Here is a 60,948-nt window from a genome sequence, read left to right on the forward strand (position 1 = left end):
ATATATATATATATATATACTAATATTAATGATTTTTAATTTAAATATTGTAGATTTAACTACTGTTATTACATCATGAAATAAATAATATTAATATCAAATATTTTTTATTATTTTATTAAACTATATGTAATGTCATTACATACGAAATCTATCAAACAAAAACTATATTTTTCATGATTTCTTAAGCGCGCAACAACAAAAACTGATTTTTTTAATTTATGTAGTGTTATTAAATAATAAAGATTGTGATATATTTATTATTGAAATTGCGATCAAATTCCATAAATGTTACGTCATCATGCGATATCTTTTTAATTTATGTAATGTTATTAAATAATATTAAATACTAGTTTTTCGAGTAAAACACAATTTTTTTTAAAAAAAAATTACAATTTCATTACGTACAAAAGTTATTCGACAAAAACTACAGTTTCCATGATTTTTTGAGCATGCAATAAAATTAGGTAAAATATTATCATGAATAAAATTGAGATTACAGCATGAGTAAATTTAATTCACCTTAAACTAATTTTTTTAAAAAAGCAAAAAAAAAATATTGTTTACGATTAATTGCACTGGTTTTTTGGGGGGGGGGAAATAAACTTTGCTCACTGGTTTTTCAAAAATAAATAAACTTTTCTTATTGATTAAAAAAAAAAAAGACATGGTGACAATGGAGCATGGCTCCACTGTTAATACCCACGAGAAGCAACAAAATGCTGCTTCTCAATTCCTGCGGCTGGCCAACAGAAATAACATGGGCCCTACCAAGCAAAACTGATTTTGCTTGGTTACCAAACATTAAAATGTGTGGCTGCGGGTGAACCTCACCCGCAGCCACACTACCAAACAACATCTTATTATTATCACAAAAAGAAAAAGAAATCTAATCATAATCATCTCATGCTTCTCCCGATGGAAACACGAGTCCATAGACAGCCCCCGTTCATGCATCACTGTTTTTTTATTAAAAAAACTATTTTTTTATTTTTGTATTTAAATTAAGTTTTTGATATTTTTAGATGTATGATTTGATATGCTGATATAAAAAAATATATATTTTAATATATTTTTAAACAAAAAATACTTTAAAAAATAATTGTTATCACTCTCTAAAATACTTTATTTTAAATTGACCCTTGTGTCACCTAAAACCAGGCAGTAATTTGATGGTCATTTCAGCTTCTGCCAGTTTTCAAATTTAATGGCAAGCATTAGCATTTAAACTGACGAAATATTTTCTAACTATAAATTAAAAAATAATCAGATTTAAAAAAAAAACACACACACACACATACACAACTTGATCTAAAATATAATTATAGACGTTATCTACATTACTTTACGCATGTGTATGACTTAATATCGTATGGGCTCCGACTCCCAGGAAGGATAAGTAGAAATCGATCGCCACCTCGGAGAGAGAAGTGGAGGCTAATAATATGGGTACTGTCTCTGTTTCTATATTCTTTGCATATAGAGGGCAGCCATGAACACATGATGCTCCCCTTAATTTGAAAGTTTAGTCCCACACGAAAGGCAGACATCGAAGACAATCTTGAGTGGGGTAAGCTAAGGCTTGCTTTCGGAGAAGTCGGTGCCATGACAAAGCTCATCATCTCCTTAAAATCAAGGATGATTATGCTACTCTGACTAGACTTATGTTGTCCTGCATGCTCCCGAAATTACTTTTATAAATTAATTCTCATGGAAACCCTAACCAGAAATAAGCATGCAGTAATAACATAGTTATAGAATAACAAGTTTAAAGAAACCAAGGCGTTACGTAGCCCCTCTTGCCTAATATTGATCTTTTCATAACTTCATGTTCAGATGAGTTGAAGCTGGGTTCAGATGAGCTCAGAAGAAAACGCAGAGAAAAGGTTCCAAGAAACATGAAGTAGAAACACAGACTAACAAACAAGAGATGAAATTAATTTCTTGATTCACGTTCAAGGAAACCAAATTGGGCCTGTATCCGATCTATCCCTTGTACGGCAATGATGATGCCTGAAGAATAAGTAGTGATAACGTAGATTAAAATCAACAAGCAAGTTGAAGTAGAGGAAAAGGGTGGCTTGTGACCTGAGATGGACGGTCGGAACAAGAGTAGTAGTTCACTAAAAGGAATGTGCAAAACGCCAAACAAGGAGCACAATCCCCCACTCCCACTGGTAGACGGAGCCTTAAAGTCCGGGAACATATCTGAAACCTTATCTCCAACACCACCAGTCATCATTCATCATTGCCAACCTCTACTGTCCAAAAATCATCATCATTTATCCTTTAGAATCGAATGTCCCATCGTGCCAAATCATTTGTGGGGCCCCTGTGTCCATCGTCGTGCCAAATGTTTAGCCTGCTTACGATATTGTTGCTTTTTAAAATATATCTATATATATTAAAATAATACTAAAAAGATGTTAATTTAAATTTTTGAAAGAGAAATTAAAAAATATGATCGAAACAATATTTTATAGCACTTTGAAAAGTCAAGAAGACATTGGTAATGGTGTGCCACCAGTCATGTGAGTCTTTCTTTTTTAATCAACTAAGGCTCCGTTTGTTTGCAGGAAAGTGGTTTCCTTTTGGAAAGTGAATTTCGGGGAAAATGAATTCCTGGAAAGTGAATTCCGGGAAAGTATTTTCCGATGTTTGGTAGTGTTATGGAAAATGAACTGGAAAACACTTTCCAGTGTTTGGTTGTGTTATGGAAAATGAACTGGAAAATAATTTATTAATGAATTAATTTTTTTTTCAAGTTTATCTAATATATATAAAATATTTAATATAAAATATTTAATCACTTACAATTGTCATAACCCAATTTTGATCTTTTTATTTTTATTATTTAAAAAAAAAGATGATGAAAAATAAAAATAAAATAAATGAAGGATGAATTAAAATTTAGGTTAAGGGCAACATGATTGGAAGTTTAAAGATTTAATTAAACTTTTGACTAGTTTAATTAATTAAATCAAGGGTTTAATTGGAGAATTAATTTAATTAAATTTTAGATTATTTTAATTAATGAAATCAAGAATTTAATTGAGTTTGAAGACTTAATTAAACTTTGATTTAATCAAAAACCCATTATTTAAATAAAATAAACAACTCTTTGCATTTTAATTAACTGCTACAGTAGCAGCGAATTATAATTCAATGCTACAGCAGTGAATTATAAGTCGCTGCTACAGTAGCATTGCATTTTAATTCGCTGCTACTGTAGCAGTGAATTAAAATGCGATACTACTGTAGCTGTTAATTAAAATTCATTGGCAGTGTCCGCTAAGGAAAGTGTTTTTCTTTCTTTATCAGAAGGAAAACACTTTCCTACGGGGAAAGAGAAAGTTTAAGTTGACTGGAATTGAAAGGAATTGGTTTTCCTTTGACTTATTTTCTTGATAGTCACCAAACATGGGAAAGTGAGGAAAATGAATTCCGGGAATTCATTTTCCTTGAAACAAACAAAGCCTAAGTATAAAATGGGAAAAGAGAAGATGACAGGAGAACCAGCATAAGGAATCCTTCGTTAATAAGCTTCCGTTTGTGCTTTATTTTGTCGTTTGGACTCACGTTTGATTTAAGAGCATAATTGTTTATTGCTAACGTAATTATATATTCACGTCATCCTCTTGGACTTGCTAATAATTATTATATATCCTATAGGTATATCAAAGTCAATTTATACGTACTCGTGTTGGCTAAAAAACTTACGATTGAAGGCTTGTATAATGACCCCCCCCCCCCAAGTAAAATACATTTATAGAAATAAAACAGTTTGATGAGTTTCAAGTCTATTATTCGACTTGATTGATAAATTAAACTCAAGTTTTGTTATGTTGTGTGATAAAATATCTCATAATATTAAAATATTATGTTTTTATGACGGTATCATTATCAATACTGATAATAATATTATTTGCAATGGAGAAATCAATGAGTTCTAACTATTACACTAGATATGTCTCTTAATAAGTTATCTATAATGTTATGTAATCAACTTGGTTAGAATATATATGTTTGAATTTAATTTATTTTGGGAATAATGCAAATTAAGGTTAGTCCAACTTGTTAAGTCGTTGTATTCATTTATAGTGACAAAAGTGTGAACTTAATGTTTAGGTTTGTCAACATTAATAAGATGAATATTTTAGAGCTCTACTTGAATAATAGATTTATATAAGAAATCTCTTTCAGTATGGAGTTCACTCAAGTGCCAAGTAACATTGTTGATGTTGTTATAGATGATGAGTGCTAATTATTTTTTATTGTATTTATTAAATTTATTTTTTTATATTACTAGAGGCTCGGAGAGTCGCATTTACTATACATTAAGGTGTCGATGAGATGATATATGCCCTGGCCAAGAATACACTTAATTTTTTTCATGCCATACTTCAAGAGGTTGGAGAGATTGAGCGTCGTGAAGCGATTTTAACAGAAGATAAGAGTGCTTATAATGAACGGGGATGTGTAATAAGGGAGGCAAGTCCTTCCATGAAAGTTTCAGGAATGTGTACAACTTGTGATGATTTTGTGCCAACCCTTACACGAGTGCTACAAGCTCGTCGTCAAGTTAAGGTGGTGGAGGCCCATCCATGAGAGATAAAATGAATTTTTTTACTTGTATTCAAGGAAACCAATATTCTAACCTGCATCCTTTTCTGAGATTGTTTAGATATAGTTAGGTGTAATTTTGTTTTTTGGTTGAAAGTTAGGTGGTGTAGTTAGAAGTAGTTAGGTGTAGTTAGATATATGCTTTAATGTTATGAATCATGAATTTCATTTAAATTTAATAAAATGTTATCTTAATTTTTATTGTGTTTAGTTATGAGTTGTGATGTGTTTTTCTTTTTCTTTTTGAATTGTGTTGGGGAGATTAGTTGTGAATTGTATTTCTAAATTGTTATGTATCTGTTTTCTAGGTTTTTTTATGACAAGAAGTTAAGCTATACCGGCTAGTTTTTTTAGTGAATCACAAGCCTCACGAATCATTAATAATGCTTGAAAATCATTAAGATTTGTTATTTTTCTAAATATTTTATAAATTGATATTTTACTGATTTTTCTTTATTATGTTGATGTAAAAAAAAAAAAACTTGAATAATTCTATCATTTTTTTTTTTATCATTTTGATAATTCTATCTAATTAATACATGCTAAACAAATTTTTCAAGGATTAATCATTTATAAATTACTTTTCATTATGCCCAAGTCTTCATGAAGTTTTTTTTTAACGAAACAAAGCATGAAAAATAGCCGTTGGTTGATATATGGTTATCAAATGGTTTAAATGTCTAATCAATGTACAATTCTTGACCTACAGAAATGATGCATTGAACTTCGGAGATTAGTCGGTGGATTGCTCGTACGATTTCGGGTATGATCTCACATCATTGGATTTGACATGAAAGAGATTCTGTAATTTCTCAAGTTTAAGCTTGTGTATCAATACATTTTTTGTATCCGCATTAATAAAAATAAGAAATATTTTTTTTTTCAAAGCACGGCAGTGCTGCCAAACATTCTGCATTCCATGGGCACATTATACCTCTCTTGAAATTCAGATGATGGCTTGTGGTGGTCCCTTCCAAACAAGCCTGCAATGATTGGATGTTGAGGTCAACGATCATCCATATGAAGGTCATACGCCCAATTGCCAAAAATATATATTCCGAACGCAACTAGCATTCCGAGAGCAAAACGCAGGTGATAATGGCGATGGAATTGTTACCATCACGTCAATTAACTTGTTTTTTTTAAGTGGATATCTAATCAGTTTGTATTTATTTTAATTAATTTTAAAATTAATAATTATATAAACTTTTAATAACTATTATATTAAAAACTACAGAACTCAAATTTAATATCATAAAAAATATATATTTTTTTTTATTTCAAGTTTTTAATACTATTACACCTACTATATATTTAAGGAAAAAGGGACATTAGAGCATATGGAAAGCACCTTGCTAGCTCTTGTACTTCTTGGCTGTTTCCGTCGTGAGGGCAACCTAACTCATCTCACTAATGCACTCCATGCATTTAGTCCATCCACTTGCAATATGGATACAAAATAATGCTGCTTGAGTGGATTTCACACCCACAAAATAAAGTGAAAATATCTTCCGAATCGTTTCTGTGAACTGAGCAAGTATAATTCAACTTCAACTAAATATTAGTTAATTTGGTTATATATATATATATATATATATATATATGTTAAATACCACCTCCTTTCTTTTTTTTCTTTTCATTTCGGATGGCTTGAGAACATTGAATTCATAAACTAAAGCAATTGAACCATGGTATGTTATTTAAAATATATATATTTTTTTATATTATAATTAAAGACGTATATATGATCAGGCAAAATGAGTGAAAGAATCGTTGTAGCAGGCCCGGCTAGTTTGAGATTTAGGCTTGATTATTGTTGTTGTTATATATTATATTTATTGGATTATTTTAATAATAAAAAATTATTTTAAGTTAGAAACAACAATTTTAATAAATAAATAAATAACATTAAACACTAATGATATAATTTCAATTGATAAAATTATGAAAGGTTTTTATTATCAATTACTCTTCTCTACTAAAAACCATTAGCATTTTTTCATGTAGCTTCATTGTTTATATAATCATTAAAGTTACTTCTTCTTTTTAATTAAATCCTCTCTCTCTCTTCTTTTTTTTTTCCATTCCCTCCCTGTATTTTATTTTAGTTTCATTTTTTTTCTTCTTAATTTTATCTTTTATTTTTCTCAATTTTCTTTTATTTTTCTCAATTTTATCATTAGAATTTTTTTAACAATTATTCGGGTTGTCTTTGAACCTGTCAAGTTGACTGGATTACGTTAGGACAACTCCAATATGGTTTAATTTTAAACTTGGCTAAACAAAAAGTTAGATCGAAAAGTTTTTTCTATCAATTTTATTTTTTTTAACGATTTCATCATCGTATTTTTTTTTTCCAGTCAACCGGGTTACCTTTGGATTGACCAAGTCGATGGGTCACATCAAGACAACTCTCACATGATTTAATTTTAAACCTAGGATAGAAAAACAGTAGGGTTGAGGGGTTTTTTCTTGTCAATTTCTATTTTTTTCTCAACTTCATCCTCAAAATTATTTTACTAGATGATCGAGTTGTTTTTAAATCAATCAAGTTGACTGAGTCACATTAAAAAAATTCTAGCACAACATAATGTTAAACCTATGCTAGGCAAAGAAGAGGATTGAAAGATTTTGAGGTTCACCCACTTGGTCGAGTTTAATAACAATGTCAAATAGTTACCTTGATACTTTTTTGTTATATTCAAAAACATTTATTTGATCTATGGTGTACATAGCATAGACCTGTAAACTAGTTACTTAGTATACTAAAAGAACTGAGGTTTTACCCCAACTCCTTCATTGTTCATAAACAATGAAGAAGCTCCATTTTTTTTATTTTTTAATATATTTTTTTATTTTTTTTATTGAATTATTTTTTTTATTTTATCTTTTAATAAATTATTAATTCTGGATTATTCTTTATAATTTATCTCAGTTTGCTTTTTATGATATTATTGTTGTCTCAAATAAATGTCCTTACATTTGGTTGATGCTCAATTTTTTGAGTGCTTATTTTAATTGAATTCTTTTTTGTTTGTTTTTTTTATTCTTTAATATTTCATTGATTTTGAATTCATCTTCATAATTTATTAAAGTTTGATTTATATGAAGTTATTACAGTCTCAAATAAATGGCTTAAGATTTGCTTAGTGCTCAATTTTATGAGTGTTTTTCTTTTATCATATCATTAAGTAAAAAAATAATTTAAAAAACAAATTTATTAAATCTTATGGAGTCCATGATCCAGATTGCGAGTTTGATAGGTTAAGTTGTGAAACTCGGATTGATACAATAAATCACCTATTGGGTTTTCTAAAACACATACATGTAGCATAAACAATAAATTTAATTTTTATATTCTATGTTATGAGATCAAATATTTTATAGGTTATTTATTTTTTTGTTTGGAATTGTGTTTGAAAAGTATGTTTTACTTCAAAAAAAAAATTAAATTAGTTTTTTTTTAGTATTTTAGGATGGATTTGATCCTTTTTATATTAAAAACACATTGAAAATGTTTGTACACATTTATTTTTGGTGTTAAAAATAAAAACTTTTAATCCTATACCCACGAGAAAGCACATGTGATTTTAGAATTAGTTGTTAAAAATTTATTTGGAAACAGAAAAAAATAATAAAGCGCAGTCAATAACCTAGTCGATGCCCTAAAGAATTCAGACCAAGAGTAAAATTAATAGTACTTAACTAAGAAGCCAAATCTAGGTAAAAGATCCTTATCTTACGAGGGAAGCCATTTAGTAGTGGAAATTTGGGGGGTTCTGCATTTAGTTGTACATAGAAGAACATAAATGATGGGTCTCCTTCCGAATTTTAAAATGTTGTCTCCTTCTCGACCACTATTCACTAAATTTGTTGTCAATCATAATCAACAAGTAGTCTCATAACTGAGGGCTTAAACAGTACTCGTGATCCACAGGTTTATATATATATATATATACTTCAAATTACGATATCATGAAAAAAATTGTTCAGCGACTGGGCACAGATGTGCATGCATACATACATATTTAATACAGTTCTAATGATGGAATGGAAGGAAGAAATGTGAAACTTTTCCATGGTCAACGTAGCTATGAGGACAAAGGGACATGGGAACTTTTCCATAATCCCACAAACCAGATTCGCTGCTAGAATATTACTGCTGATTTCCTTTTATTCCTTCAATAATAATCAGCCCCACATCTTCTTCCTCGACACTTTCCCCAACCCCTTAATTAATCACATTACATTTATATATCAAGTATACTTTATTACACCTTCATATATTTCCAATATTTAATGCTAGCTCAAGCTACTCCGGCAGCATCAATAGCTTTTACATGATGGGTTTTGGAACTACTGATGATCCTTGCAACACAGGCCTTGGTCTAGGGCTTGGCAGCTTCCATGGCGCCGAGCAAGAGAATTGTTCTCAATCAGACCATCCTTTTCAACCAATTAAGAAGGATAAACTAGCCTTGAAATATGATCTCTTGCTCCCATCTCTGACATTAGGTCCTTCAGACGAGGTGTACCGATCGATTACTAAAAAAACCGGTGCAGATTTGCAGCCGCAGGCGTCATCTCTTAGTGCAGTATCATCATTTTCTAACTCGAGTATTAAGAAGGAGAGAGAATTTGGTATTGGTGAAGAAGTAGATGTAGAGAGAGTCTCTTCAAGGCTTAGTGATGAAGATGAAGAAGGTAGTCCCAGGAAGAAACTTAGACTTACCAAAGAGCAATCAGTCATTTTGGAAGACAACTTCAAGGATCACAGCACTCTGAATCCTGTATGTCTGCAATCTTCGACTATCTTTATTAGTTATCTCTTGCGCGTTTATATATGACGGTAAGATTTTTATTCTAACTTATCTGTTTTTTTATGATTAATTTGTTGATTTCTTGAATTTAATCAGAAGCAAAAGCAAGTCTTAGCAGAACAGCTCAATCTAAGGCCACGTCAAGTAGAAGTATGGTTCCAGAACAGAAGAGCCAGGTTCCATGTCTAATCAAACAAGTCTCTTAATTTATTTCCCTTTCTTTTTCCCGTTCCTTGTCCTCGAAAAGTAATTTTGTATCGGGTGCTTGGCCGATGCTTGTTATATATTAATGCCTTTAATTTTGGCAGGAGTAAGCTGAAACAAACTGAGGTAGATTGTGAATTACTGAAGAAATGTTGTGAAACACTAACATTAGAGAACAAGAGGCTGCAAAAAGAGCTGCAGGAGCTTAAATCATTGAAGCTTGCTTCACCTGTATACATGCAGCTGCCTGCAGCGACGCTTACTATGTGCCCTTCTTGTGAGAGGATTTGCAGTGGAAGTGATCAAGGCTCGTCTGCTAGCACTTTCACAGTTGGGCAGAAGCCTAATTTCTACAATCCCGATACCCACTCATCCGCAGCTTGCTAGGCAACCTGTAAGGTCAGAACACCAGCATTTTTGTTGACACCTGGCTTCTGTCTCCAGTGTAAAGACTAGTCTGATTGAACTTATAATTTTGTAGGGTTTCTCGCTGCCCTTTTAAAAAAAAAAAAACGTATATCATGCTTGTAAATTCTTAACAAAATTCTATGATGTAACTTCATTTCTTCTTTGGGGTTATTTGTATTAATATAATTGTACTTCAAATAATGAGATCAATAGATGGAGGTACATTTGAACATTATTATTCCTAGAAGGCAGTGTATGCAAGGATTGTTTACCTCGCTAATAAAGGGTGCATTTCACGATCTAGTCTCAGTATTAAATTCTATATATTTTCCAACAATATTGTGCCCTTTGCACCTCCATGCGACATTTTTAACTTTGCGTTTTGTTTTTGTCAGTTAAAAGGAGTTGTGTAATTATTTGTGCTTCGGACATATGGATTCCTGAGAAAATGAATCACCCAACTACACATGGCTACTGCAGATTTTCTTTAATTTTTGTTTGGTTACATATACTGACCAGGTTCAATTCCAAAGAAGGGAAACTGTCGCTAGTTGAGCTGCTCGTTAATCATATTTTGTTTGGAGTTAGCGTTTGGTATGGGGGGAAAGCAGCCGTATATGGTCATTCCCAGCTCTATATGTTATGAGATAGAAAGGCATGTCGTAGACTCGTAAGTTTATATATATATATATGGGAGAAAGAAGGCAAAGATAAAATTCATCATTTCAAATGGAAATTTATCGGGCTGTATTATGATTGTATAGGGTCTAATTTTCCATATTTAATATAATTCTTTCAGGCTGTTAGCTCTATTTCATCCAAAAAAAAATTCCAAGCAAATATTCAGTTGGTTTATTTTTAAAATTACTTTTCATGTAAAAAATATTAAATTAATAGTTTTTAATTATATACCTTTTGATAGATTTTATATTTGATGTAAAAAAAATTAATATATTTTCAATTAAATTTTATATTTGATGTGTTAAAGGTGTTAATTAGATATTTGTAGATAAAAATGGACTATTAAGTTAAAAAACAGCCCCTGATTTTTTGGCTACCATTATAATGACAGGATTTTGAACAGATAAGAAATGCACCTTTCACTTTTATTTAAAGAAATAGGGGTAAAAGACATGACATCTGCTACTTTGCTTGGATTAAAAAAAAATATATAACAAACAAACAAAAGTCTACATGCATGAGCCTGGCTTTACAGGCTCACTTATGTGGGTTTTATTTTATTGGGCTAGGTGCATAGGCTACTCAATCCCAAATGTCAGACCCTTTATTTGACTTTATTTTAAAAAAACTTAAATTAAGATTAATTAAATAAAAATATAAGATGACCTACCTGGTAGGCATTTAATTTTAATTGAAGTTACTTAAAATAAATTAATTAAATAAATTTTGTTATATTTTTTTTAATAGTACAGCGTTTAGTTTTTACTTGGTTTTTTACTAAGATTATAACTTTTTTTTTCTAATATTAGCAAGCATTGTTTTTTGCAATCCCACATAATATTTTTTTTTAAAAAAATTATTTAATAATTTTTCTGATGCATGTTTATTTTGATTGGCATTTAATTCAATGAAATATTAATTACAACAAATAAAGTTATTAACTCCAATTAGGTCCATAATCTATATTATTAGATTAAGTATTTTACAAGTCGTTTAGAACTATACATAGTTATGTTTGACTTGAAAAAACATCAAATTGATGTTTTTTAGTGTTTTTCGATGATTTTAATAAGAAGATGTCAAAACTAAAAATATAAATTTAAAAATATTATTTTAATATATTTTCAATTAAAAAACACATTGTATTACAATACCAAACATACACTAATTTGTATCTATCTCACAACTTTTTGGTATAGTTTTTAGTTAGTGTAAATAATTTTTTAAAAATTTTGGTAAATACAATTCTCAAATTATTTAATTAAATATATGAATAAGTTTTTATTTCATTTTCAATAAAGATCCTTTTATGTTAAAAACACATTGTAAATGTTTGTACATTTCTTTTTGATATTAACAAAAAACTTTTAATCTTATAATTTGCAATTATTTATGGTTACTGGTCTAGCGCAAACTCGAACCCAATTGTTACTAGATTTAGAGCATTTCATACCCAAAAAGCACATGGATCTAACGCTTTTAAACTCGTGTTGGAGATTGGGGCTTATAATTCCATATTGGGGACTAGCATTGCTAGTCTCATTTTTTGGATTATGCTATCAGCCCCCATGTTTAGGTCTAACAGCATCTGTAAGACCCAACATGTGAGTTTGGTAGATGGCAGCAGATCCAATGCTTAGGGTTAGCAGTACACTAGGCCTAGGCGTAACCTGGGTCTAGTGCCTACCAGACTCAAATCTTAGGTCCAGCGGTTGTTGCCAAGACTAGTAGCTTGGCCTACTACCAGGACAACAAGGTGTGCATGACGCATGTTTCTTGAAAGTGTCAAGCTCAATGATTTTTGTCACTAGACATGACCGGATTCGCTACAACTACAAATTCAAGCATAATACTTGAATTTAACGTCATCAATTCTATAGATTTTTATAGAAAATTTTAGAGGATTTATTTCTTAACAAATAAACTTAATTAAATAAAATTACACTCTGTCAACATTATTAGTTGTATTAAAGTCTTTCATGGCTCACCATGTCTCCATCTGTTTGTTAAATAAAATGAGTGGAATACAGCTCATAATACAATCTAAAATATCATAAAGGTAAAATTACATTCTAGTTCCTCCTCTCCACAAAAGAACAAAATTCTTAGGCTATAAATACACATTGAGACCTTTAAAATAAAAGTTCACAATCTTCATTCTCTACTGAATATATATTCTTAGAGCATTTTTCTCTAGAGCATTATTGAATTTTTTTTTTCTAAAAAGATACTTATTTAAGTATCGTAGAGTCTTTGCCTCCACCAAATAGGATCTTTTGCAGGTATTAGTCATAAGTCACCTTAGCCTACCAAGCACAAGTATCAAACTATTAACTACCTTAATTAGAGAGAATGGATGACATTGTTAGGACTAAATGATTAACCAATTAACCAACCCGGGAGTGATGTTTCTAGACAACTTGGATTTTTAGGACTTTATCGGTAACTTTTTTTTTTATAAACCTTCCAAATATGCTAGGAAAATTCCATGTTCTTGTTCACTTTAAAATCTACCGACCATTAGGTATTATATACATAATTGATGTTTTGTTGTGGCAATTGAAGGGGAAGTGTGGTGATAATTTTGCGGCAGGCATACTTGTTTATGGATTTATCTGTCAAGAGAATATATTACTGCGGGTATTTTTTGGGAAAATAGTTTTTTTAAGATATAGTAAGGCTTTGGAAGGGGAGGATAATGGTTTTGCAGCAGCACACATGTCAATGATTTTAATAGCTTTTTTGTTTTTATATTTTAAAAATAATTAAAATTTTTATGTATTTTCAGGTCGCTACCTTAAGAGAATTAAAGTAGGTATTTTTTTTAATAGAGTTTTATTTGGATGTATTAGGGTTTGGGTAATGAAATATTTATGCATGTGCTTGATTAATTGTTATAATCCCTGATATTTAACAACGAATTTTTATAAAATATGCTTTGCCGAACCATATCAAATTTTCGTGCTTCTTTTATTTTTATTTTATTTTATGTTATTACATGGTTATTTTATTGAAGTATTGATAGCCGGTATATGCCCAGGTTGGCATTTTACTAAATCCATTTTCTGTATCGTTCATAAATCATTTGATATTGGCCCGACAAGTGATGCCGGGCCCCGGAAACCCATGTCGGAAAAGCAGATAGGCCAGCACAAAATGCCTCCACCAGCCTTGCCATGCTTATATATTCTGAAGCTCCGCATCTTCGGCATGCCATGGGCTTACAAATATGGCTACTGCAGATTTTCTTTAATTTCTGTTTGGTTACATATACTGACCAGGTTCAATTCCAAAGAAGGGAAACTGTCGCTAGTTGAGCTGCTCGTTAATCATATTTTGTTTGGAGTTAGCGTTTGAAAGCAGACCGTATAAGGTCATTCCCAACTCTATATGTTATGAGATAGAAAAGGCATGTCGTAGACTCCTAAGTTTATATATATATATGGGGGGAGAAAGAAGGCAAAGATAAAATTCATCATATCAAATGGAAATTTATCGGGCTGTATTATGATTTTATAGGGTCTAATTATATATGGATTGTCATGGGCTTAGAAATATGGATTGTCACTAATTCTCAAAATAAGGGCTGCTACAGAAACCTTGCTGAAGGAGCGCGGCCTCTGCCCATGACAGCTCTTATCGGTCGTTTTTGTTTACGGAGCAGAAATGATAGAAAAAGTGAAAATAAAAATATATTTAGTTAATTTTTTGTATTTTTAAAATAGAAATTACAGAGAAAATATGTTTTTAGAAACAATATTTATTAGTTTTTATTTCCAAGATATCCTTTTAAAAAACTCTCAATTCCAAAATTATCCAGCTAAGACATGTAAAGATAAAAAAAAATTACCATTATAGTTTTAAAACTTAATTTGATGGTCAATTTTCAAGGAAAAATCTAGGTCACGGGTCGGTCTGACCCGAGTTAGCATAAAAATAAAAATAATTATTATCATAGTTTTAAAACTCGATTAAATGTTTCTACCAGTGGCAAGGTCAAGGTCACGAGTAAAGTTGATTGTTGACCGAGGTTAATATAAGGATAAAAGCAGTTATTATCATTATTTTAAAACCTGACTCGAGAGTTAACCCAGGATAAGGCCTGAGTCACGTGTCAAGAGTATCATCTTGAGTTGATCCAAGTCAATATAAAATAAAAATGGTTATTATCATAGTTTTTGAACTTGATTCGAAGGTCAACCCGCGACAATGCTTAGGTCATAGATTAGAAGGGTCAACCAGAGACAAGGCCTAGGTCATAGATCAGGAGGGTCAACCTGAGTTAAAGTAAGGATAAAAATTGTTATTATCATAGTTCTAAAACCCAAATTTAAGGTTGAACAGAGCAAGGTCCAGATCACAAGTTAGAAGGGTTAACATATAGATAAAAGTGGTTATTATCATATTTTTTAAACCTGAATCGGGAGTTAACTTGAGACAAGGTTCAGACCACGAATAGAGTAACAGGTCGGGATGGTCAACTCAGCTAACTCAAAAAAAATATTTAAATGATAAAATAAACATTGTTTTGACCAAATGTTTTCTTCAAAAAGTCCTTGTCTTTTACCAATACTTTATCTTGGGTTGTGATCTAGGTTTTTGACCAGATCCTTCTTCTATATTTTTTTCTTATACTCTGAATAGTCCAAGCCTCGAATCAACTCATCAAGTTAATTATGATTTCATAATTAAAATTATTATAATATTATTAATTTCAACACTTTATAAATTAAAATAAAACATATATAATTTTTAAAAATATATATAAGTTTGTTGACATTACATATTAAGGATAAAATAGACTTTTTTATATTTTATCATGTCTAGTTCACTATAACCATACATGATACAAAGATAATCAATTTATCTTGTACATCACTACCAAACACAATTATGTCTCCGTTTCATTTTCTGTCTTATCTCTTCTCTTTCTATTAACTATATTTCTTATATCCCAGAATAATAATCAAACACTATCATATTACCTACTTAGTCATCATATTCCACTAAAGTTTCTCCTCGCAAGCTCTCTTTTGATTATCACAAAAATTGGGTCATGTATTTCTACCATTGTTCGAGTTCTAATTCAAGAATAGTCAAATACATCAACGACACAGATCTTGTCGAGATCCATTGATGAACCTTTTGTTTTGAGAGCGTTCTAACTTTGAACGATACAAGTTCTTGTATTGGATTCTTGGTTGAAAGCTTTTCAACTACTTAATCAACCATGATTTTTATAACATGATTCAAAATCTAAACAGAACTAGTAGTTTTAATTTTTTTAAAAAATAAACTAAATTGAACTAAAAACTAATTTAAATTGAAGCGATTTGATTTGGTTAAAGTAAGTTTTTTGAGTTAAAACTAGGAGATCTAATCCCTCTTAAATGAGCTAGGCTTGTTTTTTTATTTTTAAAATGGATCTATATTAAATTGAGATTGAACAATTTCTTCTTGAGTTTATTTTTTATAGTTTTTTTAAGCTAAAACTGCAAGTTTATTTACTCACATTATAACAGACTTGTCATTGCTAAATTGAAGGTTGGTGCAAATTCATTCGGCATATTTAGTTCATGGTCTTGTTGTTTGTCTAAACTCTTTAGTGTGAGGTGTTGAATATTCACACTAGAAATTTATAAATAGCAAATTACTTATTACATATTTCAAAACAAATCACTATCTCTAAGTCTAAATTAGCATAAATTTAACCGAAACATCCATACTAGATAGGATTTGCAAAATCCAGGAACATCAGCATCCACAAAATCCACCAACAGCAATACTCCTGCTCAAATTTATATGCCCTGGAAACCATAAAAGATATCAAGCAGATAAATTGGTCAAATTCAATGAGGAACGGCACTACTCCTGCTCATGACCATATAAGCTTATATAAAGTAGAGTATAAGCTTAATTGTAAACATGAAAAGTACATTAAAGTCCCTGACTGATATACTTTCCTTCATAATCAAGTTGAATCGATCATTTGAAAGTAATGCTCGACGAAGATCACGAGTATAGCACATATATTAAAAAATTTATTATCTCCAAAATATTTCAGCAACATACCAAATATTTAAGTAAAGTTTGCCTACGATTTCATAAAAGCCTCGAAAAAAATACAAGCTTTGCCAACACAAAAAATACATGAACCCATCAAAAGAAGAAAAATTTAAACATGGGTTACACCTCAAGTGATAGGATAAAGGTTGGAAGTAGAAACAAAAACTTAACAATTTAGTTAAATACCTAAATGCATAACAAAATAACAAAAACAAAGAGAAAAAAGGCATTGTTTTCCAAACCTGTTTGATGATTGTAGCAGGAAATGTTGTGGTGGAGTCAATCACATGCAATGCCGCCACGTATTAGAATTGGTCTTCGATGAAAAGAAGATAACGAGAGAGAGAAGGCAGTGGAAGACGGGGAGATGACAGAGGAGGTAATCTGTAAGGGACAGAGAGAGGTGGAACGAGAGAGAAGGAACGGCCGGCGGCTGTTTTCAGTGGGAAAGGGAGAAAATTTTTAAGGTTAAGGAACTCAGGCTATGTTAGTTTTCTCTTTATACCCCTTGTTTTTTTAAAGTGGGTTTAAGTTACACTGGTCCGATCTGGTTATCTTGTTTCAATTTCTAATACCAAAACTGAACCAGATCTAACAAGTTTTATGAATTTTAAATTGATTTGATCAGTTTTTTTTCTCGGTATAAGTTTTTCATGGTTTTTAATCAGTTTTCTTGCACATCACTACCAATCAGTTTTCTTGAACACCGCTACGATCAACAGCATAGGGGATAAACGTAGACAATGAAACCCTGCCTTAATCATTGACCTAATAATGAGATGCTGGGTAATTATATTGTAAATTAAGTAGAGAGAGAATGATAAATATAATGTGATCCTTTCCACGACAACCATCACGAGTATCATATACATCCCATCAAGAATAGCTGGACAACAGACAGAAACACGAACTATCACTTGCCAAACAATAACAACATTTATTTATAAGATATTCAAGTTGATGGATCAATTTAAACTATAACAGTCCGTAAAAATTGCGCCATTTGGATGCTGCACACAGGCTAAGCAACCTACTAAGAAAACAGGAAAGCTAAGAGATGGCACCCTCATCACATTCACCGCTTCTGACTATATTATACACTTGACTGCTGTAAATAGTCCTTACAGAACGCTATTATGGGACACATTCTGAAAGTCACAACCTATCTCCTACTTATTTTCCTCATTACATACTCTTGAACTGACGCATTGTCAGCCAAGTTACACGCAAGAACTCAACGTCTTCTAAAGATTTCAGAATTTAAGAACACCAATGAGGATGCTCCACAGCAATGCAATCGACACAATAACAACGGCCATCGATCTCAATGATCACAGAAAGGCAAGCTACACAAGATCATAGTTATGATATTTCTCGTGAGGAAACGAGCAGTATAGTTTTAGTTTCCAAGGACATAACCTAAGTTTCGCTATTAATACCACAAGGCATGAATAACTGGTTCCACGCTAGGCCTTAAATGAAAACTAACATTAAGAATAAAGCATGAAGCTTGACACTCATGGACCCAGCCGATAATGACCATCACCCATGTAGTGGCCATCCATATAGAGAGCTGCGTTCTGAGGATGAAGGCCATCCATCACCATGAATTGCATATCTTCGGATGGTTTCCAATGTCGCTTCCTTTGATTAATGAACCAATTATTAATTTGTTTCTGATCCAAACCAGTTGTTTCAGCTAATGCCACCTTCTCCGTCTCCTGTCAGCCATCACAAATATGCATTAATATATCTCATGAAAAAACCACGTGCTTGTATAGTTATGTGAAGTTTATCATAGCACTAATCTAGATGTCAAGGTAGATCTTTCAAGAGAGTGGTCGAGGAAAACGAGTTTTGACAAGTATCCACTCACTGAAGGATATGGCCATTTGTAGTGTAGCTCCCACCAACTGAGCAGCTTCTGCCTGGCTTCTTTTGGCAGCTTCCCCTTCTTCTTCTTCTTAGATAGTTCTTGCTTGAGACTGCCTAAATAACCACTATACTTCCTCAATAGGTGGTTCTTTAGCTCTCGGTCTTCAGCACGGGGATCAATCTCAGGTAGTTCAGTCTCCCCTCCACTGTTGTCTTGATCATCTTCCGATGAGCCGACACCCTCAGACTTGTCATCTGTGCATTTGATAAACAAAAAGCCCATATAAAATGACACTTCGTTGGACTAGAACAAAAATAGGACAGAAAGTATCCGCATAAAATGAAAATGCAGACAGATAATAATGTCATGCACAATCCTACTGCTAAGTTCTTGGGATTTATGAAAAGACACGATGAATTCTTGATAATTTACACCACTAATTACCCCCATATTGACTTCGATTTTTTCCTCTTATATATGCGAGAGGTCCTAAATGAGTTTTCTTCAACACTTAGAAATGTCTCCCACTAAAATAAGGAGAGAGAAGCCTGGCCACAAATAATACAACCTGCATTGATCCTTCACAACTTGTAGTTTGAAAATTGGAAATGCATTTCTTTCTTGACTGACTATTGTTTAAATACAATACAGTACTATCCTTTCCGGATGCAATCATGTGAAATTCAACATTCCTCTCAACAACATGCTTCATTTCCATCCCACCAGTCTGTAGCCTAAGGTTGACTTGGGGGAAGATGTAAAAATGGAATCAATAATCTTGTATCAGAGGAACTTGAACACTAGAATCATGTTTAATTAATACCAAAATGATTCAAATGCACCGAATAATAAATATCTATCTGCTTCAAATAGCAATCCACACTAAACACAAGATGGGAATAGTGATAAATAAAAAGACAAGCATTTTGCTAGTTGCATATGGAGAGGTTCTAGGCTAGTAATCTGAAGCATCGCACACCCACACGCAACACCAGCAATACAAAACGAATTACGCAGGTTTTTTCAAGGAAAACACGCCATTAAGCAGAAAAAAGATCTATATTTGAGTATTGACTTGCAACAAAAATCACAAGAATGAAATTTGAAGATAGTGAGCACATTGAACCATACAATTAAACAGTATTAGTTGAGCTTTTGATGAAGTTGATTCTAATCACAAGCAGTGCTGAGCTCTTGCGCTCACTCTTCTTTCGCTTTTTTCATAGATCTCGTGGTTCACATACGTTAAAAGTCGATGCAAAGACAATGAACATGATCATGACACATGTTATCTAATAGCAACTAGACTCACAGTAGAGAAGAACCACCAGTATATCAATAGCTAGATGACCAAAGAGCCAAGGGTAAAAGAGCATAAAAAATGGAGAAACTAACAAGTACATTGGACAATTATTCGCTATAACAGAAAGCAACATGAAGTATATATAGTTGAAAGCTATATATCAGATCAAATGAGGTGGACAGATTCAAAAGTTCAATACCCTTCCTAGGCTGTTTTTGCAAGGGAAGGTTCTTTCCCTGCTGTAAGAGAGGATTCTAAAAATCCTGCTAAGAAAAGAAGAAATGAAGGGATCGCACCACCCGGAACAACAAAGAATAGAATACAAAGTTCCACGCACAGCACCTATTAGAACTCAGGCTGTCAATAAGGATAGTTACGCAGAAAAGCTCGAGATAGACAAAAATGAATAACGCGCTCTCCTTTGCTTTAGTGTAAGACAATTATATAAGCTGGTAGCCTGCTTTTTCCACCCAAAAAACAAGAGGACCTTCTCTTAATTTTTTCTAGTTTGTCAATCTCTAGCTCTTTAATATATCATCTCGATTGTTATCAAAAAAACAAAATATAAATGTCATCAAGAGAAAAATATGCAACGAAGGAACGCTAAATTCTATTACATTATTCGTGAACTAAGCTAATGAAATGCAGTACCATTTGAAGTTGCTTGACCTTGTATCTAGCAATAATTATGATTAGATTTCTCTCAATTATGGTTAGTTTGCTCATTTCCATGAGAAGCTGATTATACCAATGAAAAGAATTCGCAAGTTACTACGAGTTTTATACAGAAAATGAGGTAGAAGAACAAGAAACAGTTAATCGCTTTTAGTTCCAACAATGTACGCTGTGACTTCTCGTAATGAATTGAAACCAAAAGCAAATAGCTATCAATTCCCATGGCAAATATGAATACACAGAACCAAACATCTTGCCTCCTTTTCTAGTCAAGAGTCGAGAGAAATATTGTTATACCGAGTTAAAATTTGATTAGCTTCGTTATTGTTCAATCCACACTCAATAACACCAGCTTGAAATTCGTAAAAACAAGATGTTTGAGCAACCAGGGAGTAGTAGATAGCAAAACTACAAAATAAATCCATCAGTTCAAAGCAATCAGACTCACAATACCCATCAGATTAAAACAGGAGCACAAGGAATTACAATGTGGTATTAAATTAAGTCATCAAAGCAGCACTTATAGTTAGTTGTTTATTTCCTAACATACAGTGAGTCCAAAAAAAGAGAGGATATAAATACGATTTTAGACCATCAATAAATGTGTTCGAAAATGTATACTCCCTGACAACACAGGAACCATTCCTGAACTAATTAGAAGAGATGGAGGGGGCCTAAGGGTCTGCTCATAATTAGAAGGGATGGATCATTTAAAAAGCGATCAGGAAGAAGACGACAAAGGATTGATATGTTCATAATGGACAGACCATAAACCACAAGTGAGGAATGCTAGAAATGACTATTTCTTTCCTTCATCGTCTCTATCCATCTTTTCGAACAAGAAAGTTATCTGAAGCATTCACCCCCCCAACAGAGATTTTGGCCAACAAACATTGCTGAGTGAACACAAAATAAATTTGATGAAAGGTTCTTCGAATCCACAAATCTGTTGCTCCGTTATGGTTTATACATGCTGAATAAATTTTCCGATTAATACATTCGCTTTTCTGTTTGCAGATTATTTTCCAGGTAAAATGCAATTATTTTCAATGTGTTCGTTATAATTATTTGCAAAATGATAAAATCATTGGATCCATTCATTAATGAAAAAACCAATAATATCATACTTCTTCTTTTTTTTACAAGGACATCATGCTTTTGATAGAAAGTAAGAGTTCAAGATGTATTTGGAACGATTATTAATCAAATCATCTGTTTAAAAAAACTAAAGAAAGGTGTTCGCAAAATAATTAAAAAGAAAGAGAAAAACAAGAAAAGACGAGACATAGAAGTATTATATATGAAAAATTGAATAAAATAAGTAAAAACTTATTCCGACATGGCCGTACAGGCTACATGGGGTAGCACTGATTGGAACAGCATCCTAGGTTCTTCAATTTACAAAACAAAATCAAATACTATTCTTTTACAGAAAAGCAAAGAACAACTTGGAAATGACAGAAACAATTCTGCAAATCTATCTCGAGGTCTTGTTATAGTATATCCCAAAAAAAAAAAAAAATTGACTCCTGTAGAAACAGACTTATTAGAAGTAGTAATCAAGTCTAGATTTTGGTAAGAAAACCCTAAAGGATGACTTTGTCAGACATCACAGACCCCTAAAAAGCCAGCCTATAAGAGAAGCAAACGTGTAATATATCATTGTTCAGAACCATGTAGTGCGTTTTGCCTTGGTAGCTTTTCTTGGAGATTAGGAAGATAGTAGTACTATTATATGTAAGATACAAAGAAAATCCAAATCCCATTACTATAGACTCGTGATTAGGGTTTGCTAATCTACTACTAGTGGCTGTTAGCTTACTCGTACACAGTGACCATAATATCATTATTGGAAGGCGCGATCCTGGTCAGGGTACGCTTCATTAGGGATGGGAAATGTTGCCTCATGAAAGGAGGAGATCCTGACATATAGTTTGGTCTAGGAATTTTACTTTCTTTTCCCCTATCAAGGTAATGAGCAGTAAGACTATCTGTTTCTTTAGTGTAGCAAGCAAAACCAAATCAAACCCATCTCTGCAACAATGAAACCTAGTGGATTCGTCCGTTCCTATCCATGATAGGATATAATATTTTGTTTGAAAGGGATAATTCTCACTCGAGATCATGACAGGCGTGCATAGTAGAGAGAGGAAGTACCAGAATTGAAGATTCTCAAGGGACCATGGCAGATCATATTAAGCTGAGTTTCGATTCTTCGCATGAAATCCATGGCTTCTTGTATAGGTCTTGTAAGCTCCTCACGGTACTTCACTAGCATGTCGTAATAAGCTTCCTGTTTTTCAATTCAAACAATACAGACAAGTATTTAACTCAAAAACCAAATAAAATAACACCGTAGTGTGTGTGTCGGTCTGTGTGTGTGTGTGGGGGGGGGGGGGGTGGAGAGAGAGAGCCTATAATTAGCTAGATAAAGAGACTTCCAGCAAGATTAGAGGTAGAATAACAAAATCAATCAATCACCATGAACTGATCTAGTTCTGGGTCTTTCGAATTGTCCCTTGAAGTGATAAAAGATCGTTGTCTTGATTCAAACTCTTGACGAGCAGCTGCAAGCCGAGCTACTACTTCAGGCGGAGCTCCTACCTAAATGCATATACAGTGTAGCAGCAAGAGAGATGAGAGGAGAGAAACCATTGCTACTACTGAAATGAATTTAATTTGATGAAATGACTTTGGTTTCTTCTTCTACACATGTACTTACCTTTTGGCAGTCCATGTAAGCTTCCAAGAGGTTAGAGTACTGAGGATGGGCTATGATCTTGGCTTTGATGGCTTCAACTTCACTAGAGCTTTCACTTCCTTGTTGCTGCTGGTTAATTGTTTGGTACCCTCTCAAGAGAGGGTAGTGAAATTTCTGAGCATGTGAAGTGCTGGCTTCAGTTTTCACTATAGGATGTGTATCAGATTGGAAGCACTGATCATTTGATTGAAGATGGAAAGGATTTAAAGGCATCTGGGTCTGCTGATTGCTCACGGTAGAGCCACTACTGGTCCTCCCATAAGGCGAGGAATTGGGTGCAAGAAGCTGTGAAGCATACAAGAAATTTCCCCTCGGAGTCGTGTTTTCACTCATTTGATTGTAGTCCTCCATCTCTCTCGACAAACCCAGTTGTGGAAACGGATATGAAAATGACCACTCCAGAAATCAAGTAAAGCCTAAAACCCTAAAGCAACAGCTATAAACACGAATAAACACTAGAAGGTGGAGAAACCCAATCATCTAGAGCCAAAGAAAAACTACAAGTTTCTGATGTTTTGTCTAATTATATGGGTTGAGAGTCATGTCCTGGGCAAGGAAACTGTATTCTAGTGTGTTAGAGAGGGTCTTGAAGTGAATTTGCACCTAGACTTCGACATGTCGAGATGAGAAGAAAAACAAATGGCAAATCAGAGGAGCAAAAATAGAAAGAAGTGGTCTCGCATGGAGTTGAGGAGAAGGTTGAGGTCAGGATATAGCTTTTAAACCGGAATCGGCTAAGGGCTGCGTTTCTTGGGTGGGTGACAAGACTTTTTTGGTGATAGAAAAAAGAAATATTGAAAAATATAAAGGCAAGAAAGGCCAGGTGATTTCGCAAGGAGATTGTATAGATTGTTATTCACGGACGTTTTTATTTATTATTATTGTTATTCACGGACGTTGTAGTTTTCACCCTGTTAGTGTAACTTTTTGGATTTTGCCATTGCCAGACTATTCTTTTTCCTTTTTACTCGCCACAAATGGAGAGGGCAAGGATAAAAATGCATGCAATTAATAAGCATCGACCAGAACTATATTAATTGCTCGCGTTAGGTTTTGAATTTCTATTTCAGTTAATAAATAATATTATTTAATTTTTAATTTTTGTATTTAAAAAAATATTTAGGCTTCTAAGCAGGTTTATTTGATTTAGAAAAATTTCATCATCATATATGATATATAAACTAGTTTCATTAAAAAATTGGGAACGACATGTCTATGGCATGAAAAATGCTTTCAAGAAACTATCAAGATACAATTGTGTAAACCAAATTATTTTTTGTAATGAATGGATATAAAACATTCTCTACTGAAATTATATATGTGTGTGTGTGTGTTGGGGGGGGGGGTATTTTTAATAAAAAAAATTATCATGATTTGAAAATCAAGTTGGAATAAAAAAAATAATGTTTTGATAATTTTTATTCTATTGAGTGTGAAATAAAGAATAATTATTTTGACAATATTGTATAAAAACTTCTAAAAAAACAATATGCATGCACTTTATTCTCAATGAATATTCATTATAAATTTTGTACTTGCAAACATATTTATATTGGTTTTCATACATGATATTTAATAAAATAATTGCTAACATTATCATTAAAAAACTATAGTCTTATTTGTAAAGTACTGTATAATCATATAATTTTTAAATTATAGGCTCTCACGCCTAAGATTAAAAAGGGAAAAAGACGTTTGAGGGTCGTGCTCCAGCGGTGTGTGGGGGCTTGTCTCCTACTGCCGTCCCAGGTTCGACTCTTTATGCGTACGCCTATCACCTTCGCGGTGCCTTACCTGCTTATTGGTCTTGCAGGATGTTCAGTGAGTCGTGGGGACTAGTTGTAGTACGCGCAAGCTGGCGCGGACACCTCATACTAATCAAAAAAAAAAAAAAGGAAAAAGCCTTAACCATTTAGCAGGTAGTCCAGTGATAAGAATTTATAATCAAGGAGTTTGCTTTATATGTGATCTCAGGTTTGATTAATGTGATTGCTAATATGATGGTCACTGAAGACTTGCATAGTCGTTAGCTTCAAGATTCGTGGGATTAGTCAATGTGTGTCTAAACTGGCTCAGACACCCAAGTTAATAAAAAAAAAAAAAGGGAAAAAGGCTAGATTTGTGTGTCTATTTCATTTTTTTAACTTAAGTAAATAACATGTTATCTTAATTTTTTAAAAAAATATATAAACGGTCCATTGCAACAAATTTTAGTCATTAAAAATGGTTAAAAAACAAAGGTTTGGGTAATTTGGATCCAAGACCCAAAACCCCAATTGAATTTTCACAAGAAAAAATCTAAAAGCATCGTAAAAATCCAACAATCTTATTTTAAACCTAAAATATTATTTAATCAAATTAAAAATAAAAAGTCAAATTGAATAAAAAATTTATAAGATATGATATTTTTATTTGACAATGTTATAGGGTAAAATCACTTATATTGAACTTTCTTCGCCAAGACAACATCATTGACATCAAAATCAACCTTATCATGCTCGAAAAGTGGCCAAATAAAATCTGTTATGTTTCCTTTTTTAACTACCTTATTTCTCCTCTCTTAATATTTAAAAACTAATCTAGAATAAAAATGAAATTTAAAATCGAAACATAAATATCTAGAACCGTAAGAACAAAATAATGTAAAAAAATTTTCAAAGACTAAATTGTAATTTTAGATGATTTAAAAATAGTTAATTTTTCATAGTGGATACATTATGATCCGTTTGAGGTTGCGGTACAGCTTGTTTTTTATTAAAATTTTAAAATTTTTTTGTTTTAGATTATTTTTTAATATTTTTAAATTGTTTTAATATGCTAATATTAAAAATAAATTTTAAAAATATAAAAATTATAATTTATTTTTAAATAAAAATGTATTAAAAAATAATATTTTCTACATCCTCAAATATCTCGTAGCAATCACGGTGCATCGGCAGGGAAACCACTTTGGTAGCCAGCACAGTGGATGTGCTGGCTATTTTAATTTTTTAAAAAATATCTCGTTTTTTTTTTTAATGAAAAAGCCAAAATTTCTAGCCGCTAACTGTTATCGATCATGGGAATCGGGACGTGCCACTTGCCTATTCGATGGCAATTCATGGCCTTGAACAAATGCATTCGGGATGATCTTCTTCTATCTGAACACTAGTAATAATTTCACGGATGCGTTGAAAAATGTTTTCGTCTTGTAAAAATATTTTAAAAAAATATTTTTTTTTTTTATTTTAAATTAATATTTTTTAATATATTTATATTATTTTAATACGCTAATATTAAAAATAATTTTTAAAAATAAAAAAATATTATTTTAATATATTTCTAAATAAAAAACACTTCAAAAAATAACCGTAACCACATTCATATATTTTCAAATAAATAAATACAAGTGGAATTATATTTTTTGTTATTTATTGATGTTGGTATTTTAACAACTTTCAAATAAATAAAAAAGTAGACAGAAAGAATATTCAACATTCTTATTTTGATTTTTAACATTAATGATATTTTTATATTAGTTTTCATAAATTTATATTAAACATCTTTTTAATCAAATATTAAACATATTGTCCGCATTTATGTAGGGATAAGTAAATCCACTCTTGCAATAAATCCTTGGCGATGGAATGATGGCATGGGGAAGTGAGTGTGAGCCAAACTGGATGAATAAAGAATACAGGCAATTGTCCCCCCTGAATTATTTGTACTTTGTTTGATCTTCATGCTTCATACATACCTTTTCAACTAGTTTCAAACTAGTTATAAGGATCGTACAGGGTTCCGGGGCAGTTTTTTTAAATCTATTTTTTATTTAATTTTACAACCATTAAATATATATTCTTAAAAAAACAAAATTATTAAAATATATATTTTTTTAATAAAACCTTTCTTATCTGAGCAGTTCTCTCTGTTTTGGTAAAAAAAGTTGCTAGTAGCATGCTTTGCTTTAGTGAATGAAAAGTAATGATAATTTAAAAAGAAATTGTAAAGATTCTAATGGTTTCAAATAAAAAGGAAAGATTATATCTTTAACTAATTGATCATGTATTTTTTTTTTTTATCTTGGTAAAATATCTGTTTTATCAAACTTACTATAATTGTAAAAGTAAGTTTCAATAAAAAATAAAATACAAATCATAAATTGATCATTCTATACACGTGTGTGGGAAATATTATAAGAATAATGAATATGATAAAAATACATACAATATTTTTTAAAAAAATAAATATATTTTTTATTTTAATATTAATGGGAAAAGATTTAAAAAATAACTTGCATACGAGGTTGTTACATAGTTATTCATAAAGTGATTTATATTATTACAATAAATCATATTAGGTGGTATTTTGAAGCTCATTTGTTCTGTAATCGAATGCATCTCCAGCTCACCTTTCACAGGTCTTTGGGCAAGATTAATTTAAACCAGAAGCCTTTAAAAAGAAGGATGCATTTCTTGGGAGAGAGAGCTTGAAGAAACAGGCACGTCTTTCAAACAAGAGGGATGTACATAATCCATCCAAAACCTTTCCAGGCACCGAGGAATTAAGTATTCATAAAAGCAATGACCTCATGTGTACACGGTGCTTGCTACATATGGTATGGCAGTGCTGCGCGAGAGGGCGGTGCTGGGAGGGAGAGAAAACATGTTAGAAGTAGACTGTTAGTGAAGAGTACGAAATTTCAACGGTAAACAGTGAAAAGAGTCTCTGATCCAATCTGACCAAACTTGTACTGTTTGTGATGACCTATTGCAGGACAACCACGTGTGGAGTACACATAGACCACCCGGAGAAGAGACTGGAGATAAATTTAGAGATACAGGAAATAAATGGTCTCTGCGTCTTGCCTCCGGAACGAGGTATAGCTGGCGGCTATGACCACCACCACTTCCTCTGCGCCCCCCACTTAAAAAAACACACAGACACAGAGATGAACAGGGGGGAAGGGGGTGAAGGGGGCCCACAGGGGCTTTAACAGTTAATACCCCCCCCGAATCTCGCGCGCTGCAGAGAGGAGGAGGGAGGGGAGGGGGCAAAAGGAGGGAGGAGAGCTCTCCCGTCATCAGCTTTCTTTCTTCCTTTTCAAAAACAAAAACAAAGGACAAATTCGGCATTAAGCATCCAAATTAAAAAGATATTCTGAATTAACAAAGCCTCTTGAAAAGTGTTTTTGTTAAATAGAATATTCTACTGTTTAGACTCCTGATATTTAACTGATATTGTATTTTTTTTAACAGTGTTATTGATCGAATATTACAGTTTTAAATTCGTGATATCAGTTAAATTTCAGTTATCATTCTACAAAAAATCCCACAATAAATCTCCTAACATCTAAATATAATATAATATAAAATACTTCTTATGAGATTTATTATTTAATTTGTTAATGTGACATTTAATTTAGTTAGTGATTTCAAAGAGTAAAAAAAATTTTTTTTTGAGTGAGTTTTTTCTGTTTAGAAACCATACCTAAAATTTTGTCTTCTTTAAAAAGACATGTAAAGAATCACAATAGTCAAACATAACAAATTCTCATATTTTATAATAAGATAGCCCTAATAATACAGATAAAAAAAAAACATATATAGAAGCAAAATGATCTCAAATACTTAAAATGATACAACATTCTAGCAATTAAAATCTCAAAATATATCAACATAACTTGTTTATCTATCTACATTTATTAGATAATTCGAGCTCATTGATAGCACTGTTGGATCTTGCTCCTGCCTCTACCCGAGTGGCCTCATCCTTTGTCACAGTATCATCAAGAGTTAACCTATATTTAAAGGTATTAGTCCACTGCGTCAAATATTAAACCATTAAGACGCATAAATGTATCTTTTGTTTTTTTACTTAATATTATGAAGCATGAATGCAGCCTCTTAACCCTCAAGTGACAACAAGTCAACCTCTCGTTAATAAAATATTAATATTAAATTAAAAGATCAACCTAAATTAATATATATTAATTATAAAAAAAGATTTAATTACTTATAGTATTTTAACTAAATTGATTACCCCAACCCTGATAGTTAAAATTCCTAGCAAATTCCCAAAACTTTATAACAAAAGAATATTTTAAAAAAATCAAACATGATTTATGATATCAAATTTAATTGATATCTTCATGCTCAATTGCATTAAATTAAACCCAAATTCATAATAAATTAAAATAATTTAAGTAAAATATCAAATTCGACAACTTGTCAACAATTTAACGCAACGTGTAATTTGCTATAATTTCACCACATTCATACTATGTCGTGGGAAATCATCAAGCGTGGTTAAATGAATTATTAGCCGATTCCAACAATCAACGCGATATCCCTAACTCGGCATTTATCCAAAAATATGCAACATATAGTTAATTGAAATAATTAATTCATGATTAATTCAACTTATTTCCATGTTCAACTGTATCAAATTAATCTTGATTGATGTTATTCATAGCTAACTTATCATTAATTTAACAAACCTTAAATTCAACCCTAGCAATGATATTATTTTAACCAAACCAAACACAAATTCATAATAATATAATATTTTTACCTTACTTGCAATATTAGAAAAAAGGTTGGGACGATGATGGATTTTGAAGAGAAGAACGTCAAAGAATACTTAGAGACCAAGATGAGTTTGATTTTTTAGTATTTAAAGGAAAAAACAAGTGTTAGATGGGATTTTTAGAAAAATAAAAACCAAGGACATCGGTTTAGAGAGAAAGAATGTCACTACATTTTTCGTGTTTTTGATATGAAAATAATTTTAATTTTATGATATTTTATATTCTAGAAACACATATTAAGTTATTGCAAGACATGTTTAATTGTTATTTTTTAAAAAAACACAACAAATATCTCAATATACTTAAAAATAACAATATTAAATAAATATCATATTTTTTAATCACAACAATATAAAAATATGTTATGTCATCGATTTTTAAAAATAAATTATACTACAAAAACTTTTAAATTATTGTGTTAGTATTGTTTTTCAAAAAAAATTCCAAAACAAAACCCTTTTCTTCTTTCTTTTCTTTATCTGCGTAGGATTGGACATTTCCAACTCACAGACAGACACACCAGGAGTACTAGTCAGGTACCCCATAATCACTTGTCACTCAGTCCAGTCAAGCACCCTGCTCACTGCTATTCTTCGCCACTTCCCTATGCATTTTTTTAGAATAGTATATTCACTGCACAGTTTCACTCACACTGCCTCTACAACTCTACTCCCATGTAACTGTTTTACCTACTTTTTTATTATTATTATTATTTTCTTTTTAGAAACCGATCGGTTCATGCTATGCTAGGATTCTGCTCCTTCTTTTTCCCCTTCTTTACTTCACTCGATTGAAGTCTCAGATTCAACAAGAAATTTGGCATTTTTTAGCTTCGCTAACCAAGAAATACACTCAACTTAACCTGAAATCTTTGATATATCTTAAAGGCTACAATGCACATCTACGTGCATTATTAATGTGTTTGTACCCTAATTGGGTTGTTGGTGTCCAATCGAAGCCGTGCAACTGGCAGAGTAGTTTTCAGACACCGTTTATTTCTTAAACTACATTTTAATTCCTTTTAAAAACGCATTCAGTTTAAAAAAAGATTAAATCAGTATTTTTTTTATGTTTTTGATGTACTAATAAAATTTTAAAAAAATATTATAATATATTTTTAAATAAAAACCAGTTTTAAAAATATTTTATATCAAATTTCAAACGCATATCTAACTGAAACTACAGCCTGAGATTGAGACTCATGGAGAGGAGTTGATTTTCTGATCCACAGTTTACATGTCTATTATTGGTGCTCGCCTTTTTCCAGTCAAATCATCATCTTCAATCATCATTTAAATGAGCTGTTTCTGTCATGTCACTCGGAAGCAAGTAATTAAAAAGGAAGGAAACTAAAAAGAAAAAAAGAAAGAAAGAAACTGGGATGGTTTCCCTTACACAATACCATGTTTGAACTTCACATAACACCGTTAACAGTAACTTCATTTGAACAGGAGTGGCAGGACTCAGGACATTATAATTGAGGACCCTTGCATACCATGAGTTGGAAATCAATGTCTTTCGTTTGTTTATTGGAGGAACCGACGAATTTCGAGGAGTAACCTCCCTTGTTACAATGCAATTATTGCATTGCAACGACGGAGTTTACTTTCTCATCTTTTCTGTACTGATGAGTGGAAATTATGGATGAAGTTAACAAAATGGTTAGATTGCAGCTGTAGCATGCCTCAGACTATTGATTTGTTACTAGAAAGCTGGAGTGCATTGGCGACAGGGGAAATTCAACGAAAAACAATTATTTTGCTTTCACATAATATTTAATTTATGGGTCATCTGGACATTAGGGAATAAATTGATTTTTTAAAACAAAAATCCAGATTGGAGTACAATGTTTTTTTTTTTTTGTGATCACACCACCGAAGAACAATAATTTCTCATATACAAGCATATGAATCTTTATAGAAATTTGGATGGAATCTTACGCTTTACAAACAATTGTTGAATCTCTACTGGTTTAATTATTTTGTATACGAGTTCTTACGCCACTCAATATATAAAGATTATTTTTTAACTTGATTACCGCTGTCTTAATGGTAGTGCTGTTTCATTTATTAAATTTTAACTATTATAAAAACAAAAACAAAAAACGAGCATTTAATTTAACTATGCTGAAAAAGCTATTGAGTGCCAAGGATGTACGTGAGCAGAAGTTCATCGCTATAGTCTGTTTAGTTAGTAAAAACAGTACCGCCATTGAATACTCTTTGAAAAACCGGTGAAAAGTAATCGTTAATCAGGCAAAACCTACAAGTAGCTCATCTACTCCTATCACATGGAGCTAATAGATAAACAACAACAACACTATCGTCTTCAAGTGGTTTTTTTAATAGATATATAGCAGATCAATGATGGATAGATGCTTGGATTGCTTGTTTTTTTTTTTTTTGGATGCAAGATCTCTCATGATACCAGATGACGTGCTATATAAATATAGTGGATCGAGATGAACTAAGCCGTAAATCAAAATCCTAGAAAATCATGCTCAACTTCCTGAAACAGTTTCACCGGGAGAAAAAGGTATTTTTTTTATTGTTAAAGTAGAACATGGCAAGCGTCTCTAAGTGTGAATTCAATAATATAAGTCAAAATGGTACCAATAACAACAATAAAGAGGCTTCAAAAAGAGATTAGCATGGGCGATCTACTAATTAGTCACCTTAAAATAATATTAATTATAGCATAAACCTCCACAGTACAGCTTTGGCATGTGGAACTAAAACAAAGTAGATAACAGTTAAGTATCTTCATAATATCTTTTTAACAATTGTATAATCAATCAATCAAGACTTGATTACAAGAATCCAATGGGATGATGCTGGCGTGTGGTATACATGTAAACAGGCTACTCGCAATCACGTGGAATCGTATAATCCAAGAGTTTGTAAGCTTGCAAGGCCATAAGATCGATTAGCTAGGATAATGATAGATCTATATTATCCTCCCTCCAGCTGCTCAGCACAGGTATTTAATGCAACGCAAAAGCAAAGCTAAAACAACTGTCTTTTGCTTTATTACTAAGATATTCCCCCTTTTGTGACTCCTAATAATGATCAAGAAAAGAGGTTAAGGTGTCATTGAGCATTTCAGTCAATACAGGGTCCTTTTAAAACGAAAAGATGGATGGCTAAATCACTTAAAGCGGGCAAAAAACAGTTGACAGCACTAAGTCTTGACTATAGATTGGCGAGAATATTATTGTTCTTGTTAATCAAGGATTAAATAATAATTCTTTTCCTCTCCCTATGTTTCGTTTCTTTATTTTTTTATTTTTTCGAAAAGAAAAGGATTGAACAGTCTGATTTGATGGAGATGAGGAAATTCATAAAGATTGAAATTCATAAAGGGAATGTGTTTCCACACCGTCTCTGTGTCTAAGTGCAGTCACACTTGCAGTTTTATTTTCAAGCACCAAAAAAAAAAAAAATCATGTAGCAAACCCTACCAAGGCACTGTGTTTTCAAGATCTTGGCGCAGGTGCGGTGGCCTAATTACTTCCCAGGGACAAAGCGAGTCCCTTGTACTACGGCGCTTGAAGATAGCTCCGTGTCCTGGGAGGGCAGACCACTGCTAAATGCATCTCCCTCGCTGTACAGTCCGATTTCAATTTTACAAAACCACAGAGAGGGGGGGAAACGACGGAGAAAAGGATATGCTTCATCTCTTGCTCTTTCGGTGCATGTTCTATTTCCTTCCATATACTCTAGAATTTCTCAATGCTATCTTTTTAATTCAAAAGAATTCCAATATTATTCTAGCTATTAAATAATCCTTTTGTGTTACATCATCTTGAATGTTTCTAGCTAGGTTCTTAAGTGTATCTGAGATACTCTGAAATGTGTGAAGATTTGAGACGAAGAAATTACAGAAAAGCAAGGACAAATAAACATTGAATATAAAGGTTGGCTTTTTGTCGCTATTTAGTAGACCATGTAGTGGAAGGAAATTGGGATTTTGAAAGCTATAGGGGTAACATCGAAAAGATTTAATTTGTGGAGGTAAAAAAAGAATATATATTGATGGATATGTGAGGGTCAAACTGCTTCACCGTCAAAAAGAAAACAGCAAATTAGATGATTAACTGATTAGAGATGTGATTGTCATTGGGCGATTAATTTAATTTCTTGATGAGACTCTCTCGTGATTATTTTTTAAAAAGAATTTCTCTCATGTATCTCAAGAGGATGATACAAAATGTTGATATGAGAATGAACTTAAATAATTTAAATATAAATAAAATATTATAAATAAATTCATTTTTTCTAAGAATAAATTAACATTGAGTTCCATGATACTTCATAGAGATTAATTAACAAGTTCACTTTTATATTTTATTTTACAAGAAAAACAATATTTTGTTTTGGTTTCTATATTACATTACTCTCTTCGTGTGTTTAAATAAGTAACATTCAAGTGATTTTTTTTTCTTTTTTAATTTGCTCAAAATATTTCATGATAATTTCAAGAATCTCTAATTTTCTAATTTGTAATTTTATGATTGGAATTTATTTTTTCTTGTGCAAAAATATCATTATATATTAAAAAAAACAACTCAAATAAATATATGACTTTATAAATAAAAAAATATATAAAATCACTAGAGGGATGTAGCTTAACTAATTAGGTTCTGGGTTTACTTCCCCAGAGGTCACTAATTTGAGTCTCATAAACCTTGGGGTCACGGAGACTTACATGGTCGTTAATTTCAGGACCCGTGAGATTAATCAAGGTGCAATATAAATTAATTCAAACACTCACATTAATCTAAAAAATATATATAGTTCTAATTCTTATTTGTAAATTTTACTCTCGATAGGCTATCTCAATTTTTTTTAAGGAACTGTGTCACTTAATAAAAATAAAAGTATAAAAATAATAGTCTTCAATTTCTTAAAGAACTCTGAAAAAAAATTTACAAGAAAACAATTTACATACCAGAACAATTTATAATGTTATTAAAATAGTAACCAGTATAAATCTGACATGTGTTCCTCTTTTTAAAAAGATGCTAAAATTGTGGAAAATTAGCTTAGTCATGAACAAAAAAACCCCTTTTATTTAACGGATGAAAAATAAAGACCTGATTGTTCAATTTAAAATCACAATGATGTGTTATAAAAATAAAATAAAAGGTCAATACAGCAAGTGTCTATAGTGTCATAAAATCCAAGATAGCACAGAGATATTAAAAAATAGTTGATTCTGACTTCAAAACAACCTGTGACAAGCTTACGGCTAATTCTAAATTGCAAGGCATTGAATAATACTTTTTTCTCCATTATATTTTTTTCTCGATTAGTTTATTTATGGGCCATCTCCTTGATCTTAGACTGAATTTATCTTGAACCGTGAATATAAATTAGACGAAATTTTACCGTATACGTATAGACTCGATTTAACTATATGAGAAAATGAAATATGACCTACATCAATGAAGTTGCAAATCTCACGAGGATTGCAAAGTCAATTCTTCTTTATATATTGACAATGACTCAAAATCCAAGATACTATAATTATAATTAAAAGGTTATTTAATATTTAAAATAATAATTAATTAATATATTCAAATGTTTGAAATATTATTTTTTAAATTCAAGGAACTCTAGGTTTATAGTAAAAGCTTAAATACCATCAAAATTAATATGAGACTTAAAGATTCTCCGATGATAAAATCAGTATATTTATAAAAAATATATAAAATAACTTAAAGACAATAAATGATTTAAAAGAGTATTAAATTCAAAAAATAAAGATATTTGTTTTTAAGTTTTGAGTTAGTTAATGTTCTGAAATATATGCATTTTTATCTTAAGATATGAATTTTTACCTGAATTGTTCAAAGAGTATTTATATCCTCTAAATCTTGTTGTTTTTAGAGAAAAAAAAATATTGAAAAAATGCCATGTTTTCTACAACATTAATGAGAGACAAATATCTCTTTACATGTTATTAATGAGATACTAAGTATAGAAGTCCCTTAAAAGACCTTACACACACCTATAAATATAGAGAAATTATTACCTTAATATGAATAATTATTCTAGATGGAAAGGCATGATGATTTATCATATTTGTAATACTTGTATTGTAAATGATCATTCAAGTTTTAGACATATAATTTTAGAACTTGGTAATACCCAAGTTTTTTTGGATTTGATTAATTACCAGGTCTAAGTTTTTTTTGGTTTAGCATGTTCATCAAATTCATGTTACCTTAGGTTTGATTGATTATCAAATTCAAGTTTTTAGGTTTTACATGTTCATCAGACCGGTATTGTTCTTTTTGAGTTTGACATATTCACTAGATTCATATTTATTTAAGATTAATTGAATGCTAAGTTTAAATATTTTAGGTTCGATATATTTGCTAAATCTATTTTATTTTAAAAAATTATAAATAAAAATCTTAAAGAAAAGTTAAGTGATAATATGTATCCTTTGTGAGTGTGTGTTCGCAATCATGTTATCTGCTTTTTTTTTAAGAAATTAAAAGCATTGAAGCTCAACTTCATTGGTCTGTTGCTCGAAGGATCCAGATTTTATCCCGACCAGTATGGACTACGGCTTAACGAGTGGACTTGTGTTATCATATCTCTATATGTTTTTACCATCACGTCAACGTATTTGTTAATGCAATAATCCAACTCATATTCAATTGAGTCTTTTCAAGAAATTATGATCATCTTATTTTTATTTTCTTTATTTGAATTAATTAAAAGAATGAAAGTGATAGATCGTGAGTTCCAACACATTTACAAATTACTAGTTAAAGAATCTTTAATATTAAATTAAATAACCATCTTAGTTTAATATTTTAAATTGTTGAGTGGGATTTTAAAAATAAATTTATATTACTTTTAGTTTAAACTTATTTTAAGTTAAAGAAGCTTTTAAACTTTAATATTAATTAAACTTGTACTTTGGAGTTAGGAGTAATTATACAGCTCAAAATTTATTTAGAAAAATATAGTATATTTTAGTAAGTTATAAATAACATCTGTAATTTTAAAAAAATAGCAAAAAAATTTTAAAAGCTATTTTAAACTTTGAATTTAAAAAATAAATCAAACTCTTTTTTTATACAAGAATAAGTAATATATTCGTATACAAACTCTACAACTAAAAATAGCTATACATATGATTTTAAATTTAGAGTTTGTATAAGAATAATTTGTACAATAATAGAACACTTATTATTTTACTATAGAGTACAAGAAAAGAACATTTATTGTTTATAAAAATAGAGTTTGGTTTATGTTTTAAATTCAAATTTTAAAATAGCTTTTAAAATTGTCTATGTTATTTATTTTAAAGAGTTGCAGTGTTTAACTATGTTATTTTTCTAAATAATTTTTGAACCATGTTATTTCTCTAAATTTTTATTTTTACCGTACTATTTTTTTTCAAAAGCTATGTAATTTTCTCTATTGTAGTCTAAGATTCACAAATAAAATTAGACAAGTGAGAAAAACATGTTTAGTTTATAAACATGCAATATAATAAGAATATGTCAACTTAAAATTATAACAAAAAAAGTAGCATGCTTACTAAACAAATATATAAACTTGCATAAATAATTGAATAACAATCATAACATGTATACTAATATATAAGTTAAACAAAACCATAAAGAGTATTTACTTGATGAAATATTTTAAAATTAATTAAGTTTTATTGTTGTTGTTAAGGATTAGTTTTTTATCCTCGAGGCTTTATTATTTATCACTTAGTGCAAAAAAGACTTTATTTGACAAGTCTTTCAGGATTTCATCAACATCACATTGTTTAGATGCACTCCTAAAGAGATTTAACAAGCTAAAAAAATAACACTTGATTATCCCTTTATAATGATTGAACTAAGCTTTAGATATGAAGGAGATTTAAAGAGGAAACAAAGTCTTAAAATCGTAAAAGCAATGTTGAAAATTTAGATGAAGAAAAGTGTTAGAATCTATCAAAATAATGCAGAATTGACAGACCTCAAACACTTTTCTTCACCCTATTTTTATAGAGAATTTTAGGAATCAAAATCTGATAGAATTCTCTTATTAACAGCTTTGATTTAAATCAAGTGACATTAGAGTTGAAAGTTTTATTTAGGTAAGCCTATGCCCGACACGAGCACGAGTCAAGCCGGCGCACTTGTGTGTGTGGGTTTAAACCTAAAATTTATTTTGCTTACGTTCTATCCTTTTTAAAAACTTAAATACTCTTCGGGTCCAATATTAACTCTTTACATTCCCACTAAAATAAGCCACAAGAAAATTTTTTTTTTTTTTTTGAAAGTGGGATAGAGTTTTTAGAAAGTTTTGAGTTTCACCAAAACATGCCAGCCAAAAATTATTTGATGTTTTTCGTCATAATTTATTTAAATCATATTAATATTTAATATTAGAAAGCTTATATTAAAAATTAAATTTCAAAAAAATTTCAACCTAAAAAATAAGCGGACACCACTTTTAATTTGGTATCAAATATACTCATTTACCATATTTTTAGACAAAATTTCCAACACTATTTGCTTTCTTTCTCACTCCAACCACCTCTAAGAATCAATTATTCTATCAAGTGATTACATCTTCAATCCCTATTTGCATATGAGGTAATAAATGTTTGAATTAATTTCTCATCTTTATCATGATGATGATGGGATTAATCTTCTAAAACGACACGGTATTTTACCAAACTTCATCACTTACAATATTTTAATCACCATATTATTGATTTGCATGCATTTGATTGCCGTTCCCTTGTCGAACACTCCGGTCTAACATTTTGGCCTTTTTGTGAAGCGTTTTATTATTTCTTAATCCACATAAGGCTGCTTTTGTTAAAGTAAAAGCTGTTTATATGATTTTTTCTAAAGACTTTCTAAAATAAGCTTTTGGTAAAGTTCGTATAGAACATTACATTTAGAATATTAAATCTGCATGGTCTATATGATACCATCAGTGGAATTCATGCACAGCTATAGATAATTAGATAATTTAATAATTTATACAGAAGATTACGGGAGCTAGACATATACCGATGGTATACTTTATGATATATGAAAAAATTATACAAATATTTTATAGAATGTATACACCTTTATAATTATCTTTACAAATATTCTAGATATTTATATAAAATATTTTAGATGTTTTTTAAGAAAATCTATATATATACACATAAAGTGTTATTTTTCTAGATGGAATATTTGTCAGAGCTTATCTCCCTAGATTTTATCTCTTCATACCTAAAAAAATATAAGTATAAAACAAGATTTAAAAAATATTCAAATCTAAAAAAGATTTATTTATTTTTATTTTATATGGATTTCTTAAAACCCATCAAATCCTCTTAGTATAATTTTATAAGCTCGTAAAAAGCGCTTCCAATTTTTCTACCTGTGATTTTTCCAGACTCATCAATACTAAAAGAAAACCAGTAGAGAATCTAAACCTGCTTTTCGCCACTTTGATTTTAAATTAACATCATCGATCATTTATCAATGAGTCACCAACCAAACTTCAACTTTTTCCCACAATTCATGCGTACACTGCTTGTTTATTTTATTTTATTTTATATTACATGATTGATTGGCCCCAACTCAATCTTCGTTCTTGCTAATTAATTCCCTTGGCATGTTCATGACATGCATTGCAAAAATTCTAGTGGTGCGTTACTCGCAGGGTGCAATCATAGGATGGGGAAATTTTAATTTATTCGGTTATTTTATATGTTTTTACCGTAGTTGCCACTTAAATTCAAATGATATTATCATTCTGATAAAAAGAAAATTAAGGGAGCATTTGACACGTAAACATTGAAGATTTTTCAAGAAAATCAATTTAAGAGGCCTAACATTATTGCATTTCATGTCAAAAGATTTCAAATATCCGAAAATCTAACTTTTTTTGCTTGTAAAGATCGCAATGTTAAGCCAACTTGCCAACGTGATCCGAACTCATTTAATAAAATAAGATTATAGAATCATTTGTTTAAGATGGAATACACTCTCTAAAAGTTGTGAAAAATTAAATAAAATATCATATTATTTGTTGATTATGTCAAATTTAATCCTTAATATTTTGGTTGTTGTATATTTTGTCCAGAATTCTTTATTTTTTAATTTTATCCATTAAAATTTAATTTTTTTTATCGACTTTGATCCTCATTTTTTATTGTTATTTGTTTTTTCTCTTAATTGAGATTTTTATTATTATTTGGTTCTTATTCTGTTTATTATTATTTATTTTATTTAAAATAATTTATAATTTTTTTAATTATATCATCTTTTAACTTTTTTACTTGTCAGATTTTATCCTTATTATTTTAATTATTTTTTATTTTATTTGAAATAATTTATAAAATTAGATTATTTTTTAATTTCATTCTCCTTTGACTTTTTTTATTTGTTAGATTTAATATATTTTTTTTTAATAAACTAAAAAAATATCAATGAGTTATTTTTCGGTTTATTTTTCATGGCATAGTCGAATATTAAAAAATATTTTCTAACTTATTTTTATAATATAACCATATATAAAAAAAAATATTTTATTTTTTAGGAATCAATTTTTAATGTAAATTATTTTTCAAAAAAAAAATTTCATTAAACAAACAAAGATTCATTCATAATCATTATCACTGGTTTGAAATCCAAATGACTATTACCCATGGCCATCTAAAGTTTAGTATAAAATGACAATGTAACTCATTTTATATTTAAGTAATGTAATTCAATCACATTCAATTCCTAGATTTCAAAACAAATTGGTAGGGATATTGTAAATGTAATAATCTAAAAAATTATTTGTGGTTGTTTTCATGTTGTTTAATACCGCAACTTTTATATTTTTAAAGTTTTTTTTAGATTGTTTTGTATTTATAAAAATATTAAGTTGATAGCTTTTTAGATTTTTTTTAATTATTTTGATATTTCAAAGTTAAAAATAAAAAAATTCTCTTAATATATCCTCAGTAAAAAAAAAAAAAAACACATGACACCATATTAGTAAACAGTCACTATCATGTTATAGTATTTGCTTGGATGTTTTTAGTTAATTTTTTTTTGTTTAAAAAATACCATTCTAGTAATTGATTAATTTATTGACGATTGGTGGGTTGCATTTAAAGTCCAAGCATAGAGATAAGACACGAAGACAAGACAGAAAAGCCACCATTGAACTGAAGTTACCATACAAAAACAGCAGACAAAGATGCATAGGAAATAGACGATACAGATTTACAGTGGTTTGGTGTGTGATGGTAATCATCGCCTTTCATCTTTTTTTCTTTTTTCTTTTTTTAAATTTCATCCCAACAGTCATGTAGACGGCTTACAAGTCTCCTCGCGGTCCTATGGGTGCAGCCATCCATCTGAGTGGCATACGGTGATTGCAGAATTCAGATGCTTCAACAAACAAAGACTAATGAAAGATAACGACGCCGTACGCCACTTGATTTCCAGAGTGATCGAAGGTGATCACTCCGGCGATATATGTAAAATACTTTCCTCTGCAAGTCTCGCTATAAAACGCAAGAAGCGAACTCAGTCGTGATACCGAGAGGGATGGCATGACGATATCACTGGTTATCCATGGAGAATAAGACAGAAAACAAATAACAAAGCACTAGTGGGGGTTCAGTGGGTCAATGGAGCGGGTGTTTTGGAGGTGTGGAGGTGGGTCCTAGACGGGGTGTCGTTTGTTCTGGGTGAGAAGCGCGCGAAAACAGCGCGAGAGCTGTTTCCCGATGCACTAGACATCAAAGCTCCATCGCCAGCCCCCACGATTCTCCATACTTGCTGTTTCTTCTTTTATTTCAGGTGGGTCTCACTAGAAAACCCCATCACATCAAAGGTTAACTCCTTTGATGTTGACAACGACACTCTCTCTCTCTCACTCACTATGCACCCATGTGGTGTCTGGGGTCCATGAGAACCAAGAATTTGAGACAGAGAGGGGACTGTTTTGGGGTCCTCTCGGTGCCATAATATACTCAAGACTACTAGCCAAGTAGCCGAGAAGAAGAGATTTGTGTAGTTGTAGTAATTAGATGGTGGGGGTCTATCATATTGATGTGATGTTTTTGTGGGGCATTTTATTTATTTTGTATGGCCATGGTTTAATTGGATCCGGGGTGTTACTGGAAAAAAAAAAAAAAAAAAAAACTCAGACATCTTGCTCGTCACAATATATATTATGCTTAAAAGGTCCGTGTGGGGAACTCGAACTACTTTAAGGATAGAACAGATAGAGTAAAATATCTGATAAATTATTCCCAGCTTAAAAAACAAGGGATCTTAATTGATGTTGATCTTGCAAACTCCATTTCTGTATTCTCGAGACTGTTTATTAATCTAAATAACTATTACCGCTGTCTGCGGGCAGACCACATTTTATTCTCCTAATAATTAGCAAACTGAAAAACAATTTGTTTAGGTGTTATTCTCTTCATTGTATTGTGTGACAGTGGAACAACGGCGCCAATAATGCCCTTGAATTATTGGCTTCCAAAAAAAAAAAAAAAAAAAAACCCTAGAAGCTGTGAAGCCATCCTTGGCTCTCCATCCATCATAGTAATATCTAAATAAAGAAAATGACTCCTCGGTATTGGATTGAAGGCGACTGAAAATGGGTTCCTCAACTCTCAAGTTTCTATCGATAAGATAGCAGAATCCCGAAACATATCACGACGGACCCAGTTGGCCGAGAACTTCCTTGCCACCCCCTCACCTTCCTCTCTCAACCTCTACGTATTTCGGTGCTCCTCTACTTAATGGCCGTAGTTTGGAGACGTTTGTAATAGTCGTGATAATAGATGTTTTCAAATAAAAACATATTAAAATAATATTTTATTAGCTTTTAAGATTTATTTTCACACCAGAGTATAAAAGAAGATATGAAAACACAAAAAGAAATTCAATTTTTTTAAAATATTTTTACGTTGCAAAAACAAAAGGTGACCTAGGGCGCACTTTTACCCCTCGGCAACATTTGTCCCGTCAAAATAATTGCGAGAGACCACCTGGGCCAATCCAGTCTTACTCACTGGGCCTGTTATTATCTCGGCGGTGCTATTGTAGTCCAATAACTAATGTTTGGGCTGTTCCGGCTCATGAATTATATATATAGCACTCCTTTGATATTTCATGGTGGCCGCTGTTAATAAAATTGTTTTAAAAAACCGGATTATATGTAATTTTTATATTATCTGATTTAATATAATTTGTCAAAACCAAATAATATGAATATTATAGATAATAGTGGGTCAAAAAATCTAAGAAATGGATATCAAGAGTTAAGTGACAGGTCAAGATTTTTCAAACCCATTTAACATGACCTGATTCATATACCATATAACATATACTCATTTTATCTTTATATTTAATAGTTTATAGATTGAGAATTTATTTTTATTTTGTTTAGAATTGTTTCAGCTTCAAAGTTCTTATTAATAGACTTTCTATTGGATTTCAATGATTTATTTAATGTAACAAAAAAAACTGAATGGTAGTTCAAGGTGCCTAACACCGGGTTGCAAGGGCACTGAAATATAATCCATGCATTAGGTTCTTCTCTAAATGTAATTCCTATTAATTACTGCATAATAGTATCCGTTTCAGAGAAAAATAAAACGACGATAATAAGAGCATCTCAGTGACAAAAGTGCGCAGAATTACCCAGTAATGGCAGATTCCTTAATCAATTTGTGAGAGCTGCACTTGAGATTACACAGAACAAACAATAAAAAACCAGAAAAGGATGATACAAGACCAAACGATAGTTCAAACGCATGCTCAAATAGGACAACGAACAACAGTAACACGACCAGCATGGAATCTTTACTCCTTATTCTGAATGTTACATTAGATACAGTAACAATTGTTTCTTTGTAGTATTTGTATTGATATACTGCAAACAATCATGACAAGCTCCCAAATTCAGCAAGCGAATGTTGTTGTTCCTTTCTCCTCCACACAAGTTTTTTACAAGTATACACACACACACACACACACACACACACGAATGACACCGTGTCATAGCTTTTTATTGAGTGACGAGACAATCAGAGGTCTATGGATACCACCAGAGGAGAATCACCCTTATCGACAACAAATGTTTTCGTCATCTTCTTGGAAACGGTTTCAATTTCCAAAACGTAGGTTCCATGAAAGCCTCTAAATGCAAATTGTCCTTGCTCGTCAATGTGCCCGTGAGCACGAGACAGCCACTCTTTTTTAAGAGAAAGGTATCTTTTACCAGCTTCATTGAGCTCACCTTCTGCATTAACCAGATGCGCATTGTCTCGGCTCATGAACAACTCCCAAAATCCCCAGAGCATAATGCCATCCACTGCAGGATGAGCATACGCTTCTCGAAGCATAACTTCCAAATCATCACCTCTAACACATTCATTAACAGAAGACACATCAAGCTCTGTAAACCATATTGGAAGACCAAGAATACCCAATTTATCAAGAGCAGAACAAACAACAGGACCGACTGGACTATCTATATGTCCTTGAATTCCAATGCCTCCAACAGGCGCACCTTGTTCTTGCAAATCAAGAATCTGTTCAATGTACTTCTCTGGAGATAACAAACAACAGGACCGACTGGACTATCTATATGTCCTTGAATTCCAATGCCTCCAACAGGCGCACCTTGTTCTTGCAAATCAAGAATCTGTTCACTGTACTTCTCTGGAGATGATCTCGTGTCACATCCATCCTCAACATGATAATCATTCACAAATAGCAAAGCAGATGGATCTAGTTGATTTGCAGTCTTGAACATGTTTGCTCGGATATCTTTACCTAAATGATCTTGGTAGAATGATCCATGGAGCATCTCATTGTTCACATCATAATGACTGAACTTCCCCTTGTAGCGTGTTAGAAGGCCTGTTAGACGATTTTGAACGGCTGTCATCATGTCATTTTTGTTCAGTGCCTTGATCCATTGCTGGACTGTACCATCTACTTCCCAGAAGATACAATGACCCCGGGCTTCTATGTTGTTCTTCTTACACAAATCCAACATCTCATCAGCATCGCTGTAGTTGAAATTTCCCTGTTGTGCCTCTGTCCAATACCACTTCAACTCATTTCCAAACACAGCCCAATTGAAATTCTTCACAAAGAAATTAACAAAATCTTCGTTGTCCAAGTTCGTCCTGCTCATGCATGACCCAAAAGGAAAGCTGTTCTGCATTTGCCTGACTTTGATGAAAGTTCCAAGCACACTGCTTGAACCCCCTCCAGAAAATTTTAGGGTGACATCACGCTTTCGGATCTGCATCAATACTCCATATCAGAAACAAAAACAGGACAGTGAATCAAAAGGAATATATACATTCATGTAACTAAAGAAGGGGGGAAAATGTTCTTGGTTCAAATAGGTTAATGAATTATGTACATTTAGTTGCCAATTGCAACAACAGTATCCAATGAGGCAAGGATAACAATGCCCGTTATTCTGTTACTATGAAAGCAATGTCAAGTACAGACATATGAAGAGAGCGAGAGCTGAGAGCTGTGTATTTTGTCGGGCAACCCTCTGGATATTTTACTAAAATGCTGCATTTTGATCATTAAAACAAAAGGCTCGGCATGCACTATTTGAATATTTAACAGGGGTACAGCAGCGTAACCTTTTCAATTGCAAGGAAAACCTGATCTGTTTATGGATCAAATCAATTTAGGGACTACATAGAGAGTAGCTTTCCCAATGTTACCTATTAAGGTTGCACAAAAGCTGCAATATACTATCAACACAGTTGACTGTGGATAACCTTGTGACATGCTTTTGTTTTATTCGTTTCATTTAACTTTGATCAAACACCAAAAAAAATATAGCTTGCAAATTACCTTGTCAGTCTGCCTCCTCAAGTGTTTGAACCTTGACTCTCTGTCCACTGGGAAAATCTGAAGTCCGGCAAGCATTAAGTCTACACCTGCAGCTGGACCTTGGACATAAACCATGACCTTTGATGGTTGCTTCTCAATTCTAAAGGACCCACCAATTTCATGCCATCTGTCATCATTAATCTCGACTTGTCCTCCATTGACCCATTGATTGTCAACACCGAGTGCAACATTCACATTTTGAGGGCCATTTGCCCCAGAACCAATCTTAACCCAAGCAGATACCTGGTATGTCAAAAGGAGTTTTAATTTATCAGTGATCATCTGTGCAGGTCCCATCCAAGTCTGAGTGCGTTTGGTTACAAGGATGCAGCGGCCACTTAACGGTTCATGAGGTCCAAGGGAATCTCTTGCCATTGGGGGGAGTATGTGCGGTGACCCAGTTGCAACAGTAAGGGTGCAATTGCCAAGAGGAAACCAACCGTTGGTTCCGTCACTCAGATTGCTATTTTGAATAATATTAACTCCAAAGGCAGGGTTCTGCAAAATGAAAGCTCACTACTTCAAACCGTTTGCATACATCTTAATAATGCACACATCAGAAATATAGGAACACGTTACTCATCCATGCCTAATGCTTTAAACCCTAGTGATTCAACTTCAAATATCCTTTAACCAAAAGTTCTGATGCAAAACTAACAGAAGAAAGTTCAATTGTTTCCTTAAACAACCAACCTCAATAACTGGAGGAGGAGAGGGTGGGATTTTCTCTGCATGCTTCACAACAAAACTATTGACAAGAATATCAGTGCCTGCAGGTGGACCTTCTATGTAAATTACAACTCTTTTAGGCGAACCATTTAGAAGGAACTTTCCCTGCAACTGCACCCAGTCCTTATCTGTTGCCTGCAGACTAAAAATCAAACCAGAAAATGCAAAGATGATGGTTATTATCAACCACTAAATATGGAGAAAATACTCGCTTGTTCTAAAGGAAGAAAAAAGGTAAAATTTAACTATTGAATAAAATTTAAAACCATCCGTGGATATGTGGGAGATCAAAACTAAAATAATGCTACAGGCAGAGATTCCATAGTCAACAAAGAAAATGATAGCTATCATCTACTGGAGATCAAAAGCAGAGAAGAGACTAACTTGGCAATGCCTATATATTGCTCTCGGAGATTTGGTGTTTGGACCCATAAAGTAGCCCGTATATCAGCACTAGTGACATTGTTACCAAATATACGAACTACAGCAGTAGCCTCATAAGCAAGCTTTCTCTGCACTCTTTCAGTTATTTCCTGCTGAATTCCATTCCAGCTCTGTGAGCGCTCTGTTGCTGAAGCAAAAACTTTTCCAGACAAAGGGACAATTTTCCCATCTGCTATTGAGTCATGTATGCCAATCTTGCAGCCTCTTCCAGACCAATTATTCAGGCCATCGTCGAACTGAGGGTTCAGAATAATGTTCCCGTCTCCATCTCCAGCACAGGGTCTTGCATTCTTCCAAAATAAAAAAGGCAAACATTCCAATACTTGTCATTAAGGAATTATAAAAAAAATGTTAAAAGTGGATGAGGGATGTTGCTTATAAAACAGAATTGGATAGAGAATAACTTGTGGACGTCTTTAAGCAACCACACTTGTATGTATTTAGGGAACTGAAGTTAAATTGAGAAGTAAAAAAAGATTAAGATGAATAATTACATTGCACTCGCTTGGACAGGAACAAGTGATGATTACTGATTCTATAAGCAGGTCCACCCCGGGAGCAGGCCCTTCCAAGTAGAAAACAACACGGTCAGGCATGGTTGCTAATGAGAATGTGCCTTCCAATTTTTCCCACCCTTCCTTTGACACCGAAGTTCTGCAATGGCAACAGCTATTGTTAACACACTTTAATTCTTTTATTAAAATAAGAAACACAATAAATGGAGTTCCAAAATCCATTACTTTCCAACGAGCAAATAGCTTGTTGCTGAATTTTGGTATTCCAGTTTCAAGGTTGCCAGCACATCAGTAGGGTACTGCACAAGCCCAGATACTCCAACACGTGCGGAAATGGAATAAGTGGAACATGGAGAAATTCGGCTAGTAATATCTTGCTCCAGGCCCTGCCAGCATTCCTTGCGATTCGACACAACTGCATAATTACTGCCAGGCTTTGTTGAAAATCCTGAGTGACCTGAGTCAGCTGAAAGCACAAAGCCGTCGCAGCAATTTGGATGCCAGGAATTTAGTCCTCTGGAGAAATCATGGTTCAATATGATATTGGGAGCATTGCTATTGCTTGAATCAATCATGTTTTGGCTTACAGTCTGTCGAGAAGAGCTTAAGTTGATGAGCATATGTTGGAAACTTCAAATTCATGAAACTATTTTACAAGTTGAAAGCTATAAGAGAATATTTACATGCTATGTAAGCTCAGGTTAAAAGACCAAAATTCCTTTTACTTCCGAGCAGTACTCAAACAGAAGTAAAATCAGAAATCTGAGATTCTAGATTAGCCAATACAAATGAAATCAGGCATGAGCTTTCAATGAGGCTTCATATAACTTTAATTGTAAGTTTGAAAAAACAGCTTTAGTTTTTGCTTCTTTTGAATTCAAAATCAGAGTTTAAAGCCAGCATTTAAGAAAAGAAGAAGAATATTTGAAGGACACATGACATTTGAACAAACAAAGAACAAAATTTCAGTTTAATGAAGCAAAAACTTTTGTACGCAATCCAACATTAAGCTCAAAAAACAAACTTCCCACTTAAATAAATCTATAACTAATCGTTTTCCTCTATGGAAAACAAGAATCCATTTACCACTTTTCAGCATTTCATCAAATAGGCACATACACTGAATTTTCCAATTAAAGGATGGCATTTCTATAAAAAGAAACCCCCCCCCCCCTAAATGGCTAAAGCCGACTAGCAAGATATACCATTCAACTACAAGAAAAGGAAGATCACAATAACAAGATCGGAACCCAGCAAACCCAATCTAATGAACTTTAAACTATCCCAAAATACGGTAGAGACACGATCAAGGTCGTACCTCGGAATGGTCATTGCCGTTATTATTCTGCTGGGTCTCCATGTTTGCCCTAGATTCCTAATAACACAAATACAAGAGTGGGTTTTTTATTTGAAATTAATTAATCATTAGTTTCTCATTTATTGCACAAAGAGAGCAGAAATGGGGTGGTTACCTGTTGATTTATTGCACAAAGAGAGCAGAAATGGGGTGGGTACCTGTTGATATTCTTGCTTGAGATTTGTCTTGGTGGCTTGGCTGTTGAAGCAGCAAGTCAAAAACCTCCTCATTTTATACACACCGTTTGGAGATTTACAAGTGAAGTCTACGAAACGCGCGGCACCAACTACTGCAAACAACCAATCAAATTTCTTCTGGCAAAACCCTTTAGCTTTTTGCCTCAGTTGTCTTTTGTCGGGGTTTTTCCATCCCCAGGAAACACGATCTATCAAATTGTTTTAGTCTGTTTCAGATGTTATCTTCTCTGTAAGGCTACTTCTCTTGTACTAGAATTGCTTTGACTTGCAGATTGGGGTAACCACACCCCCATTGCTCTGGTTTTAAGTTTGGACATGCCAAGCCCCTCCTTTTATTTTAAACAAAATTTGATGATATCTTTGATTAAGTCTTTGATTACAAGGCAATTGTTTTTAAGATTTTTGTAAGTTAGGTGAAGATGGGTTTTCAGTACTGACTCTAATGGGGAAAAGTGATGTTGAAGTTAGAGGTCTTGTTGCTATAAATCATGGAGGTCACTGTGCTGCTCAAGGAGACGGAGCCAATTCCAACTTCATACATAAACAAGTTTTTCCCAGTTGCAATTTTGACTCCATTGTGGCTTGGTCGGGTAGAGATATCCAACTAATCTCAAGGCACAAGTCTCTTTTTGACATAAATCTTATACAAGGCAGAGGGAACTCTCTTGATCCCTTCCCTGTATCCTGCCACATAAGTTTTGAGTTACAATTAATTATCTGACAAAACAAGATCCATAGAAAAAACATGCATATTTGATAAGATCACGCAGTTTATTATTTGCCCGAGATATTGTAATGGTGAACCGTTCAACCTGGCCAAAAAGTCGATGCAGGTTGTTGATACTTAGCAGTCTGCGAATGTGAAAACCTTCAATTCTAATTCTAAGCTTCAATGAGTGCTTCTCTGTTTAGAAAACATCCCTTGTGGTTGTGGATAGCGATGCTTAATGTCTACAAGTCAATGGACACAACTAGTGGCGACTCACCCTGGTCAACAACGAATGTCATGTTAACTTTCTCTGTGGTGGAAACAAATTCCACACTGTATGTCCCATGGAATCCTCTAAATCTAAATTCTCCTAGCTCATCAATATGTCCAGAAGCATGAGATAGCCACTCTTTCTTGAGGGAAAGGAATCTCTTACCAGCTGCGTTGATTTTACCGTCTGCATTCACGAGGTGTGCATTTTTCCTGGACATGTACAACTCCCAAAATCCCCAAAGAATCACACCTTCAACTGCAGGATGTGCAAATGCCTCACGAAGCACTACTTCCAAATCATCTGCTCTGACAAACTCGTTAGGACAAGACACATCAAGTTCAGTAAACCAGATTGGAATGCCTAGAGTGCCCAATTTATCCAGAGCAGAACATATAATTGGCCCAACTGGAACACCAATATGACCTTGGATACCAATTCCTCCCACTGGTGCACCTTGTTTTTGGAGGTCAAGAATTTGTTGTATGTATTTCTCCGGTGTTGATCTGATGTCACTTCCATCCTCAATGTGATAATCATTCACAAAGAGGGTGGCGTATGGGTCTAGTTCATGGGAAGTTTTGAACATGTTTGCTTGGATATCTTTTCCCAGTCGATCCGGATAGAAAGACCCGTGCAGCATTTCATTGTTCACATCATAGTGCCTGAACTGTCCCTTGTAGCGTGTGAGAAGGCCTGTTAGGCGATTCTGAACGGCAGTCATCAAGCCACTTGCGTTCAGGGATCTAACCCATGATTGAATTGCATACTCCATTTCCCAGAAGATGCAGTGACCTCGGACTTCTATGTTATAGCTCTTGCACAAGTCCAACAACTCATCAGCATCCCTGTAGTTGAACTTACCTTCTTGTGGTTCTGTCCAGGACCATTTTAGTTCATTTTCAAACACAGCCCAGTTAAAACTTTTAACCAGGAATTTAACAAACTTTTCATTGTCCATGCTCGTTCTGGTTACACATGATCCCAAAGGAAAACTATTTTTTATCTGTCTGACTTTAACAGAGTTGCCAGCTGTATTGCTACTTTCTGATCTTGAGAATTTTAGAATGATATCACGCTTCCGAATCTGCATGATCACAATGATTGGTTTATTAAAGAGCTTTATGTTACTATAAGAATGCATTTTGATTATGAATTCAGTTATTTCCAAACACAAGTAATCAAATGAGAGCACATCACTAAGTTTATATTAGGAGTTACCTCATCTGTTTGCTTCTTCAGGTACTTAAACCTGACTTGCCGGTTTACGGGGAAAATTTGAAGACCAGAAACCATTAAGTCAACACCAGAAGCAGGACCTTGGACATAAACCATAACATTGGACGGTTGCTTCTCAATTCTAAAGGACCCACCAATTTCATGCCAATTGTCATCATTAAACTCAACTTCACCCCCATTGATCCACTGGCCATCCACACCAAGGGCAACATTCACAATTTGAGGACTAGTTGCTCCTGGACCAATTCGAACCCAGGCAGACACTTGATATGTCAAGTAGAGTTTTAGTTTATCAGTGATCAATTGCGCAGGACCCATCCAAGAATCTGACCGATTAGTTACAATAACGTAACGGCCACTTAAAGACTCATAAGTTCCAAGAGAATCTCTTGCCATTGGAGGAAGCACATGCGGTGAACCAGTTCCAACACTCAAGGCACAGTTACCGAGAGGAAACCAACCTGTGGTGCCATCATCAAGATTGCTGTTCTCGATTATATTCCCTCCAAAAGTAGCATTCTACAAAACAAAAACACAAACAAATTTTAATCCTGAAAACATAGAATTCAACACTTGAGAATGCATGCATGTTGCTCCACATATGAAGAGGTTGGTGATAGATAGTTATTGCCGCATGTCATGCATGTTTGATAAATCGTGTGTGGACAAAATCTGATCAACCTTGGAAAATGGTCGTGCTGAAGCAGGAATTTTCTCAGCGCGCTTCACTACTAAACTGTTAACAAGAATATCGGTGCCTGGAGATGGGCCTTCTAGATATATCACCAATCTTGAAGGGGCTTCGTTAAGAAGGAACTCTCCCTGCAACTGTACCCAATCTTTATTTGTTACCTGTGAACTGCAGAACAAGCCACTTTCCTCAAACCCCGAAGCGAGCTCCTTATTTCAGATATGGTGCAAGTAAAACATAGCAATATAGACAAGCAGATCTTGCATTTTTCCTAATTATAGAATATTCAAACTCGTGCAAATATCACTAAAATACATCATAAAGTTGAACTGAATCTATTTAACATCAGGATTTATAGCACTGTTGATATATAGCAAATGGTAACCAAAATTGAAAACCAATTAGTGGGAGAAGTAAAAATATCTATACAAAAAGTAATGCAGTGTCATCCTCTGCGAGTAGGTGAAAGAGACTAACTTGGCAATGGAAATATACTGTTCACGAAAATCAGGTTCTTGAAGCCACAATGTGATTTGTACACCAGCACTGGTGTCATTGTCAACATATATTCGAACCACCGCAGTAACTTGATATGCAACTTTTCGTTGCACTCTTCCAGTGATATCCTGCTCGATTCCATTCCAATTTTCTGTCCGATTTGTTGCAGAAGCAAAGAACTTCCCTGATTGCGGAAAGACTTTTCCATCTTCCATGGATTTGTGAAGTTCAATCTTGCATCCTTTCCCAGACCAATTGTTAAGGCCATCCTCGAATCTAGGATTCAATATGACGTTATCATCTCCAGCACCCACGGAGCCTGTGGTTGTGGCCTTTTTGAGAAAGACAAAGGAGCGCAAATGTCAGAAATTAAAGAACATGTCAATGAGGGGAAGGTGGTCTATATCCTCCAAATACAGAGAAATGCTCCCTTCCATTGACCATGCATGCATGCATTGCATTCAAGCACGATACAAAGGAGTGCAGGCTTAATTAACTAGTGAATGACATGTAGTCCGTTGATCCGGAAAACGAAATGTTATTCATGGTTTGTTTCACACCAGGACATGACATGTAGCTTCCCTAAAAACAGACAGAATCAACAACGAAATGGGAATTAGGGATTTAGTTACCTGGTAGACAGGAAATGATTCCGCAGAAAGAACCAAATGCAAAATCACAACGGAAACAAGAGCGAGAGATGAAAAGTGTATTTCCATGAGAGAAACTGAACCAGTCGCCTTCCTTCGAGCGATTCCATTTGATGAGAATTTATCGTTTAATGGATGGAAGACAGCAAGCGATGGGCAAAACGTGAATAATATTAAAAAAAATTGAAGAAATGGATGATTATGATGATGGATTAAGAGATTTGTTGGGGAAGCATGTTCAATGTTTGTCTTGTTCCGAGTGACTGTCAGATTGTTCGCTTTCCAGCTCTCGATTCTCCACTATTAGTAAGTGCTATGCAAGAGGGTGAGTGCCTGCTTGCCAGCAGAGCGCTCTCTCTCCTCCCCCCTGTACTGCCTGGTGCCTACTGCCTACTGCCTACTGCCTACTGCCTACTGCCCTGCTTCTTAGCACCGCACTGTCTTCTGGCATGGAAAAATTTATAAACTTAAAATTTGATGGATATTAAACAATGACTTTAATAATTATATTGGATGGTGATTTTTTTAATATTAAAATTTATTGTATCAACTTGAACCGATGATGATTAACTTCGAAACACATTGTTTGTGGAATGACACTGATATTTTTTTAAATAGTAAATTAAAATTAAATTCTAATAAATAAAGTATTGAAAGATAAAAATAAAATAATAAAATATTATTTTTTAAAAAACCAATAACCCAATTAAACTCATAAAATTCAAGGTTCAGAATATAAAAATAAAATTATCAAATAAAAAGTAATTTAAAAAGATTTAGAAAGTTCAATTTTCAAGAAACTTAAATGTTAAAAGATAAAATTAAAAATATTAATAATTTTAACAAAAAAAACCCATCTTAATCAATTCAAAAAAAATATATTCGTGTTTTAAATTATAAAACTAGAATAATTTTATATAAAATAAAATAATAATAATAAGATGGTTAAACCATCTACATCTTAAATGATACAATTAAACGGGAAAGTTGTGATGTTTATTGTGATATAAGCGGTCAACGTGTGTGGTCGCATCATAGGAGCCTGCCCCTTTTGAAACTTTTGTATAAAAATAAAAAAAACATCCCTTATATCAATGTCACTTCAATAAGAAATCCATACAAAGTCCAGAAAAATGTTGCTGTTATTCTATATCGATCCCCTGGTCTTTGCATTAAATTTATTCAAATCCTTGGGAATTTGTTTCGCCTTCCATGGACGGTAGTTATTTTATTATGACCATATTATTATTATTATTATCTCTAATCTGCTTCCATCCTTGCAATTTTTCACACTAGCCTTCTAGCTCATTTTGCTTTAACTTCCAGTCCCAGGAAAGCTTATTTGTACACCCAATTTTACAAACCAAAAAAAAAAAAACTAAATATATATTTTTAATGCCGATGTTGTCTTTGATTCTCTACAAAGAACGCAAAATCCACATATTAGGATGCATAAGGGTGTGTTAATAATGTTTTTTTATATATATTTTTAATAATTATTTTTAATATCAACAAATTAAAATAACCTAAAAATATAAAAAATAATTAATTTTAAAGAAAAATAAATAATTTTAAAAAAAAAATTTCAACCAAACACACCTTAAATATTATGCCATGGTGCTGAATTTTGGCCCAAAGGCTTAGAAGCATGAAAAAGTTTACGCTCAAAACCCAACCGGTGGGCAAAAAAAAAAAATTATTTGTTTTTGTGGTAAAAAAATAGTTAAAATTAATTTTTTATATATTTTAAATTATTTTAATATGTTTATATCAAATATAATATTTTAAAAATAAAAATTATAATTTTATATATTTATAAATAAAAAACAATTTTAAAAACAATTACAACACACTCTGAAACACTGGACAACCATGATGGAAATATTCATCTCCGAGTAACTTTAGCGTAGTTGAGTATCCAACTCCAGCACGTGATGGGGTATTATAATACACAACATCTAATGTAATTGTAAAATAATATTTGACCGGAGGACAGTACGTAAGGGAGAAAGACATCTAATCAATTTTTTTTTTTTTTTTTTTACAAGATGGGTTCTCAAGCATTATTTTAAAAATCAAGCCGATTCAGGGATCGAGATACATAGCTGAAATTAAACTGAATTTTAAAAAAAAAATCTTGATGTAAATTACAATTTATTAATTTTTTTTATCAAAGTAATGTTTTTTTAAATTTTTTTTTAATTTTGACCTAAATAATTCGATGAAAACCTAGAACCCGAGTTTTAAATCAGATTGATCTCTAAACCAGGTTTAAAAACTATTTTTTCAAGAATAAAAAGCTTAAAGAATCAAACTTGCTAACTTTAAAAGCTCTATATTAAATGACAGATTGAGAATTTATCTATGAGTCTACAAAATCACAAAAAGAAGTTGATGTTAGAAATTTGTTTTAAAAATATGATTACTGGATATTTTGAAGAACAAGTTAAAAAAAATCCATTTATTTTTAAAATTAAATTATTCTTCAAAAAAAATATTTCAACTTCTTGTTTAAAAATAAACTGTGGGTGTATCACAGTACGATCTTAAAACACATCACATTTCTCAAAGTTTTATTACTCCTTTTCCCTTTCTATTAAAAATTTATTTTCTGAATGGAGGGAAAAGACCGTAGGCTAGGAAACAAACAAATGTAATACAAATTCTTGGATTTAACGATTTAATTTGTGTTTAAAATTGTGGTATAAGATGTTTTTAAAATATATTTTTTATTTTTTATTTTTGATAATAGTATATTAAAATAATAAAAGAATAATTTTTAATACTAAATTCACTTTAAAAAAACATATAAAAAAACAATTTTAAAAAACTCGTAGGCATCATTTGGCTACATAGTGCAGAATATTGTGCCGCAATAAAAGCATCATTTCTTATGATTTTGATGGCGAAACGCAGGTGCAACCTGTTGTGCACACCAGCACTTGGCCTAAAATATTTTTATGCTTGCTGGGGCGGTTCAGTTTTTTTTTTAATGAAAAAATGAATTTTTATATTTATTTTAAATTAATATTTTTAGTATTTTTGAATTTATTAATGTTAAAAATAAATTTTAAAAAATAAAAAATAATATTCTAATATATTTTTAAATAAAAATATATAAAAAAAACAAATCATTACAACAACCTCAAACGTCAATTATCATTAATATAGCAGGCGATGCCGAAAGCCCACCTCGACCAAGCGTGTTTCGTTAGAGTTCACACACCGCTGCATGGGTTCCCAGCATGAGCACGCTGGTAGATTTGTAGTTTGGTCAAATGAAAATAAAAGAAGACGAATATGGGAGCCCATTTGGACATGTTATCGGAGCAGCTAGATCTTGGAAGAACATGAACATCTTAAGAAAGAGGATCATCATAAGAAAAAACAGTAGCATGAACATAAGAACATGAACATATATAATTTCTTTTTTAAGAACATGAACATGAACATGACTTGCCCACATATAATTTCTTTTTTAATCTAATCTGCTGAGCGATGAAGAAGTTTCTTACAGTGGTCAAAAACCAAGCTGAAAATTCAATCTATTTCTAGCCCATAAGCTGTATTAAAAACGCGGGTCAATTGTGTCGTCTCTTTCTAGAAACTGCGAGAAATAAAGCGAGCCAAACCTTCTCAAGCCAGCGCCAGATTCCATATTTCTCCCTCCCCGACCCCTTGTCTATCACAGCGATAAACTCGTAATTACAACAAAATCCAGGTGCCTTTTATCAATAAGTCAAGCCACCCTTAAAGCACGCAGGGCAGCCGGTTAGCTTATTGTGGACCCGGCCCGGACCCAACCGTAACGGTTTAACTACTCCCTTCCAAACATGAACTTGACGCACTATTACAAAACAGAAAATCCTTCCTCTCATAACATTTCTTGTTTCTCTAATCATGGGTTCTGTTGAGCTGCAAGGTACTGGTGGGAGAAGATCATCACTAGAGATTGTTGATAAGAGTGGTGGAGAGTTAAAAGAGATGAATAGTGAAAAGAAAAGCAATAAGAAATCTTCGTACTTCAGAAAATTTGGATGCTTGAAAATTGAAGAGAGTAATGAAAACGGGAGTGTTGTGGAGACAACAGGAGAGCCTGTAAATCCTACTCACCTTATTATTATGGTTAACGGTATCATTGGCAGGTCTATTCTCTCTTCTTCTTCTTATTCTTTTTTCCTGTAGGAATTTATTTTTGGTGCTAAGAGGAGCTCGTAATGAAACGGTGATTTTTGTAGTTTAATTAAGAATCAGCTGGTTTACTTCCAGTCACGCACGATATAGCATTCATTATTGCTGTAGCTGTAGCTGTAGCTGTAGTGTTTTGCATTTATTTATTGGTGAATGAATGTGCAGTGCTCAAGATTGGAAATTTGCGGCTAAGCAGTTTTTGAAAAAGTATCCCAGAGACGTTGTTGTTCACCGTGAGTCTTTTTTTTTTTTTTTTTTGTGGGATGATCAATATGTTTTGATTATGGAAATTAATGGCGCTTTGATGCAGGCAGCAAAGTTAATTCATCAATGTTGACATTTGATGGAGTAGATGTAATGGGAGACAGACTAGCTGAAGAGGTGAGCTAGGAAGATGTTCATATGATGCCTTCTGTTACATTTTATTTTTTGGGGGGGATTAAGATTATTTGGCATTCAAGTATTTGCTTAAAAAATGTTAAAGTAATTCTATCAGGTGATATCAGTGAAGAAAAGACACCCATCTGTTCAGAAGATCTCATTCGTTGGCCATTCATTAGGTGGGTTGATTGCAAGATATGCTATTGCTAGGCTATATGAGCGAGATATCACCAAGGAAATTTCTCATGAAACCGGCAATTGTAAAAGTGATGAATCTGAAGATAAAGATAACTGCGTGCAAGAGAAATCCAGAGGCACAATTGCTGGATTGGAGCCCATGAATTTCATAACCTCTGCCACTCCACATCTTGGTTCGAGGTTTCATAAGCAGGTGATTCATTTATTCTTTATAGATGCTTTTACGGTAAAGAGTTTAGTTTAAATATTATTTAGGTATAGATTTCTTTTTTTCTCTATTGTTATTCGAGGATGGAGCCAATATGTTGTCTTTGATGACACAAAATGTGTTTTGACGTATTACATTATTTTGCGGTACAGATAAATTAACAATTTGTCTAGTCTACAATAATTTTTCTGAAGAGCCAAAGAGGTCTACTGATTACAAATATGTTGTTTGCTCCTTCGTTTCTCCTCTTTTATCAAACCTCTAAATTTGATTTTATGACTGACTTGGTTAATACTGCCATGTAGATTTTTTATTATTATTATGAACATGGTGTCCGGGCGGGCCAACTTGCATACACCTTAACTAATTTCATGGACCCTGAAATTAATGACCATGCAAGCCTTCAGTAGTCCTAAGCCTGACCAGTTGAGCTACACCCCTCAGGGTTTGCTAAGATTTTCACTCTTAGTGATGGTAGCTAGGATGTCAGTTGAGCAGCATGAATTAAAGAACATACATGTGTATGCTGAACTGGCATAGTTTTGACAACAGTCCCGTGATTTTGTTATTTTTAGGTCCCAATGTTTTGTGGCTTTTACACTCTGGAAAAAGCAGCTGCTCGAATTTCTGGGTTTCTTGGTAGGACTGGAAAACATCTGTTTATGACTGATGTTGATGGTGGAAAACGTCCGCTTCTTTTTCAGATGACTAGTGACTCCGAAAATCTTAATTTTATGTGAGTTTGATAAACTTATGATTTATCCTGGAAATATAAACACCCTTGTGATTGTGAATGATTAGGAAAGTTGCCTTCAAACCTTTTCTTGTCTCTGCAGATCTGCTTTGGAATCCTTTAAGCGTCGTGTGGCATATGCAAATGCAAGTTTTGACCGTATCCTCATTGATGTTTTTTTTTTAAGTTATGAACAAACAAGTTTCCATACCAAATTGTGAAATGCAAAAATAACAAATTTTTGGACAAATCATGCATAATTTAAACCACCCGAGCACAAAATTTCTCAGGATCATACTTACTGCCGAACTGGGGAACTTGACATGCTCTAGACATTGTGGGATGGTGCACATCATCTTTACGGCGAAGAGATGAACTCCCTAAGGTACATTTTCAGCTTCACTAGACTGTTTTGTGGTATGTGATGAAAAATTTGTTATAACATGATTAATGCTTTTCCCCTTTCAGAGACAACATCTCTCAAGACATGAGAAATATCCACATATTGTTAATGTGAAGACAACAGAAAATGCAAGCCCTCAGCATGAAATATCAGAGGTCAAAGCTTATGATTGCAAGACTATTGACATGGAAGGTTTGCCACTTATTGCTTCTTTTAACTGTTTGGTTAAGTCAATGTGCCCTAAAGCTTATGAGGCCTTGTTGAGTTTATTTGTCGTGTTACTTGTAACTTCTAGGCTCATGTAAGTTAATTTCCGTGTCAGAAAAAAAAAAGAAAATATAATCAGTTAAAGGTAAATTCTACCATCATAATGAATAATTGGTGGACTAGAGGCAGGGGAAGCTTTTTAAGAGATGGCCTCATGGAATTGAGCAGAGTTGAAACTTTTTGGGCAAGCGTGTTTTTGGTTGGACTCCTGTGGTGAAAAAACCAGTATTTTTCTGTGCTGGGCTGTTTCATATGGCCTTCTGAGAAGTCGAAGAAAAAAAAAAAACTGGGAATGTAGTTACAGATTCTTCGTTTACCATGGAGAACCAAACATGATCATTGATTAAATACTGTTATTTCCATGGGTTATAACTTATTTTAAAACACTTGCAGAGGAAATGATCAGAGGCTTGACAAAGATGAGCTGGGAACGAGTTGATGTTAACTTAAGTGGAAGCATGCAAAGGTTCTTGGCGCACAGCACCATTCAGGTAAAGTCGCCTTTTTCTTAGAGGTGGAGTTCTCTCTATTTCATTAGGAATAATATTTGAGGCCTTTACCATTTACTGTCTAATTTGATTCTCTTTTCTACCACAAAAACCAGTAGAGTATTCTAGAGTCACATGTTTTGACGTGCTTCCGTGAGATTCATATTCATTTTCGCTCTTATTTTCAGGTGAAAATCTCCTGCATCAATTCTGATGGGGCTGACGTTGTCCAACACATGGTTGACAATTTTCTTTTGTGAAAGGTGCAAATTCTATATGATTTATCTTGTCAGTGATTTTTTCAATGATATATTTCTGCATCCTCGGGGGTAATTCCAGCTAACCTCAATGTGAGTAGCCGATACAAGGAGGGAAAACAAACTATGCTGAAAGCTCTGTGTCAAATAATATAGGAATAGGGTAAGGGAGAGAGAGAGAGATTAGTGAAACTTTTACATAAGAAAGCAATTTCACATATTCATGTAATCTTTTATCCTGGTAGTATGTGTAAGTTAACAACCTGCCGTGCGTCATTTCTCTGTGCCATCATGAGAATGGGCGATGTTAATGATGATCAAGATGAGTTCATAATCCGTTTCCCTGTCACATTTATTCATATGGCTTTTACTTTCCTGTTGACGTGAAAATAGTTGCTCCGAGTTACCTCTGTTAATCAATGACAATAATCCATTAACATTTTGCCTTGTCAAAGCATTTCAAGAGTCTATTGGCTTCTGTGTTTGAAGCAACACGACAACTCAAGTTTGGTTATGCTCTAATAGCAAATTTAATAATGGGGTTTACCATTAATTGTCACATAGCCACAGATTTACAAGAAGAGCTGCTTCTTGTACTAGAAAACTCATAAACAATGTTAATGG

At 32.7% G+C, this 60,948-nt stretch overlaps 5 protein-coding genes across 8 annotated transcripts; 2 read left to right on the forward strand and 3 right to left on the reverse strand.

Moving 5' to 3' along the window:
- Window positions 1-8,720: 8,720 nt before the first annotated feature.
- Window positions 8,721-10,726, forward strand: LOC118031394 (homeobox-leucine zipper protein HAT22). 4 transcript variants are annotated; one of them, XM_035035787.2, is made up of 4 exons: window positions 8,721-9,413; window positions 9,540-9,619; window positions 9,752-10,046; window positions 10,575-10,726. In XM_035035787.2, exons 1-3 carry the CDS (start codon window positions 8,964-8,966, stop codon window positions 10,032-10,034), a joined length of 813 nt encoding a protein of 270 aa, XP_034891678.1. In that variant the 5' UTR covers window positions 8,721-8,963; the 3' UTR covers window positions 10,035-10,046; window positions 10,575-10,726. The 4 variants fall into 4 exon arrangements, with proteins under 4 accessions (XP_034891678.1, XP_034891680.1, XP_034891679.1 ...); XM_035035789.2 differs by lacking the exon at window positions 10,575-10,726 and adding an exon at window positions 10,451-10,468; XM_035035788.2 differs by lacking the exon at window positions 10,575-10,726 and adding an exon at window positions 10,261-10,277.
- A 6,993-nt stretch (window positions 10,727-17,719) lies between these two features.
- On the reverse strand, window positions 17,720-24,208 carry LOC118031395 (homeobox protein knotted-1-like 2). Its single transcript, XM_035035790.2, has 5 exons — window positions 23,379-24,208; window positions 23,138-23,260; window positions 22,814-22,949; window positions 18,679-18,932; window positions 17,720-18,523 (listed from the first exon to the last, which is right to left on the reverse strand). The coding sequence occupies exons 1-5, from the start codon at window positions 23,766-23,768 to the stop codon at window positions 18,320-18,322; spliced, it is 1,107 nt and encodes a 368-aa protein (XP_034891681.1). The 5' UTR covers window positions 23,769-24,208; the 3' UTR covers window positions 17,720-18,319.
- A 19,587-nt stretch (window positions 24,209-43,795) lies between these two features.
- LOC118031396 (endo-1,4-beta-xylanase 1-like) lies at window positions 43,796-50,071 on the reverse strand. The gene is made up of 10 exons (XM_035035794.2): window positions 49,953-50,071; window positions 49,102-49,824; window positions 48,905-48,961; window positions 47,812-48,176; window positions 47,566-47,725; window positions 47,012-47,361; window positions 46,592-46,769; window positions 45,860-46,396; window positions 44,654-45,284; window positions 43,796-44,540 (listed from the first exon to the last, which is right to left on the reverse strand). Exons 2-10 carry the CDS (start codon window positions 49,171-49,173, stop codon window positions 44,056-44,058), a joined length of 2,835 nt encoding a protein of 944 aa, XP_034891685.1. The 5' UTR covers window positions 49,174-49,824; window positions 49,953-50,071; the 3' UTR covers window positions 43,796-44,055.
- An 11-nt stretch (window positions 50,072-50,082) lies between these two features.
- Window positions 50,083-53,627, reverse strand: LOC118031397 (endo-1,4-beta-xylanase 1-like). Its single transcript, XM_035035795.2, has 5 exons — window positions 53,181-53,627; window positions 52,528-52,880; window positions 52,041-52,218; window positions 51,342-51,878; window positions 50,083-51,207 (listed from the first exon to the last, which is right to left on the reverse strand). The coding sequence occupies exons 1-5, from the start codon at window positions 53,265-53,267 to the stop codon at window positions 50,092-50,094; spliced, it is 2,271 nt and encodes a 756-aa protein (XP_034891686.1). The 5' UTR covers window positions 53,268-53,627; the 3' UTR covers window positions 50,083-50,091.
- A 3,238-nt stretch (window positions 53,628-56,865) lies between these two features.
- LOC118031398 (putative lipase ROG1) lies at window positions 56,866-60,673 on the forward strand. The gene is made up of 10 exons (XM_035035797.2): window positions 56,866-57,343; window positions 57,555-57,622; window positions 57,700-57,770; window positions 57,886-58,161; window positions 58,752-58,912; window positions 59,013-59,068; window positions 59,242-59,294; window positions 59,378-59,504; window positions 59,973-60,070; window positions 60,256-60,673. Exons 1-10 carry the CDS (start codon window positions 57,099-57,101, stop codon window positions 60,325-60,327), a joined length of 1,227 nt encoding a protein of 408 aa, XP_034891688.1. The 5' UTR covers window positions 56,866-57,098; the 3' UTR covers window positions 60,328-60,673.
- The last annotated feature ends 275 nt before the right edge of the window (window positions 60,674-60,948 follow it).

Source organism: Populus alba, chromosome 11 (genome assembly GCF_005239225.2).
Source record: "Populus alba chromosome 11, ASM523922v2, whole genome shotgun sequence".
Taxonomy (NCBI): Eukaryota; Viridiplantae; Streptophyta; class Magnoliopsida; order Malpighiales; family Salicaceae; genus Populus; species Populus alba.

What these genes read in the sequence shown, in the direction of transcription:
- LOC118031397 (XM_035035795.2), bottom strand. Translation starts at nt 53,267, where the DNA reads ATGGAAATACACTTTTCATCTCTCGCTCTTGTTTCCGTTGTGATTTTG. An exon ending in AATCATTTCCTGTCTACCAG is followed by an intron (nt 52,881 to 53,180) that starts GTAACTAAATCC and finishes TTTCTCAAAAAG; the next exon opens with GCCACAACCACAGGCTCCGT. An exon ending in CAGTATATTTCCATTGCCAA is followed by an intron (nt 52,219 to 52,527) that starts GTTAGTCTCTTT and finishes CTTGTTCTGCAG; the next exon opens with TTCACAGGTAACAAATAAAG.
- LOC118031396 (XM_035035794.2), bottom strand. Translation starts at nt 49,173, where the DNA reads ATGAGGAGGTTTTTGACTTGCTGCTTCAACAGCCAAGCCACCAAGACA. An exon ending in ACGGCAATGACCATTCCGAG is followed by an intron (nt 48,177 to 48,904) that starts GTACGACCTTGA and finishes TCTTCTCGACAG; the next exon opens with ACTGTAAGCCAAAACATGAT. An exon ending in TGAGGAGGCAGACTGACAAG is followed by an intron (nt 45,285 to 45,859) that starts GTAATTTGCAAG and finishes GTATTGATGCAG; the next exon opens with ATCCGAAAGCGTGATGTCAC.
- LOC118031394 (XM_035035787.2), top strand. Translation starts at nt 8,964, where the DNA reads ATGATGGGTTTTGGAACTACTGATGATCCTTGCAACACAGGCCTTGGT. An exon ending in ATCACAGCACTCTGAATCCT is followed by an intron (nt 9,414 to 9,539) that starts GTATGTCTGCAA and finishes GAATTTAATCAG; the next exon opens with AAGCAAAAGCAAGTCTTAGC. An exon ending in TTCCAGAACAGAAGAGCCAG is followed by an intron (nt 9,620 to 9,751) that starts GTTCCATGTCTA and finishes TAATTTTGGCAG; the next exon opens with GAGTAAGCTGAAACAAACTG.
- LOC118031395 (XM_035035790.2), bottom strand. Translation starts at nt 23,768, where the DNA reads ATGGAGGACTACAATCAAATGAGTGAAAACACGACTCCGAGGGGAAAT. An exon ending in CAGAACTAGATCAGTTCATG is followed by an intron (nt 22,950 to 23,137) that starts GTGATTGATTGA and finishes ATTGAAAAACAG; the next exon opens with GAAGCTTATTACGACATGCT. An exon ending in ACAAATGGCCATATCCTTCA is followed by an intron (nt 18,524 to 18,678) that starts GTGAGTGGATAC and finishes GATGGCTGACAG; the next exon opens with GAGACGGAGAAGGTGGCATT.
- LOC118031398 (XM_035035797.2), top strand. Translation starts at nt 57,099, where the DNA reads ATGGGTTCTGTTGAGCTGCAAGGTACTGGTGGGAGAAGATCATCACTA. An exon ending in CAGAGACGTTGTTGTTCACC is followed by an intron (nt 57,623 to 57,699) that starts GTGAGTCTTTTT and finishes GCTTTGATGCAG; the next exon opens with GCAGCAAAGTTAATTCATCA. An exon ending in TGCAAATGCAAGTTTTGACC is followed by an intron (nt 59,069 to 59,241) that starts GTATCCTCATTG and finishes GACATGCTCTAG; the next exon opens with ACATTGTGGGATGGTGCACA.